This window comes from Phalacrocorax carbo, chromosome Z (assembly GCF_963921805.1).
Source record: "Phalacrocorax carbo chromosome Z, bPhaCar2.1, whole genome shotgun sequence".
Lineage (NCBI taxonomy): Eukaryota > Metazoa > Chordata > Aves > Suliformes > Phalacrocoracidae > Phalacrocorax > Phalacrocorax carbo.
Window position 1 is genome coordinate 21,368,868 of NC_087548.1, and position 65,024 is coordinate 21,433,891.

Below are 65,024 nucleotides of genomic sequence, written 5' to 3' on the forward strand. Positions count from 1 at the left end.
AGACTTATATGAATTCCTTTATTTTTCATACTTATGTAATGATTCAACTTGCTTTCATATACAGATGTGTATATCTGCATCATCTATCTAAATAGCATTAGTTTATATTAATAAATAAAATGAAAAGGCTCTCTGACACAGACAAGAGTGCTACTAGTTTCACTTAAAGAGGAAAGACATACTTTCTCTCTGAAGGTGAGTAAAAATGCACGTAGCAAATGGAACATAATAGAGACTTGCTGAAAGAGCTGTGCCCTGAGCAGGCTCTGGAGACATCTGTGTTTGTCTTGGAGGAACTGACAAGTGCTTTTCCAGGCGAGTGTCTGGGAGATGAAGATGGGGAGGGAAGGAGGAAGCCTCTTCATGTGTCTTTTCCTCAAGACAGGGTAAGCTTCACATAATCCATGATAAATGGCAGTTGGAAGTTTTAAAGGTTATTACAGTACCCCCATCTAGGAAATTTTATCTTAGTACCAACATAGCACCCTTGCCTCATCTGTAACGGAGTCCTGCAGTGGTGTTGGAGAGAGGCTGTGTGCAGGGTAGGGTGGTCCCCGGGGCTCTTTGGGGCCCATGCAGCCACACATGTTCTTTCTCCAGTGCTGAACCTCCTCAAAACAAGGGAAAAAGCGGCATCCATTAAAGCAGGAATAGTTGCTGCCACAGGTCTCATCCAAAAATGGTTTAAAAAGAGCCCCATGTTTGTTCCCAAAGTGCATGGGAATGTATATTGGTAACAAATGAGGGTCAGTGGTGATTACTTATCTGGATGGTGCAGTGCAGTGATTCAGGCTGTAGCAATGCATGAGAACAGGCTTCCTGTTAGCAAATCCCAGCATGTTAGCCCATAGGGACAAGGAGCCAGTAATCTGGGCCTGTTTCATGTGGACTGGCTATTGTGCAGTACCGACTGAATGGAACGTGTGCCAGAGGGCACTGGGACACCGGCCTGTCTGGCAGCATGCGGGCAGTAAGCCTGCCCACGGATCTGCATTTAATGTCCCACTCAGGATTGTGGGTGGTGGAAGCATAAAACAAGGGTCAGAGCTTTTGCTGACAAAGGGGGAGGCAGAAGAGAAGCCAAGGGGTCTTGCTAAATTGTCAGAGAATAAATATTAAAAAAACTACATGAGTGGTTTGGCCACAAGTTGGAGCTGAGGCTGGAGCAGTCAGCCTGTCCAGCTGTTAAAGGTGACATGCTGCTGCCATCTCCTGGCATGGTCCTGGTGGGCTGAACTGGTCTTGGGGTGCTGGGGCCAGGCTTGGCTGCCCAGGACCTCCCAGAAACACACCTTGAATGCCAGAACTGGGGCCATGCTGTGCTGCTGACAGCAGTAGACCTGTAGAGCTCTGGGTCCCTAGGTGATGCGCCAGCTCCTGCCCACAGTACCAGCACCAGGGTGCTCCGTCACTGGTCCCAGTTACCATTACTGGCATGTGCCAGCTGCTCAGCTGCATCCTGGAGGTAATGAATGCCCCAGGCACTCGCAGCCTTGAAGAACATTTTCTGAGGAGTTTATCTGGGATTTTGGTGCCCAGAACCTGCTGCATGGCATTGTGCACGCAGGATTATGGGCTGCGCCAGCAGTTGCAGAGGACTGGCTGAGCACTGGTGGGTACCGATGGATGTCTCCTGCAGAGCTGTCCCCTCATGGAAGCCCGTCACCGGCCCCTGACCAGCTCAGTGCCTGAGCCCGCAGCATGACTTATGTGTTTGTTATCGCAAAAGGACAACCAGTCTGCTGCCTAGCCCACCAGTTCACAGTATGTTTCCATTTTGCAGGCAAGCCTGGAGTTGGATTACTCACTCTCAATTTCGTCCTGTATGTCCCGATTGTGTCATTCGTGCTCAGAGCCTCCCTGGCTGAGCCAGGAATTTCCTAGATATTTGTAGGAGGTGGGAGGGATATTTTGGCTCTGCTAGTTATTTCATGGTAGTTGGAGACTGCTGGGAAGACAGGAAGGCACTGGATTGTTCTACCATGAACAGCACAAATCGCTGGAAAATATATGTAAGATGCTTTTGCAGAGAGGTTCAATGTCACTGTGATTTTCAGTGGTCAAAATGCAGCCGTAATCTCCCACCAGCCCTCCAAATACATCACCCTGAAGTGTGCAGGGCTGTCAGGGCTCCTGCACGTCTCCATGTGGCTCAGAGCCTGTTGTGCTGTGTTGCTGCCCAGCACCTTGTCCTGGCTGGACAAACCCAGGCTGCCCCAGGGCTTCACACCATTAGGCGCGTCCCCAGCTCCCCTGCGGACTCTGCTGGCCCCCGGTCATGGGGATGGAGGGCCACTCCCAGGAACCTGGCGGCTTCTGGTGTTGTGATGTGTTCACTGCACACGAATGTGTTTCCTGTGGAAAGCAGGGCATTCCCGGCATTCACTGTCCAGCCTTATTTCCTTTGTTTAACAGTTACAGGAAGCAATCTTGCTCTGCCAGCAGTGATGCAGTCTATAAAGACGAAGCTGCTGCCTCCTTTTCTGCTTGCGCTTTGCCCTGCAGTTTTGAAGCAGAACTGCACTGACGGTCAGCAGCTGCGAGCTCAGGTGAGGACATAAAAAACCATGCGCCTGTAGAAACTTCAGGGGCCTTACGTGAAATGGGTGTAAGTGAACTGCTGTGCAGTGAACTAACATTTTGAAAAAGGAGTCTAGTGTTAGGTTTGCATCTAATTTAACACCAAAGTGTTAACAGTGATGGCTCTTCTGTGGCAGTGAAGAAGCGATTGCTGGTGCTGGAGGAGACAAAATATAACACCTCACCTGCACCCCTCTGCCCCTCAGTTTTACATGGGTCTGGGTCTTCCTACACAAATCAGGACTTTAGCCAGGAAGGGGAAGCTGTCTTTCCTCACGTGCCACCCTTGAATCCTTTCGCAGATGTGACCATCCTTTGAAGATCCAACTGTGCTTTTTACAGAGATGCAAGTTCACTAAAGGCGTGTGAGGGTCCTCCACCCATTAGAAATGGAAGAACCACACTTAGGTGAGACTGAGGGCAATGTCAGGCATATCCACATCTGTGACTCCTTTCTTGGAGGTGAGACAGCATTATACCCTGCTCCTCACTCCTGTAGTGTTCCTGAGAACTGGATTTTTGGACATTCTTCCCTCTTTGGAAGACCTAAACAAGCCTGCCTAGAGCACCAGTTCCACATCTTCAGGAGACGGAGCTGCAGGCAGACACAGCCATCCCCTCCCGGGCAAGACCCTGGGGTGCAGAACACCCACACCCATGGCCAGCGGCAAGAACAGAGCTGGGTCCCTGGGACAGTGACCTGTCTCACCACCAAGGTCAGCCAGTCACAGCCAACACCTATCCACAGGAACAGTAATACAGGGAGGACTAAAGAGCATTCACCTGCTACTGAACCTGCCCTGTGTACCCAATTGGGTAGCCTTTTGTCCTGGCATACCATGCTTTATGGGAATGTCCCTCCATTTCTTGCTGATTAGTAGTGCCCAAACTCTTCCCCTTCTGTGGTTACTACTTAAGTCAGCCTTACAAAACACTGACTCCAGCACACAAAGTAAGTATGGATTTTGTTTAGTTTTCTTTTCATATATTATGTACTAGGTAAATGCAACATTCAGGCTCAGTTGGGTAACAAAGAGGAAGACATTCAAAACTGACCATAAAATAAATTGTAGAAAGCAGAGTTTATATGACAATAAACATGCAGCTTGCAAAAGAATGAAGATAGTGTACTGGTATTAAAACACATTTCCATACAGAGACAGCTTATGCAGCAATTTACAAGTTTAACCTCTGGCCGGAGTACACAAGCCCTTTAAAGCTGGCATTCAAATTACCAGGAGCTTAAGCAGCCATGCTTAAAGTACATAGTAAAATTTGACTTAATGTTTACATTCACTAGCAATCCAATCCAGCATCAAGGCACTTTCCTTATTAGTACATCCATCCCTGTGTCCCACACCTCCGCTTACCTAGGTGCATAAATCGGCACAGCGACATTTGGTGACCAGTAACCTTGACCATAGACTTCTTATCCCCAAAAAAAAGCAGTTGGTTACTAGACCATACATCGCTGTACCAAAGTGTCAGGCTGAACGTGACACTGTAAACAAGTTTGGTGTGTTAAAAAAAAATACTGCAGGTTGACTGGATCCATTAATGAATGTGCTTTGATATGAAGAAAAGCGACAGGTGTTACCAGTTCCAACGCTGCAGAGAATGCTCATCTACTGCGCCTGCCATCCCCGGAGAAGAGCAGCCAGTGCGCGGCGCAGAAGAAGCTTCAGTCCAAGCAGGAGGATGTGGACCCTTCCAGCCATCTGTCAACAGTTGTGCCGCACGTGTTTTGCATCTATTGTTACAGAAGTGTGCTTCTGCATAGTAGCAATGTCTTTATTGCGTATATCCCCTTCAAAGTTGTCTTTGCAAATAAGCACAAGTACTGGCTAAGGCTGCATTCTGGAGGTTCAATGGCCTGCCCCCTCTCTGCACTGAAATTAAGAGGGCGGGAAGTAGACAATGGTTGAGATCTGGCCCTTAGTCGTTAACTTTAAATTTGTATCAAATCTTGTGGCCTTAAAAATGCATCCTTGTGCATTACATCAGCACTGCTTTCATTTTGAGGAATGGCTCAGATTGCACAAGTTCTACAAAGGAAACCACAGTGACAGCAAACACATGAACATTTTAGCTTAACCTTTTTTTTTTTAACTGATCCTTTCACTTTTAAGGAAGAGAAATGTGAATTTGAGAGTCCAATGCAAGATACTTAATTTCACCCTTCTCCAGACATTTGCACTCATATCTCCACTTTACTGCAGATTTTTGGATTGAGAGCTACGCTGAAGACTGTGGGGTTGGCTGTAACTCCCAGATGACTGCTTCATGACAAAAGGCTCAACATTTTTGTTATAAAATGCTTCCAAATAACATTAAAGGCAACTCTTGTAATTTAAAACAGCTGTATGTATCCATCCTAGCAAACAGACAAGGTTACTGGGGATTAATGAAGTTTTACAATCCATCAGTCAGGAGAACTTTTTAACATAGTTAAAGGAATGAATCCAAATAACAGTTAATCTCAATTACAACTGTCTCAGGGAAAACAAACTACTGTATTTAGTCCCGTTTAATGCACATAAATTACAATTTAAAACCTGTATGTCCTGGAACAGGGCTGACTATATAAAAGTTTGAGAGTTTTTGGAGTTTCAGATCCCTCGGTGAAGTCAATACCATAGCAGCATATATAGACATAGGTCTTGAATACCCAAGACCTGTCACTAATTAAACAAGTTCAGTTCCTGAAGTTAAATGGTGATTTCTACATATTGGGCACACTAATGTAAATTTTAACCATCTGGTGGTGCTCATGATTTACAGTCAAAGCTGAAGCTGCAAACCCCACCTCAGGCCATGGGGCTTCTCCAGCGCCCAGGAACCAGACTTGGCCCTCGTGTGCAAACTCCCTCCTCCTCCTCCCAGGACCAAAGTTTTTTCCAGTCCTGATAATCAGCATTTTGCTAGACTGCTGTAGCATGGTTAGGCACATGCTTATCACAAAGGCTCCAGAAGGAAGTTTAGAAAAATTTTTGCTCTGCTGTGCTTTGGACTGCCAGGTTAAGGCTTAACAGGCAGTTGAGTTTACTACTGTAGGCTGTATGGAACATAATCCCAAGACTTTCATTACAGTGGGAGAGGATATTCCCAGACTAAGAGCCCTGAAAGCAGGCCAACACACCACAGAAACAACCCCAACAATCTCCTGTTTTAACAGGACCACTACAAGAGCACTATGGTGGTAAATGTATTCACTTTTCTTGTAGACAGAGGAGCAGTTAGCCAGCCTGCACTTAAAAGATGTTTCAAACATGCCAATACAGAAAAATACTTTCTGTTTCTACTAGCTTCCCTTCCCTGACACCAAGGTAACAAGGTCTTTATCACTACCCGTTGTAATAGTCTTTACAACTATTTTCCCCACCCCTGCCTGAAGCATTCCAGTCCAGGAAATCAAGGTGGATATGCAAGTGTCAATACTGAAGTGTGATTTAATAATGCCTTTATTAGGTAAAGTCCACCATAGTTATTGGGGGTGGAACCTTTTCTTTAATTACTATATTATGGCCAAGTTCTGAGAATTTAAGTGGATTGCTATTATTACATTACAGACACTCTTAAAAACCTGTATGCAGCTGTTTGATACAATTAGATTGTTAACAATCCAAAGTACAAAATCAAGTTAAAGCCTGAACACTGCATGATATAATATTTGGCACATAGGTTTGTGAAGTAGCTGTAAACCTGTTATTTATATATTGTGGCTTCTACAAGCTGCTCACCGAGCAGTACATCCTGCTTAGTCTTTAGTATTTTAGCCCTACATAAATACACAAGCCTGAAAGATAGACTATAACTCTGCCAGAACAACAGAATTCTCTCTAGGATACACTCCTGCACAATTCTGAGTTTATTACCACTGGCCAGTAAACAACAAAGAAAGATGCCAGGAGTGACAGGCCAGAACTCTTGTTAGCACACACATTTAAAAATGAGAATCACTTGACACTGTTTGTTTAACATTGGAAATGACCCATGACTAACAACTGAGAAAAAAATGTCTTCCCTTTACACAACAGAAAGGGAAATAACAACTTCAGGAATAACCGAAGCTGTCCCTCAAATATCACATATGCTATCAAAAGTTAGTATCACTGGATCACTTTTTTTTTTTTTTTTAAAAAAAAAGGTCATCAACATGTTTTTGAAAACAGCCAGGCCTTTGAAGCAATGTTCAGATTAAGTAGCCAGGTCATGGCCCAGCAAGATTTCAGAAATGAGGAGGTGGATTAGAAGCACGTGGCTGCAGGGCAGTTCTAATAAGCATGCACACAGATCAGAGACTTTTCTTTTTCTTGTGGTTTCTACAGTCACTATGAAGTTTGCATAGAAAAAAAAACAACCCATCCCCTAGTAAAGTAACTGCTATTATTTTCCACAAGGAATGACAAGGGAATATTCCTTCAACCTCTGAAAAACCCAAAGATCATCTCTGCTGTCTTGTGACAGCATAGTTTTCATTATGCCCCTGCCCTCTGGGAGGGAGTTTGAAGATGGTGAGGTTGAGTGGGGAGAAAGGAAGGGGACTAGTTTGAAGAAAGGTGTAGTTACAGTAAGCTGCAACATAGCCTTTTAGTTTAAAAAAATGCTCAGATAAAAAAATACTGTTGGGAGAAAGGAACTGTGGAATACTGAAATGTTATTAAAGATTCTGCATTCTTTATCTGTTTTAAATAGTCCAGACTTCAAGAAGTAATCTTAAGAATTTACTCTAGCATTGAATTTATTTGTAACAAAAGCAGAAGACATGTGAGCATTTATATGTATACCTGTCCTTCCATGCAAGCTGGAGACAAGGACAGGGGAGGCTGAAATGATACTGACACCTGCCTTTCCAGGGCCTTTAGCAAGTGCTTTGCGGAGCAGCAGCACCGGAGGTCACAGCTCAAAAGGTTTCAGGTGGTCTTAAAAACATATTTCTTTTGCTGAAGGAGAAATAAACCCCTTGTTCTCACAACACAGCATTTAGTGTTTTGAATTAAGGTTTTGTTAGTGTCAGATTAGAAAGCTGACTAGACTAAGTTAAGGTGGAAAAAAACCAGAGCGCCATAAAATTTCTTGTTACCTCTGGAGAAGGGGCTTATTTTAATGTAATTTCTTTTTTTTTTTTTAAACCTTGATAGAGGCAGGCTCCAAGAAATGTCTCTTCTTCAATAAAATGCAAACCATATGAACAGGGGAAAAGTGAGACATAGGAAAAAAGTAAGGGATTTTAACAACCATCTAAATGTTAATTGCTAATAGATTCATACTACCAGTAACATTGAAATTTTTTCTTCTGAGAGCTTCAGTGACTTCAATACTTTGGTTTTTTGCTGCTTTCAGTTTTGAGGAGGTCCTGGGGCATTAGCAGTGAGGTTGCAGCACACTGATCACTGTAGTCAATCAGGAAGGAGGTCATATTCCCTTGCGCAGTTAGTAAAATGGTAAAAATAGCTCATTACCTGCCTCTCAAGCTGTGTACAGCAAGGGTGCACTTTATATAAAGGCAATTTACATGACTGGAGAGGTATGGTGTAATCAGACAGTGATTTTGGTACAAAACCTTTAAATAACTGTTAATCCATGTTTTCTTCTGGATTTTTAAGCTTTTGAACATGAGACTGAATTGCTTTGTGTCAAGTTGCAAGGCACGTTTTTAGGCCAAATTATTATATAATTCATGCGCACGCATATCTAAATGTAGGCAGAATATCAATTACTATAGTAGCATTCAGAGTCAAGCAACCATGGTGTTTTTTTATTTGCACACCATAGCAAGTTCTATTTAATTTTTATAATTTTTAAATGGGGATCGACATGATTTGCATGTCTGGTAAGCTGGAAAATGAGACACTGGGCCAAGTCAAAATTCAGAAAGTCAGACAGGCTACTGAAAAGTGTATGACAAGTATTCTTCCAAGTTAGAATACTAAGCTTCAGTCTTACTTTTGCACAAAGATGCTCCAAGCAACTAAAGCTGGCTTTTTAGGCTTGTACACTGTCACAAATGGAAGTATTTCTTCTAGGAGGTGTATTGGCTGATGTGATTAATCGAAACCTGCCATTTTCAATCATGTGTAAATCTGATATGACAATACACAAAAACCCAAGGTAGCACAAAGGCTTGTTCAGCTATCCAGACATAAGATTTTATGTAGTGCATAAAAGTCTTTAGTAAGTCTGGACTGCAAATTTTCCACAAAACCACAGTCCTTATTGTACTTCGTCAAATTACTCTTCACTTAATTTCAGTATTTCTATCTGTATTCAGATAAAAATAACTAGCTTAATTTATGAGAAACACAGGAGAAAGTGTGAAGAGGCACTAATGAAGGCCTAAACAGAGCCAGTCTTTTCTCTCACTGAGGCATATAGCCCCCTTGTCTCACAGTCTGCGGGAGGTAACTTTTTGGCATTTCATCAATTGATGATGGATTTCCTTCCACTGCTTCAGGTCTCACAGTTTGTCCTTCAGTACTTGACTGCAAAACATCTGATAGAGCTGGTTCCTGTGTATTTTTTTCCAGCCCAAGGCCCAATGGCTGTGAACTTTGACCTGACATCTGCAGCTGTGCAAATCCAACAAGATCCCCCTCGTTAGCAGTAGTTTGCTTTCTTCTTTCAAAGCATGGCCCATCTGTGTTGGTTTCATCCTGACCACCATTTTGTTTGAAATACTGCTGCCTCTGTGTTGTACTGTCACCTCCTCCAGCATGATCCTCTGATCTCTCTTCTGAATCTAGCAGTGGCTGAGTTGACTCAGACCTTGAAAAGACTTGTACAGGTGTTTGGTCTCTGTAGCCATTAAGTACTACAGTTGAATACTGTACAGTGCTTGAAGTGTTTTGTGTAGTTTCACCTTCGTCACTGTCAGAAACACTTTGCCTAGGAGAAGACATGCACGAGGATCCTCCAATACCACTGCTGTGCCCTTCTGAAGTACTTTTTTCCTTTTTAAGCAAGTCAAAGGGTTTTAGATCTTGTTCTGAAAAAGACTTCTTGTCATCAGCTTCTATCTCTACGACGCTTACATCTGTAAAGCTGCCTTCTGGGTACATCTGATCTTTGGAACTAAAGTTATGCTGAAAGAAAGAGATGGATGTTGCCTAAGAGGAAGGTTATGTTAAAAATCATAACACCCATTAAATACCTGAATTCTTATTCTGTAATTGTTTTGAATTTCTTTATATAAGTTTTCTTCTTATTAAGTCTGGAAATATCTCAAAAGTATCTGTTACAAAATGAAGAACGTAGCTTTGTTTCCAATATAAAGTCTTAATTATTCAGCTATTCTAAAACCGTAGTGGGTATGAAAGCTTTGCTCTAATTTTAATTTTTTGTAAGAGCCATAAACATAGAACCATTTGCTCTGCAGCACAGGTACACTCTACTCTATGTTGGTTCCATACATAACTTCCAATAATGTTTTCAACATCACAGTACTTCCTCATAGAAGTTAGCCACAGTTTATTGAACAGAATTTGCTGTGTCATTGACCCCACATGGGGCATAAATTTTGTGGCCATCTCCTCATCCAAGGGGAACTCTTAGAGCTTCCTCTCTCATGCATGACTTATCTGCACAAACAAGTCACTTCAGGGTTTTAATAATGGGAATTATGAATTCTGTCTAATCTTTATTTCCCATGAATGACTAAAATAATTAGGACTTGACCCTTCCAACTAGTAAACTCAATATAATTTACAATGTTAAAGCCTGCTTTATGCTGTGAACTTGTGCTACGGACAATGTATTTCTAACACTGAATCTACTGGTACAATAAAATCTTCTAACCATATTGCATCACAATGTCATGAAACTTAACATCAGGTATTTTTCCTTGAAATCTGCATGTGCTAGAAGACAGACAACTCTCACTGCTTAGTTTATCTGAAACCTCATGGACCAGGAAGATACAGGATACAGAAAGATGAGTATTACCTTAGCTGGAACTTGAGGAGACCACTGAGCAATGTTACTCTTGGATGGATCAGGGACAATAGGCCAGATATGCTTTTTAATTCTGTAGAGGATTAAAAACAGATTAAAATTACAAGATGCACTCCCCAAATTCCTATGTTGATAGCAAGCACTGCATAATGCAGAAAACCGCTCCCCTACACAGCAATTTTGTGAGAGTTTATTTCCAAATAGGAGTGCTTCCTGCACTCTTTACATCTTTGTAGGAAGCTGTACTACTTAGCAAAACACAGCACTGCATCTATAACTCCTCCACACGTTAGATGTAGTCATCCAGCATAAGGCAAACCAACAAATGGTAACAGTTAGTGAGGGATTTTCAAATTTATAGCACTCTAGAATCTACAGAGCAGTTATTTAGGTAAAGTCTATGATGCATGCCAGTATAAAGTTACACTGTTTCTTCTTTAAGATAAGTCAGTATTACCACTGTCAAAATCTAAGCCAACTTCACAGCTAAAAATAAACTGAAAATATTTTAAGAAAATTTGCTTGGTCTTTTGTAACTCTGAACCCTTAAGTTTAAGAATGTAATAACTGTTATGTAACAATAGATGTTTCTGTATATAAATCACCCCCAACAAAACTAGCTTTGAAACTGATGTAACTATCCTACTCTTTAGAACAGGCTCCAACCACAGATCCTCTGTTGGAGGACTCTGAAGAACACTGGAAGATGGGCTTTTCAAGTGACTTCCATTAAGAACTGATTTTAGTAGCAGTAGGTAGGTCAGAAAGAAAAGGGCACAAAATGCTGTCTTTAATTAAAAAGGAAAGATAGTTGACTGGGACATGGGGGAGGTGCTACTCCTTGCCAGGGAAAACACTTCAGCAACAAGCTCTTAGCTAAAGCCACGGACAGCTCTGGGTTAGAGAGAGCAAGAGGAGGCAGGATGTTTCCCAGGAGATAGTAAATAGGCAGAGTTTGATTGAGGTTATGCAAGGTAGAAAAATAAGAGGCCTAATTTTATTAGCTGTAAAGCTTAAAGTTTGGCAACACTGTAATTAAATAGCTCAAGTACAGCCAGGAATCAGGTTCTGTGTGTGCTTCACAAACTGGGGACCATCATTCCACTCTCACATGATGACTAAGAAAACAACACAGACAGTATATCCTGATCAAAACCTAACAAACCTAATTGTGACCAACTCTAGCAAGAAAGCAAGAATTTCCTTACAGGACCGAGTCATGGAACATATATTTGTGTGCTAATTGTTAACAGTAAGAAATTAGTATCAGAAGAGGCCCTGATTTCTCAAGGAAAACACAAAAATGTTTATCATCAATTTATTTGTGGTTTACCTTCTTCTTTTGATCTACCTGCAGAATATTTAGTTGTTTGTATTGAATTATTTTGTCTCTCTGTTATGCCCAGAAATACCAGAAGCTTAAGGGAAAAAACTTCATTTATACTTACAAGTCACGTTTGTTGAAGCAAAACAAAACTCCAAGGAGCACAATCAACAGGAACGCTAGACAGACAGGTACCACTATGGCTTCGATTTCTCCTTTCCCTGAAGAAAATGGAGAGAAGTAGTTATAGCCTACTTTGGCATTTAAGGAACTCAGCAGCAGCATACGTTTCCCAATGGGACAGGCAGAATCTGAAACTGAACACAGCCGCAGTGCTCAGTCTTAAGCTTTACCTTCAGAAGAACCTTTTCACCAAAGGAAAAGAGCTGTTGGTGAAAACATGAAAAGCTCTGTCCCAACAATCTAATGCTTTGCATCAACAAAAAACCACAGGCTGCTCTAAAAGCTCTAATACACAGAGCAAGTAATTGTACAGTTTGGGCAGATATGACAGTAACATCTGTGTGAATTCATCTGTGGACCAGGTGTTTCAGCTGCCATAACAACATCCTGGTCAAATAAATAATGTAAGCAAAGTCACTAGTCGCCCAGTAGTTTATTCTGTAAAAGAAAATATCCTCTGCCTGCCAACACTTAAGGTTGCACCATTATTATGTATTCCCTGCAATGTTATACACATTCTTAAGTAAACCTTACAGACTGCTTAGGGAAGAGCAACACCGTACAGAACGCCCCCCCCCCCCCCCCCCCCCCCCCCCCCGATATAAAAACCTGATAAATCTAAAGAAGTGCTCTTCACAACTAAGTTCAGTTAATGTTGTTGCTCTTACCATTACAAATAGGAAGCCCTCTCTAAAGCTGAACACACAATAAATTTAACTCTTCAAAATGAGTCTCTGTAGAGAACTGTAGCAAACTTTAATAGTGATATGAATGAGAATTAAGAACCTGAGGAAGGTTTGTAAGAATGTCATGTGATGCCTGGCACCTAGATTAGCAGATCAAGATCCCAGCACACCTCTGCAGCTTCTCAGGACACCCGTATCAGGATAAAAAAGGCCAGACTACCTTCAGACTACAACAAAGGCTCTGGACCCTTTAAGACCAGGGTAGGAGCCATCAGCCACCAGAAAAGACAAGGGCACTGAGTAAATCCTAATGATTCGCACAAACCAGGGGCAAAAGAATACTATAACTTGAAGTATACACAAAACACATCCAAAACCAGCATGTTTGCCAACATAAAAGAGCAATCCAGGAGACCTGCAGAGGATAGCTTGTCCTCTGTACAATCAGAAGAAAACCTGACTAAACTAACTCTTTGTGACTGAGTACTAGGTAGGCTACCTGGATATCACACACCTTGTCAGTATGACTGTGACTGTAACTTTTTAAAATCAAGTCACCTTCCCCCCCTATCAGATCTTGCACAGACCCTTGTAATGCTGTTGCAACATTACTTCCTACCTCTACTAATTGTGCCACTCTTCCTTACCAAATTTTTGTGTAGTAAAGGTAAAATCAGGACCACTTCTGCCTCCTTCATCTGTGTATGCCATCATCCGCACAGTATACAGTGTGTCACTTGTTAGAGAAGAAAGGGTATACTCTGTCTTTGAAGGATCCACTGTCACAGCTGAAGAGAAGAAAAAATTTATACTAGTTTTCTGTACAATTTATTAGATCTCCACATGGTAGTATTAGGACATCATGTCTTGAGATGGGCAAAATAGTTTCAGTAGAATACATGGCTGTATGGAGAACACAAGACAGAAAGACTACATATTTATACAAGAAATGCTGAGATTTGTTTGTTTCTGTCCAAGTGTTTGAATTTAGTCTCTTTCTTGATGATATTTTACATGTTAGTTTCCTGTGTGTTTTTTTTTTCTTCCCAGAATGTAGCCTCACTAAATTAGTAGTAAAGTTGAGGCTTAAAGGTCTCTAATAAGCAGAATACATGGCTAACTAGAAATAGCTAGTTACTACCTAGAAAAACATGGTTAACTGGAAATAACAAGAAGTAGGGTAGGCATAAGTAACTGGCCCTTACAATTTAAGCAAATCTAAAAAAGAAAAACTTCTGATAGTGCTAGCACCATGTCTTATGCTTGCAGGTCATACACACTACTGAACTGAAATGCAAGCTGTTTTGTATCAGTAACACATTGATCTAGAGCTCCAGGAGGATGAAAAATACTTTTTTTTAAGGCTTTTTTCATAGTTAAATCCAGTCAACTCCTTTACCTCTTCAATGGTCTAGCTTCATCTTGCTATACCACCATCTCATCATGTATTTAAATGGAAAGATGGGAGCACAATATCGCAATCAGCTTTCAGAAAGTAAACTCAGGACCCTGTTATACACAGACTTAACGTTTTGAACTCCCTATTAGAGACTCTTCTCTTTGGTTTGGAGGAGAGCTATGCCTCAGACATCACCTTTATGTCATCAGACAGACTGACAGCCATGCTCAATTCTATATCTACTTTTTCAGGAACATGTATTAGGAAGGAGACAGATGGAATACTTCAATGCCACAAAGCACTTCCCTGCTTTCTGTTACCTGTTTCATTTCCATCAATAGTTTTGTAAAATATGGTGTAACTCCTGATAAATCCATTCTGTTCATCCACAGTGAGATGGTTCCATGTCAAAACAGCTTCAGCTTTTCCAACCTTTTTTGTCTGAACAGTTGGTCCTTTTGAAGGACCTGTAATGGGAAACGAAGATTACTTTCTGTTGGGCACCCTTGCACCTGCAGAAGCAGTGTATTAATGAGCAGTGAATTGCTACGGCATAAAAGCTTCAATGGAATAGCTGGACTAACTCATCTGCGTTATTTTCAGACAACATAGCAACAACACCAAGGATGTTTTAAAAGAGAAGCCTCCAGGAAATAAAAATATGAAAAACAGAATCAGCAGGTCATGCAAAATCTTCAACTGAAGTTAATTAGTCTTGGCTTCATACTTGAAATTTAAAATAAATCAGTATAGAAATATTACCATACCAATAAAATACCAAACTCATGCCAAATTATCTGATAAAGGTTGGAAAAAGGGAAAGAGTCAGCCAGACATCTGTTTAACTCCTGTATACTGTAAACAAGCAGAACAGATGTTAATAGAAGGGACAAGATCAATTATGTCAGATGACCCTCAAGTGTAGGGCCATTTTTCATTACCTAGCCCACATTAAAGCAAAAGTCTCATTATTTTTAGCCAAGAGCGTAAATTTATGTGCTCCAAGATTACTATTTTGTACTTACGATCCTGCTGAAGGTAAGCCTTCACAGACTGTCCACTTCCCTGACCATCAGCATAGAGAGGGTACACAGTTATCAAGTAACACTTGAACGGCTTTATATCACCTGATAAAAGGAATTCAACATACGTTGTTTCATAGACAGTCAAATTCCTCACCATTCCTCTCCTTTACTTCAGATACAGGGTTCTGGGTTTTGGCTGTTTTATTAGATGTACTTGTATCTAATGCAGCTGACTGTTTTTTTTTCCCTAGAGCTCATTGATGTACGGTTCCAAAATATGAACTAAAAGAACAATATAATGGTTAAAAATAAAATGTTAAATTTAATAAACAGATTTCAGAAAAGTCTAGTTTTTTCTATTTTATTTTAAATAAAAAGCCTTTATCTGTCTGCAGCACTGAACCCCAAAATTATTTGAGCTACTGATCATAATCTGAAAAGAACTGTAAAGCAGGTCAAGTTTCATTGTGCGAACTGGAAGAGGGATGAGAGAATTTTGAAGGAACTCTGCCTGTTCACTATTTTAATGGTTTCCAAGGATGGGAAGACTAAAAACAAAATGCAGATAAAACCCTTGTTGTTACATAATACAAATTTCAAAATGCAAGATTAGATACAGTTTTATATGACAAACATATACAGATATTTCCACAGTCATGACAAACTAAGAGAAGCCCTCAGCATTATCCCAGATTCCTGTCCTACAACCAAATTCTAGTTGGCATGACGTCGTTCCTCACTTGAGAATACTTATTAGGCTTTCAGAGTGTTCTGCAAAGTATTTGTAGCCTTATGAGCTAAATACCTTTTAAGTATGTTCCTTGAACATTTCCTGGTTCGTTCTGCCATTCTATGATGCAGTCTGAGCTGTTGGATACCAGACACCATTCGATCACATATTTAAGAACGTAACTGTTAGGAGCAGTCCACCTTACCCACAACTTGCCATCTTTAGGTAGTGTTCTAACGTTCTTCACAGGAGCTGTGATGAAAGAAAACAGGCAAGTGATAAATACTGACAGTTCTTCCACTAGTTATCCATAATTATAGCTATTTTGTCAACTGTGGATACTTTTGGGTTATTGTAATGGTGACAATTTGATAGAACCTAAGTAAATGTAAAAGCTGTTTTCTGCAGTTTGGAAGTTTACACCTGAATCTTCATATCAGAGATCCAAAGTAAGCACTATTAGGCTATTCAAAAACTGAAAATTAGACTCAGCTTCTCTGTTCTCAAACACAGTTAGTTGCCTTATTGCACAGTAACAAGATACTATGTTTCTTCAAAAAGAAAGGGTCTATTTCAGAGAAAATTCAACCTTGAGACACTTCCAAATTCCTGTTCCAGTCCTCACACCCATGTACCTTACCAAGTACTTCTGGCTGCAGTGCTACTCTGTTTGAAACACACCCTCTTAATTAGTTCTTCTAAAAGTTTCAGAACCTGTGGCTCTCCCTTGGTGTTTACACTAAAAGCAGCATCTGACTGTATACTTATTTTTTGCTTCCTGTCCTGGTAGTGTTTGGATTATCTCAGAGGAGGCTGGAAGTAAGGAGAAACCAGCCTGTAATTACTACTACTGCACAATGAAAGGAACGTAATAAAAAGGAACATGAACAGCAGGGAAATGGTGGAAGCAGATGACAAAGCAGCCAGGCAAGATACTGAAAATATGGGAAAGTGAGAAGAGAAGAAAGGGCCCGGGCAGGAGATCAGAAAGCAGAAGGAAGAAGCAAGATGGTATATACATGAAGTAAAGGATGCTTGCTTCCCCAACCCTTTGATTTTTTAAAAAGAAGACAAAAAGGCCTGCTATGCTAAGAAAAGAAACAATAGGGAATATATTGCACAGTAGCTCTAAGGATCAGCAAGAGAGCACACATAGCTTCAAACAAACATATGTAAGTACATAAATCTGCATGTTCCCTAATACACAAATGGTCACATAATTAAAAGGCATAAGACTGTATATACATTCAGTAATACTTTAATTATGTGTCCATGTAAAATGTACCATTTTACAACTCTGAAGATTTTTTATAACAAAAGCCATGCAGATGCATTTGAAAGAGACATTACTAGGACACTAACCTTTTGAATTACTAGCTGGGATAAGTAAAACTGACGGAGGGGATGCCCCAACTCTGTTATGGGCAATCACAGTCACTTCATAAGTTCCATTTGGCAGCTTTAATGTAAGATTGGTGGTGTTAACTTTGTATTTCTCTGGTGGACTGGAGAGAGATGATTTAGCTCTGACGGTCACTTCATACTGTAAGATTACTCCATTGGCTTCAAATGGCTCCAATGCCTGTTAGAAACATATCTTTGATTAGACTGATACTGAACAAACATGACTTAACCCTTACTGTCGTTGACACAACTTAAAAATCTGAGAGCAAGACAAGTTACATAGATCAAATAGTTGCATACTTAAAGAAAGTGTGAATAACCTGTGTTTACTTCTGTAAAGCAGTAACTTCCACAACTATTTCGAGTTTAAATCCTCTTTTTCCTGGCTCACAGTGCTACCTTGTAGTTTAATAAAAGGTATTCTGTAAAGATTGCAGAACATGTGTTGAAAAACCTGCATTCTATGTGACTTTACACCACAATGACATAAAAGGGATCTCACATCTTAAGCTGTGTTGAATCAAAATGCAAAACAGCCCAAGTAGTTTACTTCTATTAAACATGGAAAAATACTTGTTTCTGTGTTATGTGAAAAGACAGGAAAATACTGTGCTTCTGTGTAACAGTATTAGTTTTCAGATAACTTAAGAGAAAATGGTTGAAACTGTAAAGTAGCAGCAGTTTTCCAATTCTAAGCTAAATAACGCCAGAAGTGGTACGCAGCATGAGTTACATCAGAAAAATTATACCAATATACATGTAACTTCACACATGCCACCTAGTAATAAGGAAAAATGTAATAATAAAAAGACAGCTAGATCAAATGTGACAATGTTCACAAACAGAAGGAAAGCAGGATGTGGAGACTGACCATAATTGCATTCACTTTATTGGCTTTGGACTAATCAGCCAACTAGACGCAACAGCCTATGGCATGCAAGTGTGCAGTGCTGTATTTAATAAGTTTGACCCCCGGAATGTCTCTAGGCTTAATGGATTTTGCAGCTGGAGTATCCATGTCCAGACAGTGTTACAAAAGTTTTAGGATACGGCAGAAGGCATAACACGAAGGTTTACTTTGTTCAAGTGAAAGTTTCCAATTCCACAGACTCCTCAAGGAGAGCCATTCAGGAATCTGAAAGTGGATTCTGTATTCTAGGGATCACAGATGTGTGTCAGTTAACTGATGGTCTTTATATCTGTACTTTGAATTTGTCATAACTAATTATTATAGTAAGAATACAAAAATATCTTCTTGTATCAATAAAATCTATACTATTCCAGGTATGTACTCAAGTTTGTTGAAGTAAGTTTTGCCACTTAAAAACCTCATGTTTTTAAAAGAATGTTCAATTTCTGCAGTTTATCATTTTGCTTTACCTTCCACATCAGATGCACAGTCCAGGAAGCTGGTGTGTGAGATGCATCAATAATCCTCCATACAGGTGGTCCCTTAGATGGTTCTGATGAAAGAAGCAATACTTAGTAGTAGAAATATTTTTATTTAATCTGTTTGAATTCATAATTTGATTATCATTAGATGCTTACCTTTTTTTTTAATAAAAGCATATAAAAAAAGTATTTCCTTAGTTCCTCAAAATAAATAATGCTTGGTATATTAAGTGGAACACCTCCATGGGAAGATTTCCTGAAGGGATGAACAATTCTGCTCTAAGTGTACAGTATCAAAAACTGAGAATCACCATACCAAGCACCTGCAACACTGGGCAACAATGAAGATGACAGTGCTGTGTGAGGCAGAAAGCAAGCTACTGTTTGTTCAGAGGCACAGTCCTGCACATCAGTATACTGCAAACCTTGCTATGGTCTGTAGCTGCAACACTCTCCCTACCCCTCAATATCACGTCACCTAAAAAAGGAAAGTTCAGGGAAGTTAACAAGGAGACAAAATTTCTCCTACCAGAATCACCCACATTTCCTACCTCTTTTATGCTAAAAAGGGTAACAGAACTGCAGTATTTTTGTACAATACTACAACACTTTCTGGCATCAGTACTGTAAAAAATTCAAGTGGTATTTCCACTATAAAATGTCATTTTAAGGTAGAACGAATCAATCTATGTGCATAAAGTAATAAAAATCTATGAATCAATCTATGTGCATAAAGTATTAAAAAGTGGCCAGTCCTTTGTGTGGGCCTTAGCCCTAGCAGAAAGATGATCTTAAAATGCATTTATATTTATAATATTGCTAGGCTGTATTTCTCTGGGAGTTCTTTTATTGTAATGATTAATATAAAAAAAAATGCAAGGTTTTGGCTGGTTTACCTCCAAAAAACCAGTATGAAGTCTACAGTGTGCATCTTGTCTCTTACGCTTTAGGTCAGGAGGGAAGGAGAACTGGGAATTGAGGCAGAGGGAGCTCTTTCGTAGCAATCTCATTTGAGTACTCTGATTTGATTTATGCAAAACAAGCAATTGTACGTCTTGCCTAATATAGATCATGAATATAACATGACCTGCCTCACGTTCATTTCCTACTATAACACCTTTGTTCTGAGGCTAAAATAAGACATAGGTACTTAATGACTAATAGCAGTATTTTTGCAGAGCCAGTTACCACAGCAGAACAGCAACACAGTCTAAAGAGGCAGGCAGTCTTGAAATCCTCATTGCTCAGGCTGAGAGAGTAACCACAGAAAACAAAACCATACTGTTGTTAGAAGTTGAAAAGAAGTGACTAGAGTATTGAAAGAATATTTTACAATATATCCCCCAGAGAAAGTAAATTTTGCATAGAGCTGAAGTAATGCCATTATGTACACATATAATCTTTTTATTATTATTTTTTTTAACAAGTCAGGTATATACTACAATCTTTTTCTGACTTCTCCACTATAAGATGACAAATGAATTCAGTCAAAACTCATTACTGGGTACTCAACTAGGATAAGTAAGGAAGGATTTCTGGTCCAGCGCAGCTGAGCTCTGAGCAGAAAACGGTGTTTTGACAACAAAACCTGTATTGGCTTAACGCTATTTAAAGGCATGCACTGAAATGCTGCACTAAATAGACTGCCTAAGGAAAGGGTGCTTTGGAAGACACTAAGGAACAGACAGGATATTATAGAAAGGAGACCAGGAAGAGTACAAGCAGGAAGGCTAAAGCACATTTAGAAAAAGAAAAAAATATCAATGCGGCTGACTTAGAAGCTAAACAGATATCACAAAGTATTTGTAGTAGTTGGAGGGAAGAACAGATCCCCTATTGGGTATCAAGCACACAACCAGAAGGTCCATCCATTAGCTCCATATGGGGTAGGATCAGCATAAGCCAGAAACAAAGGCAATCTTGCAGGCTATCAAAAGTAGAAATTAAATGGAAACAGGACCAAACTAGAGTAGTTTCACCCCTCACAACCTCAGAATTGGAAGAGATGAGTTTCTTACTGATAATAACCAAGTTCCTGGAAAAACAAGATATAAAATCCCCACATTGTTTAATTCCCTTTAAAGTCAGAAATCAGCAAGTGATTCCTAATGCTGCTGGTAGTGATGAGTCAGAAGGAAACCAAACAAGATTTTAAAATCAAATCCCTTTGAGGGTGACTTACTAATTCTAGAATACCCAGAAATCACAGTACATATTATTGTAATTACACAGCTAACAGTGCAGCAAACGTGGTCTGCAGTATATAAAGACCCTTAGCTACAGTCAGTATTTGGAGGTACAAAGTAGATGATTCCTGATACGGACTAGGTAGTAAAACAATTGCTAAAAGAGTTCAAGATTGCTGGAATGCTTGCATTACTCTTCAGCATCATAGTTGTGCATTTGTGCCTTTGCATTTAAGGATTCTGTGGAAACTTTCCTCGATAGTTACAGTGGTTAACACTTGGAAACACAACACTTGGATAAAACCATATGGAAATACAGAAGTATACCTTCCTGAATATAGTAGCGTTAAACACACCTGTGTCTTTGTAGCTTACCACTGAGACAAACACCAAATCTTTTGAATACAGAAGGCAAGCAGATATGGAATCTTCTGGGATATGGGTCTAACAGTTTTAGACAAAGCACAATGCTTCAGACTTAGTTTTATAATTTGATTGAGGGCGATAATGGTATAAGTAACTTAAGTATCAGGTGTCTGCTTGTTTCATTTAAGCTTTGCAATAGGCAACTGTACAGTAAAAAAAAACAAACCAACAAATAAAATTTTGGTGCAGGTTTTGACAAAATTGCAACCTGAAGTCCCTTGTCTGAGCCCAACTTGGTAGAAAAGGATCAGGGAACTACAGACCTCATGAGCTCCCTTCCAATTTAAGTTATCCCAGTACCTTACAAATTGGCAAATGTATCTAAGCATTTGCTAGATGTGACCATACCTCTGAAGTTGTCTGTAAGCAAATTCAGAATAGGAAATTATTTTACTCTCAACTTATTGCTATAATAGCAAAAATGCTAACTAATCAGCAAGCAATGCAGAAGTGTGACTGTCCTGTTTTCATTAGGAAGGGTAGCTACAACAGTTTGTTAAAATGCTGTTCTACCAGCAGAAAACAGACTGTATTTACATTTGCAGCATATCACAACTAATGGCACAGGTATTCCTCCACAACCTTACTGCACACTGAAATCAGTTCATTTTTACCTTCAGCAAGAAGCAAGACACTAATGTATGGTGTTTTGGCACCAAGAGAGGTTCAGATTCAAGAAGATACCAGTTAGCACCTCTTAATTATCCATTAAAAGGTGTTAAAATAGTTCCAGTTCAGTCTAAGCACACTGTTCGGATCAATAGCAAAAGGAAAGTAGACCACAGTAAGGTAAGTTATATATCAAAGCCTGGTGCTTTTATTTGTAGTGCAAATTAAAAGGCCAAATGCATATATCTAGATAGCATTTGCATATACACTGCATGTATTTTTGTTCTGTTAATGGAAAAATGTAAGAATAGACTGTTTGAGACTGGGATTTTTCATACTGCAACAGATACATGGGCATGATGTTAGTGTCAGTGTTTCAATAATTACTGCTCAGTTATTTTTGTGCAACTTTATTTTGTATAAGTTCACAGTTGCTAAGTCATGAAATGCTGCAAAACAAAACAGCCAAGCAAAAAAAAAAAAAAATCAGTAACAGAAAACACTAAACTCACTCAACTAACGATTTTGGTACAACCCAGTAGCAGAAGGCAGTCTCTGCACTTAAACTTGCAGGACAGCCTCTCTGGTGGGAAAATACTGCAATGACTTCCATGAGCTGTGAAGTACATTAAATACATTAAATTCATAACACAGTGAGCTGTAGTTACTTTAATACCACAGTGCATTTCAAGCAATGCATGTGTTCGTGAGCAACTGGAAGCAATCAATAAGGTTAAAAAACATGCTGTGGAATACAGTGGACACAGATCTTAGAAGACACTGAGTGCAGTAACAGTCTCAGTGCCACTGTCCTGAAGGAATATAAGTAAAACCAGGGCAACAGAACACACCTGCAGAGCACACAGTTCAAAGGAGACAATGTCATAACAGCTGACTGGAGCATCACAAGGCATTGAAAGGCCAGACAAGTTGATGAGCTGGTTATAGTGTGAACAGATTTGGCACGTGGCAGCAACTTTGCAATGCTGAGGATTTGTTCCACAAAGCAGTGAAGGTTGACAGTTGTCTGAGGCTCTTATGCAGTTTTTCTCCAGGGCTGTGAACTTAAAGCTTTAACCTAGTGGTTTGCTATATTTTGTGTATCTTAGGTAGTAATTGGTTTATACTTTGAAGTTGTATATATCCTACTTGCAAAGTCCTTTTGTGCAAGACTAAACATGATCCAAATACTGTCCCAAAGAGTTAGTGATGCTGGTAAGTTTTCCTCATTAAATCGTGATAGCAGCAATTCAGTGTTCACTCCTACTGCAAAGGGACAAGGTATTGCAAGTCCAGATCTACAAGACAACTCCAGTGATTACATCATCAAGATGGGAAATTTTAATTTCCCTTTAATCAGAAAAAGTTATTTTTCTGATTAAATATAGCCAAAATAAAACCATTATCCACACAGATTCAATCTTGCTTAAAGTTGGTGGTTTACAGGTGGCACTCTCTTTCTTGCACCTCCCACAGTGGGAATCATACCAGTGATGAGCAGCAAGGCTCTTCATTACTCTGTGTAGAATACTGTAAACAAGTGGGTACAAGACAGTGCAGAGGGAGCTGTAAGTGACTCTGACAAGCAAGAAAGTGTTGTAGATGCAGAATACCTTGGGAAAAGTTAAGAGTAAACCAGAGTGTTTTCTTTAGATGCTTTGGTGCATAATGTGCACATGGGAAGCGTAGCATTTCATATCATCACTTTACTAAGTTTGTAAGTAAGTAAGTTTGTAAAGAAGTCTATATGCCCTATATGTCTCAAATCTTTTTTCATATTTACTGATGCTTTTTCACCTATGAATTTATCTAATGGTCTCCTGAAGACCAAGTTGTTAATAAATTAAAGCAGCCAGTCTACCAAAAATACCCCAAACTTTGACACAGAATAGTTCGTTACAGAGGATAACCTTCAGAACAACAGAAAAAAGCCAAACCACAAACCCAAGCACAAAGCCTACATCTCTTCTAAAAGACTTGGAATATATAACTTTCTGTGAAGGCGGCTTTCTTCCCTACCTGCCATTTTAGCTGTTTTAAGGCAGCATGTTTAGACTAGCTTTACGGGAAGCTATTCTCATGTTCCTTGGAATGCATGGGTCAAGTTGGTCAGTACTTAAAGTAACTCAGGAAAGCCTTGTTGCATGCATAATCAAACAGCTCCAGTGAGGATATACACTTTCAGCTGGCTATTGCCGAATTGCTGAGCACTCACACATTTTGCCAGTCAGTGACCTACTTTCATATATTACTTACTGTCTTCAGTGGTGACCCCAGTTTTCTCTTCACTCCAGTCACTCCAGTAGCCCACTCCATCTTCCTTCATGCAACGAATTGAAAAGACGTACTCTGTGTAGGGTCTGAGCCCTTGAACACTGAACGAAGTTCTTGGTGAAGCTGTATCTTCAGGAGGAACCTGTAAATAGAAGAAAGATTTTTAGAAGCACTGACTGAAAATTGTAAAGCCAAGTTCTGTACTAGTACACCTCCCATCCAAGAGGGCTCCCCACCACGTACATACCCAATAGCAACAACATAGTTCTTCTGCCCTCTGATTTCACAAAGCTTCAATTCTCAACCATGCCTTGGTGAGGGATCATAGTTGTGTGTATTTACCAGCTATAATAAAATACATACACTATTTCAGGACATTATCTCATATTCTGTTTTCTTTAGTTTACGTCTACCTCTCCTTCCTTCCCACGTAACTCCTCTAATTACTGCTGATCTGTAATATCTCGCCTCATATTTCAGAATCTTCCTAGGTTACCTGCTTGATTGACTGCAAAATACCTGTGCTAGAAGCCTCCTATAAAGCTAGAGAATCCAGGATCATTGCTTCCACTGACACAGAACATTGTTTCTTAACTGACATTGGAAATAATTTGTTTTAGAGTAGTTTATAATTTTGCTGATAAATGAGTTTCATATGCTCTTTCCTTTACCTTAGATTAGCAATTGAATGCCGGAAAATATTCTTACTGCATGTATACAGAAACAGATGCATGATGTAGATAATAGATACATATAGGTACACAAACACACTGTCTCCATCACATGCTATTCCACTTGCAATTAAGAGGTTCTTATAGTAAGCAACCATGCAAGAGGAATGACTACAGATTAAACACACATGCAGGGCACTCAAGGCATTAATCCTGAGTGCAAGGAATTGTCAGGGTACTCAATTTCTACCATGGCTAAGCAAGTTCAGTTGGTTCAAAAGTTACTGTTTCGATGGTCTTGTGCACATATTAAAAGGGCAAGACAAGTTAAAAGGCCTTAATAGGACAATGTATCAACAGATCTGGAGCTGCAGAATAAGCAGAGCTGGACAGTGGTCTTCAGAACATCAATACAGTGACCTTAATAAGCAATCTCTGCATCTAAAACTTCAAAAGCTCCTCCAAAGGAAAGCACTACATTAGTCATAAGCAGCTGTGTTATTCAACCTGCTTCAAGCATTGTATTTTGCCAAGCCAGAAGCAGTCTTCCTTCCAACAAGTCATGGTATTCAGAATACTTTTGGGCCTCTGTACTGAAACAAAAGATGGGAAGATCTTGATGAAAAGAGTGTTTCTGGAATATTGCTGCTCTGAGAGAAGGCTTAAAGAAAGACAAAACTGAGCAGCTATTGAAAATATGTCCATAGACTGATGAAGAAAAAACCCAACAACTCTTGATGATGTGAACATATTATACTGCATTACAGTTAAGGCATCTTCCTTACTCTTTTCCAGTTCTTTGACTGCATGAGGCTTAAGGTATGCATGCAGGACAACCATACTGTATAGAACCATAAAACTATTTAGGTTGGTGAACCTAACACTGCCAAGTCCACCACTAAACCATGTTCCCAGCACCCATCTACACGTCTTTTAAATACCTCCTGGGATGGTAATTCAACCACTTTTCTGGAAAGCCTGGTCCAATGCTTGACAGCCCTTTTGATGAAGAAATTTTTCCTAATGTCCAGTCTAAACCTTCCCTGGTGCAACTTGAGGCCATTTCCTCTTGTTCTATCACTTGTTACTTTGGAGAAGAGACTAACATCCACCTCATTACAACCTCCTTTCAGGTAGTTGCAGAGAGCGATAAGGTCTCCCCTCACCCTCCTTTTCTCCAGATGAAACAACCCCAGTTCCCTCAGCTGCTCCTCATCAGACTTGTTCTCCAGACCCTTCATCAGCTTCGTTGCCCTTCTCTGGACATGCTCCAGCAACTCAATGTCCTTCTTGTAGTGAGGGACCCAAAACTGAACACATTATTCAACATGCAGCCTCACCAGTGCTGGGTACAGGGGCACAATCACTTTGCTGCTCCTGCTGGCCACACTATTCCTGATAGAAGCCAGGATGCTGTTGCCCTTCTTGGCCACTTGGCCACACTGCTGGCTCATGTTCAGGGGCTGTCAATCAAGATTCCCACGGTCCTTTCTGCCAGGCAGCTCTCTGGCCACTCTTCCCCAAGTCTGTAGTGTTGCATGGGGTTGTTGTGACCCAAGTGCAGGTACAGCAAGTTCAAAAAAGCATCCCAGCACCGTACAGTGTTTGACCAAGCTTTAAATGCCATTTAAAGATCAATAGTTTTGCATGTGCATGGGAAGAAAGTCCCTTAATGTTCTAGATGTTGCATGTATGGAACAAAAATTCAAAAGAAACATACTGCAACATGATGGGGATGACAGCAGAGAATTCCACAAAGATACAAGGTCACTGTACTCTAGTTTGTGTCAAAAAACCTCCCTAGGTCACAGCCTTCATGAACAGGCCCGATAAACTACTTTGGGAGGCCACATAAGGCCTAAGGATAAACTAAATTCTCTGAGCTGCAGCAGTGATGGAGCTTCTGCAGTTTGACAAATGCCTGTGTTGCAGCAGAATAGTGACAAGGGACATTAATCGTATTACCTGCATCCAGTTTGTGTCACCAATGATCCTATAGCGAATATTGAATTTCAGCTTCATTACAGCTGCTGAAATCCGGTTCTCCCAGGAAAGCTTCAGAACAGTAGGTAGTATTCCTGAGTTGACTGATAAGTTGTGTGGAGACAGAGGTTTAACTAGAAGAGAAGAAGTTAGAGTCAGTTCTACAGCTGAATTTTATCATGCCTCTAGCAGTTGGTACACTATGCTGTAATACTACCATGAAAGCCTTTCACAAGCTCACATAGCTGCTACTTCAAACTAGTTTCTAAAGCAGACTACTCAACAAGAACTTGCTGTCTGAATTGTGATCAAATCTCTCACCTTCCCCACCCTTTGTCCAGCACAGTTCATGTTCTACTAAACAGTATTTTGCCAGTGTTAATTTTTAGAGTAAAGAAACATTAACAAACCAATTCAGCAATATGCACACAAGCAGCAGTTACATACTACTAAAGCTTTATTAAGAGGCATATAGTTACCAATCTCAATAGGATCAAGAACAAGAGGATCAGATTCAGCCTTTCCAAGAGCATTTGATGCTTCTACCCAGACCTCCAGGTTAACAAAGAACTGAACATCAGTAATCGTACAAGAATTGTTTACATCTTTTGGTATACAGTCAGGAAAGTTCTCTTGTGGCCTAAATAAAAGGAAAAACAAGGTATAAAGCAGTAAGTTTGGTTTCCTTTAGAGAATTGTTCTAAGTACATTAGAGTGATCAATCAGTTTAGCTTATAAGTTTGCCTCTGGCATTATCTTTGTAAACAGACAGATGGGAAGAAAAGATGAAGAGATTAGAATGGCTTGTTCAGCCAGAAATGCATGACTGTGTTAGAACAGAAACTAGAATATAATACCTTAAAGTCATGTATCTTCAAAAGCACAAACCTGACAGGTTAAAAAAGGATCAAGAACTGATACTAGCCATATTGCTTTTGATTAAACGTAGCTAGAAGCATATTAATGCATTAAAAGATGTGGTCAGTATTACCTGCATGCCCTTCAAGAGTACAGTGCTAGAGCTGAAACACATCATCATTTCTGTTCACCACCTTCTGCCACACTAACAGCAAATAGTTCTAGGGGCATCAGGAGATTTGCAAAGCAGTAGTTTTCTATCTATCCATACTTTCTACTACACTTGTTATCAAAACACTTTAGCAGAATGGGGTAGATGGAAAGCTGTAGTTAGTCATTCCTGTTTCCAGACCAGAGCAAAAATTCTGTCTGCTCCATTTTAAACTACAAGAGATCATTTGAAGAGTTTGAAGAACAATTAATTTGCTTTCACAGGAGAAATACTTGTGCTGAAGCTTTCATGTTAGGATTAATTGTGGACAAACATAATTCTGAGTTCTTAGGACGTACAGAGTAGACAATACTTCTACAAAATCCAGTCACTAGGTTGGTTTCTCTACTTAGAAACATAGAATGGTTGAGTTGGAAGTGACCTTTAAAGGTCATCTAGTCTGACCCTCCTGCAATGAGCAGGGACATCTACCTGTTTAGAATGGGACAGCACAGTCACTAGAGAAAAATGTAAAGTATATAATTGGGTCCAGCCACCTAATTATTAGAATCATAGAATGTCCTGAGCTGGAAAGTACCCACAAGGATCATCAAGACCAACTCAGTTCCCTGCACAGGACAACCCCAAACTCACACCATTAGGTGAATATATTCAAGCCACACTAATCATGTATTTGAAGAATGGAAACATAAGCAATAGCTGTTACTCCAGAACAAGTGCAGCAACAAAATTTCAAGCCGGACTTAGAATGACTCTAAATGTGAACTTCTTTAACTCTTCCTTAACTCTGTCTTAATAGACTGCAATGCTTCAGAAAACTAGATTTAAGTTAAGAACTATTCCAAAGTATCAATGAATTTCAAGGAAGTTTAGTTTAGCCTACAAATATTCTTCAAAATTATTTATATATTCTATAGGCGACTACTTACCATCTGTATTTCAACCTAAAGTGAGTGTCCAGGAACGTATGCCTTCCAGGGTTCCAGGTACAATTCATAGGATATATAAGTTCTGACACCTGATGCACAATGCAGCTTAAATTCTTGGGTTTCTCTGGGGGCACTGTACAGAAAAAGTTATTGGTAATTAATCTATATACACATTTCAATCCAGTAAGAATCATGTTAAGTGTCCCATTAGAACGATTTCAGTGAACGTCAGAAATTCAGAGTCAGATTTTTTTCTAAAGGAGGGGGTAAAAAGTGCTAGATGCCATCCAGCAACAGAAGTCAAGAAGCTTAATCAGCTACTCTGAGAAACAGTAGACTGTATAAGGAACAAGCACCTGACAGTAAGGAACAGCACAGAAGATTCCTCATTCTTTGAGGCAGAAAACATGATACCAACCATCTCTCATCTAAATCTATTTTAATTCACACAGAAAAAAATGATAATGAGCACTACGGCTGGATTGGCATATGCTGACTTTGCCAATAACCTGAGCTCTAAGGCAACTGTAACAGGTCTATTCTCCCCCACCTGGGCTACGGAGGAAGATGCTATAGCTCTGAACATCTAAAAGATTTGATTCGGTACCTTCATCAATGCACTTTAGCAGGGTGTAAGAAACTTCTTCCGAGTGCAGCTGAGCTATTTTTTTTCCTTCTTAAATTGAAATCATAGCATGCAAAGAGTCTGTTTCTAGCTTTTAGAATAACACTATGTGCAAGAGTATAATGTACTTGAATAATCTTATCTCTTTTCAAGGAGAATGCTACTTTCAACAAACTACCTTATGAAGCTTACAGATTTGTCCCTGAATGGTTGTATTCTTCTTAAACCCATTCTTATTCTCATTTACAGAATTTTTCTTTAATCAACAGTATGAAAATTCAGTAGCTTTAAATACAAATGCATCTCAAGATTCATGTGTGAATTACAACTGTAAAATGTTATCTGTACTGTCATTCAGTTTATCATCTTCGGATATTGTATTTGTCCTCATCTTTCCATATATTTTGCTTGTCACATCTTTTCTGGTAAGAAATTTACTCCTCAGAAGTTGAAATAGAAAACGTTGTTTCTTTGTGAAAGCATTTTGTAACTCATACTAGAACAAATTAGTTCGAACTGTGAACTCAAACCAGCCTTTTGTACAGGCCATGCAAAAACTGCTATACCTTTTGCCAGCACTAGGAGGCAACATAATTCATCAGCTATTCATACTCCGCTATTAAGGACACTTCAAGACTTTTTATAAATGGTCCACCAACTAATTAAGAAGCAGTATATTAGGTTACTCATATTACTTTCTCAAGAACTCCCTGCTGTCTCAAAGAGCACTTGCTCAGAACTAGGTAAGTGCTACTATGCTTGAACAAGGAAAGTTTATAATTAGAAGTATTTTCTTGTGTACAGAGGTAGAGTAATCCAAATCATATGGCCCATCCTTAAGGCAGTTCAGGTTAGCTTTAGCGATACAGATGGACTAAATACTTCTCAGTCCATTAATGAAGAAAACATTAATTTCACAGTGTTATTATGAAAGCAGGACATACGACCGTATTGTATTTTCTTGAACACTGAAGCAGAAGCAAGTAGTAAGGAAAAGTTTATTTCCTAGGATCTATTTCAGTTAAATTCACATCATCTTTCTGTAATTGAAATCTTCCTGCTTCAACATTTTTCTGTTGTTTTCTGTTGCTATGTTTTCCTCCTATTTCAACACTGAAATCTCCAGAGTATTTTCAGTTTTTTAGCAATCTTTTCTCTGTGCATATTTACCAGCTTTGGTAGCATTTAATTTGACAATGTTTCTATACAATTATCCATGAACTGAGGGAATGGAAGTAAGTGTCTCAAAACGTGCATACTTTCTACTGTTTGCATTCTCTTCCCCATTTCACAGAAGCAATTTTCTTAAGAACAGAATAAAAGGCAAGAAAAATGGTACTTACAGCCTATTGTAACTGTAATTCCATAAATGTTCTGCTCAATCTGTCCATCTGCTAAAATGTTGCATGTCAGAGGAGTAGCTAGTGAAGAAGTGTCATTAAATGTGACACTGGAAACTGTTCTGTTTATTTCATGATACTGCTCTTTAGGTACCACTCTATTTTTAATTTTCCAGATAATTTGATTAGCATAGATATTGCCAAAGTCAAGACAACTCTCATTCAAAATGCATAATGCTGTGAAGTTAGAACCAAGGGCCAATACAGGAGACTCCGGGATAATGTGACCACATGACTGTACGAGTCCACCTGAAACTAAAAAGAATTACATCTTTATTAAAAACTACAGAGCATTCCATAATCAATATTGCTGATGCAACACTAGTGTAATGTTAAAAATATTACATGTGTCTAAGCAGGAAATAAATTAGTTACTTGACAGTTATAAAACTCAAATGCATTAGTGGACCACCAAGCAGATTTAAGGGGCAAAACCAGTGTAGTGTTTCCTAGGTTTTGCAAAAGCATTTTACCAAGCAAGAAAAGCTCTACTAATAAACATGGGCCTTTGGAGAGAGGGGAGAGTCAAGGACTGAATGTTTAGTATGTATTGAAGGAGGAAGGTAATACACTTGAGTTCTCCTTGGCATTAAAAAGATATTTTCTGTTCATAAAGTTTACAAAAAATTGGGATAAGTGTGCACCTTTGTTGTGGTAGACTTGTTTTAGAAGAATCACATGCAAACAGTTAAATACTTGAGTTGTCCATTTCAAAAACTTCAGTGTATATACTACAAGCATATTTGGGAATTACAGCAGACTCTGCACATTTGATAATACTCTTTTTACAAAGGAATTTCAACACAACAATGAAATTGTGACTATTGTTAGAGAAGCACATGAAGAGAAGTGTTGAGTTTTAAAGATGAAATGGGTGACTGAAATACTACCTTAAATTAACTACTATATTAAACACCTTGAGGATGATCATTTGCTACACAATAGCAGTGGCCCACGGCTCTAACTTGATCACAGAGCCTACTACACTAGCCCACTGGTAGTTTATTGCTTTAACAGCTTCTAGTCTGACCACGGCATGCTTTCATTTAGATACCATTTGGCATATGGGAAATTAAACTTCAGTTTGCTACAGTGACTAGCTCCAGTGATGTCAGTGGAACCAAAGAAACCTTTCACTGATCAAAGTCGCTCTTCGCTATCTCCATAAACAGATGAGCAATGAATAGAAGCAGAAGTGAGTATTGGTTTAACATGCATTATTTTACCATAGTATCAAAAGCATAAGCTAGGTCTCTCTAACCAAATACACCTTGCTTTCTGCCCCCACCCCACAGCTATCTAGACAGAAAGCAAGTATGCGCTTCAAGCACCCAATCATACAAATCTCGTGTTTGAGACACAGAAGTCTTACCTTCAAGAGAGTAAATATTCAAGAGCAGACAGAAGCCATGGGCCACCCAGTTCCACCCAGAAAACATGCTGCATGGAATTCCTGTAACAGAGAAAGATTTTTAAAAATTTAAACTGTAACTTTTTATCACTGTCAAATTCAGATTTGACACATTTACTGCACATTTACTTTCCTGAAAGTCTTAGTATCTTCTCATTCTAGAGGAAGAATGGGCATATTGCTTCCATTTTAATCACTTGCTATAACAAAATCCAATGTCTACTTAAGACAACTGATGCAGTTTAAAGCCTCTTGAGCTACAAATTTAAGAAATTTATCACCTTAAGGTTTTCATGTCATATGTGGAAACAAACATCACTGGTGGATGTAGGAGGTTCAGTTAGAATAGAGAGCGTAACACTGTGGCTGAGGTTTTAAAACAAGAGCCATATTAATTTGATTATCGTTACCATACTAACCTAGCTTTCAAAGGCACTGATATAAATGCTTTGCACAAGGTTCAAAACCACTTACCACACCACCATGTGTCTCATTCACAAGTGACTTAAAATACGTTTTAGAATTATGAAGGACAATGCTTCAATATCAAGAACTGTTCATCACTATAGAAAAAGCATTAACTAATTCTTCAAAACTTTACAAGGGACTTTGTAATTCTTCAAAAGTTGGAAAGTTTTTTTTACATCTTATGTTCTTTCTTTCTGTATGGCAGTAGAGCTCACTCGTACTCCATTTTGACAATTCTACAGAACAGTTTGGGGAAACTGAAGCATTCAGAGAGCAGCTTCCATTCCAGTTGTTTTGAAACCATAAAGTCTCTTCTGGATTTCTCAACTTGCAGTTATAAAGCAGCCCTGAATTACTAAAAGCAAGTGACCATTTTCTGCTAAGCATATGAACTATGTTTTTCGTTACATTTATGCATCTTTATAGGAATAGGTAGATTGGCTTATTCAAATAGGGCATTTATTCTACAACCTGATTTCTAGAAGCAAACTTCATACTGTTCTTATAGCTTGAAGCTAAGCATAGAATTTCTAGGTTTACTAAGATTTGAGATGAGATTGCCTGTAGCAACCCTACTTCTGAAGTTTTATTTTCACTGACCAGGTAAAACTTCTTTAGAAACTGGTATTCTGAGCTTTACCTCTATAAAAGGCAACTCACCAAGAATTTTAAAGGAATTCCACAGTATTCCCTAGAAAGGAAAATTTAAAAGCTACATTTGCTACTATCAGAAGGAAAAGAAACGGCAATTTATGACAGGATATACTCCTTTGCTTTGATAGCATGTAGTTAATAATAATTACAGAAAGAAATGAGGCATTTCATACAGATAAATAAAACCAGACAAGGCATTTAAGCACTGTAGTTTGGTATCGATACATCACAATCTCACTCCTTAAGCATCAACATATCTACGCTTTTTTTAAACAAATCAATCTAAACAGCATAACGTAAAGAAAATCTCTCTTCACACTAATTAGAAACCAACAACTAAACGGAAACCAACCTCAAACCTTTACACCAATCTTTGTAGGGCTCACCAATGTAGGTGTGTTTCAGTTAGGACTAAAATAATAGCCATCAGAATCACTCAGCAGTATCTTTATTTGCATCTACACTTGTGAGTTCATTACTCAAAACCCACCAAGATTTCCTATACAGAAATTTTACACTAGAAATATTGCTGATTAGAAGACTTGACAGTTTTGTTAACAAGCATTTATACCTGTCACTAAAGGTTGGTTTGTTTTTTTTTTAACTAAATAAGACTTATAATCAGACTGTAGCTGCACGAGTTGAATATCAAAAAGCGATTAATTTTTTCTATGTTACACTCAAGTAGTCTCACTGGGCTGGGTATGAAAACCATTATACAGTTTTAAGGGCAATATGTCTTTAGATATTTCTTTCATAGTAAGAGAACGAAACCAATTTATTTTTGCTTATTATGGATGCGAAGTCTTCCAATATCTCAAAAATAAGGTTTCTACCCACCCATGCCTTTATGCATTTTAAAATCCCAGTTGGTTTCACAAATTTTAATAGATTTACATGGTGGATACAGCCAAACTCAGATGAGTATTCTCTTTTGATTTAGGTCTTCAGACACTGAATAAAACCAGCACACAGGAATCTATTTTGGTGTACTGACTTACTGCAACATGAACACCACTTGCTACCTAGAGCTTGTTGTGTTCTATTAAGGATAGACCTTACGATTTGTTGTTTTAAGACAGACTCATTTAAAGCTATTTAAGTTGAACAATTTGAGTTGCAGAAGATCTGAAACTCATGAGAACCCTGAGTGCAACTACAAGCGAGGTGGAAAGAAGCAGCAGCTCCACTTCCCTGCTAATTGCCAAAAAGCTGCAGAACAGCAGCAGCTCCCACACTGAAGATGAAAAAGTGAAGCAGATGTAAAAAGGCAAAGAGGCAAGTTTTTTAAACAATGTTCAATGTAGCATTTCTCTTCCACTTGGTATCATGATTGGTGCCACACTGGAATAATAGTAGTGTCAGCTAAGGTAAGTATTACATCATTACAAAGTTATGGGTTTTCTTTTTGGTAATTATTTATTCCAGGTGAAATGATATTTCCACAAAACTACTTTATAAGTGCTGTGTTAAAATCATATTAAGTATGGCTCAGGTTAAGAAAAAAAAATTACTGTAAAGCACCTGAAGAAACATGAAAGTCAACACTTAAAAAGCAATAACCAACTCAAAAGTAAACAAAAATACTGGATTATCACATATTTTGCTATAAAGGATAATGTTTTTTTGTAAGAAACAGAATGAGTTCATCCTTTTAAATAAAGGCCATGTCTATAATCTACTCTCTTCCAGACTTGGAATACAACATTTCAGTTGTTCTGAGCAGATTCATTTACACTTGGAAATCTCTACTACTTTGTGCCCTGGAAATTTTAGTATCTGTTTTGAGGAAGAAAGAAACCCTCAGCAGTTTATAGTACTTATTCCACCAGACTAAGCTCCCAAAAAGCAAGAGAACTGAGGCTTATGCTCCATCACCTGCAACAGAAAGTTAAGTGGAATACCACTCACCTACAGTGTCAAGATCATGCTACAGTTCAACATATATTTGGTTTTAGACTGTACTGATGTATTTTACTTTTCCCCTTGCTGATCAATGCAGTTTGAAGAAGACTTAACATATACAACTCCAAACCCACAAAGGGGCTATTGCAATTCCTTCTAATGTGTGTTGTTTTTTAAAATATTAGTCTCTCTAGCTTTTACAAACCCGGATCTTAACTGAAATTTAGTTCTGAAGGAAAGAACCAGAATTACACTAGGCACTTCTATCCATCTTGCCAAGATGAAAGCTATAAAAACCAATACATAGTGGAGTTTATAACCAACAAAACAAGGAGCCACAATTCAGATTAGAGTGAGGAACATACTTCTACGGAAGCCAGTGGTTTCTAATATGAGCATATGAAAATGCTCAGGTGCAGAAACCCTGCATACAAGATATATCAAAACTTTAAAACGTAGTGCCATCATTCAAAAGAAATGCTGCTAAACACCAATTGTTCACCATCAAGTACTTCAAGTCAGGCTAAGTTCCAAGTCCAGACAACAGAAAACTCAATAGTTTCAGCGATTATGTAGCACAGCCCAAAGGCTTCTGTTTTAGAGTAGTGTAGTGTATTAGGCATCTAAGGTGAAAGTTCAACCTGATGCTGCACTAACACTGAACCAGTTTATTGGATCATCAGCTTTTTTTTTAAAAAACAAAGCCAAACCAACATTTTATCCATACTGTGTAGTTGTTGTAGACCACAAAGTGAAGAGAAACAGGAGACAGACAAAGAAACTGATGTTAGAAGTTTGTCAGGTTACGTTCATAGTTAAGTCTGCCATAGTGGCAAAGGATCAAAGTCCGTCAAAATACTATACAGTAAAAACAACACGGTCAATTTAGAACTGCTGCTAGTGACAGTCCTTAACTCAGAGAACATAAGTTATCTTAAAAAGGAAAAAAGACCTGTTAAAATGCTGCGATTACTTCAGTAAAGACAGACATATGAAACTAATATGCCATGAGATCACCTTATTTAATCTCTAAATCATATGGCACTTCTATTATTCTTCATATCCTGCTATCATTTTGAAAGGAAAGCACTAAGTCTTTATGCCTGAACCTTAAACTGATACATGGGCAGTGTCCTATGAAAAGCTAACAACAAACCTAAAGTCAAGCTTGTTATGCACAAAGCAGCAACAGCATTGAGTTTTATGACTAACCTGTGAAGAACAGTTTTTGAAGAAATGCCAGGCGTTCATGCTAAACAGATATCATTACTTATGCTGAGGAGAGAGAGAAGCCTTACAAATCCATATTATATCATAAATCATGAAAACAACCCCAAAATGAATGCATGTCATATGATGACTTTTCACCTCTCCATTTCAGACAGGTGACAGTTACGGCCCAAATGACATACCAATGGCAATTTCAGTTTAAGAGTCTTTAGCCAATGTGATCTCGCCAGCAAAGCCCGCTTGCAAGTCAGGAAGTATAGATAACACCACAATCATCACAGGAAGGTGTTAAGCTTCAGCTCATCATCCTGCCAATCACAAAAGCCCAAAGGTTGCTGGCAAATGGATTTCCAGAAATTCCTCAAAAAATTTAGAGCTAAACTTACAGCTTCAAGTAATGATCTCTCACAAAGGATCCACATAGCTCAGGCAGACAGAGCAAGGAACCAGAACGTAAGAGATACTGCCCATAGCTACTGCCTGAGGTTTCATAACAAGCCAGGTAGTACTTAAAGACCATCTAAAAGCTATCCTCAAGGAATTTTGATTACCCAAGCTGTAAATGCTTTCTAATTAGGAGTATTTAATCTGGTAGCTTCCTTCCTCCAAGCTTATTTCCTTCTTGGAAATATTTGAGACTCAAAAAACCCCAAACACCTCTGAGAATCACTGGAAAATCTTACATAACATTCTACACACAGAATATTCTGAAATTTTTTCATATTTAGAATATCTACAAACAAATGATCTACCCCCTTCATCAAATAGCTAAGTCATTTCTCTCATTACTCATTTTTTGCTTCTAGAAGGCGGCTTCTCCCTACCTCTAGAGTTCTAATATAGCACTCAGAACAAAAAACCCATATAAAGGGGCACAGATTAAAATGACTGAAACACCTCATCAGAGACACCAGATATGTGCTTGCAAGAATTAAAGTTGTTCTTCCTGGTACCTTCTTAAACTGCACATCACTTTCTCTGAAATATTTAAGATTTTTTTTTTCTTTGCAGCTAGTGGGTAGCTTTAGTCTGAAAAGCTAATCACTATACAAAAGAATGTCTTAGCATTCTTTGTTCTCATCTTGAAGTCAAACCTTCAAGACTGACAACCACCAATGCTGGTTCTATAATTTAGAAAGTTCTTGCTAATACAAGAATCATTCTAAAAAACTAATGGCCGAGAGGTTTATTTATTTTAATACAACTGTGCTAGCGTTAATCCTCCAGAGAAGCAGCATGGGAGACACTGTATCTCCATTTTGTGCATGGACTTAGAAATGTGCATGTATCTTCTCTCCCCTCCCTCCGTAGAAAAAAAGTGTATATAGGCTTTACTTGAAAAGATCACATGTAAACAAGATCCAAATGTTTATTTTTAATGCTTAACTTCTCAAAAGTAATTTTCATCATCCTCTCCTACTTTCCTATTCTTATACAGCAACACATAGCTTAAAGGTTTAAGTTCAAAAATCACATGCTTTCAACACATTCCTTCTATGTATCATTATTCATCTGAAAGTAACAGTATTTCATAAGAAAAGCAGAAATTTTATGTTCTATAAAGGAAAAGAACGTGAAAGAAAAAAGCCCATAGCTCCCAAAAGTATCCACCCTCCTCAGCCTGGGGACCTCCCCCCCTTTTTTTCCCCCTTCTCAGAGACAGGAGAGGTCACTAATGACAAAACTATAACCCCGCATAATTCTATTACCAAGTTTCTCCTTCAGAAATGCCTCAGAACTAACAAGCACCCACCAGCTGGCAATCACCTAGTCAGCCTAAAACAAGGATGAAAACTGAGACTGGGATTTATTCTCCTCTGCACTGCCAGCATACTTGGCAGACAGCTTTCCTTTGTGTCTCAGTTTCATCATCTCCAAGATGAAAATAGTGACACCATTTTTCTTTAGAAAAAGCGTCAGACACCCACAGCATGGGTGACTGGAGCTCGGGAGCACACTGGAAATTAGCAAATGGCCCAGGCTGCTCACTGTACTCGCTTCCCCCCCCAATTCCTCCGGTAGTTGGACCAGGTGTAAAACAAAGTGTGCCTTTCTTTCAAGGCCAGCGGTTTCCTACGTTCTGGTCTACAAGCAACAAGAACAGGCCACTTCTGGTAAAAGCAACAAAACGCAGCGCTTTTCAATAAGAAGGCGCCTACCACTAATAAGGCCAAGCTTATCAAGAGATTTGAAAGAGGTTGAAAGACACGAGACCGGTGAGGGTCGCAACACCTTTATTAGTTACGGCTGTCAGCATTAGCAACCACCACACGGTAGAAAAGCCCGGATTTCTCCGGCCTTACCGCCGCGCCAGCATCAGGAGCGGGAAGGGCTGCGGACAGGGCTCCCCAGCAGCTGCCACTGGGCAACCGGCGGGCGAAGGGCCCCGACCGCCCGCCCCTAGGCCCCCATACAGCGGAGGCCCCGCCGCCGCCGGGCCGGCTACGCCAGCGGCCGCCGAGGGGAAGCGAGAGGCCGCGGCGGGGAGCGCCCGGCGGCACCCGCACCCCCTCGCAGCCCGCCGGGCCCGGGAAGGCGGCGGCCAGACGCCCCCGCCGCCGGGCGGAAGGCGAGGAGGGATCGGCTCGGGAAGCGGGCGGCGCAGGGCTGCCGGGCTGTCCTCCCCCCGCACCGCGCCTCCCAGTCAGACCTGGCCGAGCGCCCACCCGTCCGCCGCAGCGTCCCCGCCCGCGGCGTACGGCCCGGTCAGCCGAGCCCGGCAGAGAAAAACGGGCCAAGGCGGCCCCGCCGGCGGCGGCCGCCCCCCGGGGAGAGCGGGGCGCGGAGGCGACAAGGGTCTTGAGTGGGAGCCGGGCAGAAGAGAACCGCCCACAACCGCGGCCCTTACCTGGCGCTGCCGCCTCCGGGCGCCCCATGCTGCGCCGACACCCCCTAAATAACGGCTCTGCCGCCCCGCGCCATCGCGCCACCGTCCCGCACGAGCGGCCCCACGCCCGGTCACACTCCCACCGCCACCACCCCCCCTGCCGCGCCCTTCCCTCCGCCACTCGCGCCGCCATTGGCGCGCGGGGGCCGTGACGTCGCCGGGGGGGGTGGAAGGTGGAGCTTCCCGTAACGCGCCGGCCCGTGCCAGGATCCTGGGTGCGAGGGGCGCGCGCGGCCGGAGGGGGGCGGGAAGGGCGGCGGTGCCTGAGGGGGGGCGGCGGTGCCTGAGGGGGGGCGGCCGCCCCCGCCATCAGCCCGCCGCCCCGCGCGCCCCCCCTTTCCCCTCGGAGAAATGCTCCCCGCAGGGTTTTCCCGTCAAGGTGCGTCTCAGGGTGTGCAAGGACAGGCGAGGGGCCGGAGAGCCCCGCTGCCCGGGGCGGGAGCGCGGGCATCTCTGTCGCCCGCTGCCGCTCTTACTTGTGCGGTGGGCGGCAGCCGCGGGACCCCTGGCTGAGGCGAGCCGGCTCCTGCCCGGGCCGCCGCCGGCGAGGCCCCTGGAAGCTTCTCCTGGCCCTCAGGCGGCCGGGCCTACGCTGCCGGCGCGGCGGGGCTGTCCACCCGGGCAGGCCTGAGGAGAGAGCCGCCTTCCCAGCGTTTTGCAAGGCTCCCCTGGGAGCACGGCCGGCTGTAAAAATACTGTTATCACCAGCAGCAGTGTTGGCAAATCGCTGTTATCGACAGCAGTCCCTGGAAAAGGTGTTTATGGAAGGCTGGGTTGCTAGGAAATGGTCCTCAATATAGATTGTTCGTGTGATCGGGATCGAGTGAGGCCTCTGGGTTCTCTCGATGGTTATCGTGGTACTTTTCTTTATCCAGTAACCCTGAAAAATGACTTTTGTAAATGGGACACAGGCATGTGCTCTAAGATGGCGTCTTCATTCCAGATGAATTTTTCCAGTATGTGAGTGAGAAGGAACACATTTCAGTGCCACATCCACAAACTTCTACTGTGCTTAGTGTCAAAATAAGATATTTCTAGTCAGGAAAGTACCAGACATCACTGCTGCATGTCCAGGTTGCTTCCTGCCATCTGCTTTAGGCTTTTGCCCGTTTACTTTGGGGTCAAGTGGGATATGAACTATATTATATTTTTAGTTACATCTTTTGAAGAATAGGCAGATTGGCTAGATAAATCAGGCATCTAGTCCAATATCGTCTTTTAGACACTGGCTGACATGATCTGCTAATGAGAAGAGATTAAGAACTTCGGAGTGGGGAAAAACAGTGTGGAAGATGATCTCTTTCTCACGTGTTTAGTACCAGTCTCTGGTTTACTTTCACAGATGGCTTAATATCCCCAACAAAAATATTGTTGTTGCAAACTTTGAGAATGCTGTGTATTTTATACATAACAGAGTAAAGCTGGATGGTCACTCCAGAGGTCATTCATTTCCTCTGCTTCCTCAAGACAAAATCAGCTATACTTAAATAATTTCTATAGGTATTTATCTAACCGGTGGATTAAATTTATTACTTCATGTGCCTACTCACAGCTGACGCTCTTCTGGCAGCCTTAGATGCTCTTAGTGTTGTTGTTTCTCCCATTGTTGGTCTCTACACTTAATAGACCCAGTCCTTTCCCTCTTCTCTTACAGGGTTTTTGGTGTTCTAACCTTTCTTAATGTATCACGACAACTGACATCTTCAGTTTCAGTTTTTTCATTTTGAAAGGAGTACTTCTCTATTGCAGCTTATCACTTTTGCTTTCTCTTCAGATTATGGATGCTGTGATAGTGCTTATGTTGATGTAGGCTTACAGTTTGAGAATCATGTATGGTTGGTAGATTTCCAGTCTGTATGGATATCCCTGCTTCATTACCCTCAAAAAAATCAGTGTTTGGCAACAAAAGGTTAATTGCAGGAAGGCTTCAACTAGAGGGACCACAAAAATAATGTGTTGTTTGGGTTTTTTTTCCTCTTGTTTTAGCATATATTCTGTGTCCTGTAAGATCACTGGAGTTCTGCTGCTAGACAGACATTCCAGTAGTAGGCGCTCAATTGCCCCCCCTCCCCCCAGCCGACAGAAAGCGCTTGTGACATTCTCATTCTGAAAGCTGATAGCCTGAAGCGATTCCTGGTTTATTGCCAGGACTTGTAGAACAACACCCCCTCCCTTCAAAGCCAATCCTGTCTCAGGCCTTGCTTATATATGACATGTATTGTAACTCTTCAAATAAGCAAGAGCTCTTGTGTTTCACAGCCTAATTATAGACTCAATGTAAAGCTATTTCAACATAGCTGAATTTGCACAAAATAACGAAACAATTTGTTTGCAATTGTACTTAATTTTTTTGTATTGGCACAAAGTATCATTAATATAGTAACAATTTAGTTTCTGTATTCAGTATCGGTGATCTTTTTTTCTAAGATGATTGGCTTTCCGAGAGATTTTTTGTAGGTTTGGAAAGTGATGATAGCATTGCTTGCCTATATACCTTATCTCCCCTTCAGAACTTTTTGTAAGCTCTAGGTGCATGGAAAGATACCTCAGAAGTACAAAGGGATAGCCTATGGGTAAACCAAGTCCCATTTCTCTATGGTATCAGTCAGTGGGCACAAGTCATTCCTGTATTTTCCACCAGCCCTAACTGCAACAGTGACATGAATGGTGGGGTGACCTGAAGACAGTTGTAATAGCCCTTGTTGATTACCTAGTTGATCTTGTGGATCATGTTAGTCCAGTAATTTTCAGTCAGGGTTGCTGTTTGTCTTGCCTTATGCTACTCAGAGGAAATAATTTGACATCACTGTTGCAAATGGAAATGGAATTAAATGTGGCAGGGTATATTTTTCTTAAATGATCACCACGTACCCCAAATGTGGTTTGTATTAATCTTTTCCTCCTTTCGCAGGCAGGACTGAATGTTTTGGGCAGTTAATGCTACGTCACTGAGTGGGTTGAGTTTTGTTTTTATTCTTACGAAACCTAGGGTTTTAATCTGATGGAGGATTGTTCATGTTGCAGTGATTTCTAGTTCTGTGTCAGCATCTTCTCTAGTAATAAATGCTTCATTTTGAGTCTTGTTGGTTGTCCTGGGTTTGGCTGGGATAGAGTTGTCTTTCTTCATAGTAGCTAGCATGGGGCTATGTTTTGGATTTGTACTAAAACCAGTGTTAATGTGGAGATGTTTTAGTTGTTGGTAAGTAGTGCTTACACTAGTCAAGGGCTTTTTCAGCTCCCCATGCTCTGCCGGCTGTACAAGAAGCTGGGAGGGGACACAGCTGGGACAGATGACCCCAACCAACCAGAGGGATATTCCATACCATGTGACATCATGCTTAGCATATAAAGCTGGGGGAAGAAGAAGGAAAGGGGGGACATTCAGAGTGATGGGATTTGTCTTCCCAAGTAACCGTTACGTGTGACTGAGCCCTGCTTTCCTGGAGATGGCTGAACAACTGCCTGCCCATGGGAAGTAGTGAAGGAATTCCTTGTTTTGCTTTGCTTCCGCGCACAGCTTTTGCTTTACCTATTAAACTGTCTTTATCTCAACCCGTGAGTTTTCTCACTTTTACTCTTCTGATTCTCTCCCCCATACCACTGGATGGGATTGAGCGAGTGGCTGCATGGGGCTTGGTTGCTGACTGGGGCTAAACTATATCTTTGGTGAAGGTGAAACTCAGATGCGGTCACAAACACTGGGCCAAAACATCTGCTGGCGTTAACAACATGGTCAGTGGGAGCTGTAAATGCTTAACATTCTCGCAAGGGGTCTTGTAGCCTTGAGTATAAAATAAATTCTCTGGACTGTGGCCTTTTAAAATACACAGACTGTACTTTCAATAATACACCAAAAATCTGACTGCTTGTACAACATCATTAGAGATTTTCTGGTGCAAGCAGGTAAAAACAAGTTAATGGCATTACGGCCATTATTTGATAGAATCAGGACATTTGGGATCCCAGGTAAAGAAAACAATGAAGCCCTTTGAGCAAATTGTGAAGTGCCTTTTCTGCACGTGGACGATTTCCTGAAAGACTCTCTAGTTTGATTTACTGCATTGTATTCTTCCCTACTGATACACATTATACTGCTGTATACTGTACTGTACATGCAGTGTAGTACTAATATATAGGTAATATAAATGCCAGTAGTTTAAAGTTTGAAATACCCAGAGAAATTAAAAATTCTGGCCACATTTTTAAAATGTTCCCGCAAACCAGCATTTTAATCTGCACATTGGATTAAGCATTATATGGAATAAGTTAGTCTATTGAATTCAGTGACTATATGAGGCAAGAATAAAAGGAAGTTAATTGTCAGGAATTGGAAGGTCTTTGAGGTGAATTATCTATCTGCTCATTTACACTGCAATTTCTCTTCCAACACAGCACTCAGATCAGGGCTATATAGGACATTTCCAAGCTCCCATGATCCACAGCTAGTGTATAAGTAGGTGGAGCATGTCTTCACACCCTCTGGTTTTTCAGCTCCAGGAAGAAGAGCATAGCCTGGGATTATGGAGATGGGCAGTAACACTTGAAAAACATTCAGTGATTGGCAAAGTTTTCTGGGTAGGTTCTTGACTGTGGGAGCAGAGATATTTTTAGAGATGTTGTTAGAGATTGCCTTGGAACAAGCTTGTACCACTCTTCATGGATCATTTCAGCAGTTTTGTAAAAAGTTGTGACAAAGTCTGCGGACAATGCAAAATCTACTGAATCCTACATCCTGGACAGATGTGCCACAGAGAAGAAAAGATCTTTCTGGAATGTATTGTTATCTTGGTATAAGGGCATGTAGCATCCTGCAGATTCATCAGAGGTGTGATAAAATTCCTCAGTCCTGGATGCATGTGGTTTTGTTGGAGATGGGTTGCTGTCAGAACAGGGATTTTGGGAAGGATTTTCAAAGTCATGGCAAGCTGAACAAGACCCTTTAATGGCAATGTTCTAACCCATGACATGTCAAAGGCATTTTCTGTGAGGTGGCTGAATCAGTGTATGGAACTATTCATCTGGGAGGTTCAGTGACACATTCAAACCTCTTGCTGAAGTGATGATGTTGTCTCAGCCTGTATCACTGTCCTGAACTTGAACGTACAAATATGGGTGTTCAGTGCCCTTACACTCAAAATAGATCTCCATGCTCTGACATCCTTTAACAATAAGAAGTCACCTTTTTTTTTTCCCCAAGGATGGAGAGGACTAGTCCTTTGGCCTGGGTGGCCAGAAGAGTAGCAGAATTTTTTGATGTAGCCATAGTTTTGTAGGTCGTGAAGTTGTGGTAAATTTTTTGTTGTCATTCTCAGGAAGAGGAATAGCAACATTATGACAAGGGCATGTGGAATAGGAGGATCGGTTATAGCCCAGTGAAAAATAATCACATAATCACAGAATGGTAGGGGTTGGAAGGGACCTCTGGAGATCATCTTATCCAACCCCCCTGACTGAGCAGGAACACCTAGAGCAGGGGGCACAGGAACGCATCCGGGTGGGTTTTGAATGTCTCCAGGGAAGGAGACTCCACAGCCTCCCTGGGCAGCCTGTGCCACTGCTCTGGCACCCTCACAGCAAAGAAGATTTTTCTCATGTTTAGCTGGAACTTCCTGTGTTCCAGCTTGTGCCCATTGCCCCTTGTCCTGTCATTGGGCACTATTGAAAAGAGTCTGGCCCCATCATCCTGACACCCACCCTTTAGATATTTATAGGTATTGATGAGATCCCGCCTCCATCTTCTCTTCTCCAGGCTGAACAAACCCAAGTCTCTCAGCCTTTCCTCATAAGGCAGATGCTCCAGTCCCCTGATCATCTTCGTAGCTCTCCGCTGGTCTTAGTCCAGCAGTTTCCTGTCCTTCTTAAACTGGGGGCCCAAAACTGGACACAGCACTCCAAATGTGGTCTCACTAGGGCAGAGTAGAGGGGGAGGATAACCTCCCTCAACCTGCTGGCCACCTTCCTTTTTATGCAGCCCAGGATACTGCTGTCCTTCTTGGCCACAAGGACACAGTGCTGGCTCATGGTCAGCTTGTTGTCCACCAGCACTCCCAGGTCCTTCTCAACAGAGCTGCTTTCCAGCAGGTCAACTCCCAACCTGTACCGGTAGACGGGGTTGTTCGTCCCCAGGTGCAGGACCTTGCACTTTCTCTTGTTGAATTTGTGAGGTTCCCCTTGGCCCAGGTCTCCAGCCTGTCCAGATCTCGCTGGATGGCAGCACAGCCTTCTGGTGTATCAGCCACTCCTTCCAGTTTGATATCACCAGCGAACTTCCTGAGGTTACACTATCCCATCATCCAGGTCATTGATGAAGACTGGAGTGGCATTTGCTTTCCTCCAGTCCTCAGGCACCTCTCCTGTCCTCCATGACCTTTCAAAGATGATGGGGAATGGCTCAGCCAGAACATCCACCAGTTACTTCAGCACTCACAGGTGCATCACTTCGGGGCCCATGGATTTGAGTGGATCCAGTTTGCCTAGGTGATCTCTGAGCCAATCCTCCTCAATCAATGGGAAGTCTTCCTTTCTCCAGATTTTTTCTTTCTCTCCTGGGGGCTGAGATGCCTGAGGGCCAGCCTTAGTAGTAAAGACCGAGGCGAAGAAGGCAGTCAGTAACTCTGCTTTCTCTGCATCGTGCATTGCCAGGGCCCCTTCCTTGTTCAGCAGTGGGCCCACTGTATCCCCAGACTTCCTTTTACTGCTGATGTATTTAAAGAAGCCCTTCTTGTTATCTTTGACATCCCTTGCCAGATTTAATTCCAAGTGCGCCTTGGCATTCCTTGTCATATCTCTGCATACCCGGGCAACATTCCTATACTGCTCCCAAGTGGCCAGTCCCTTTTTCTACATACTATGAACCTCGAATAATGGCACATCTGAGAGTGGAACAGAACCTACCAATCTGCTTGTTTTTCTAGGTTGGAAGTTGTACAGCTAATGTCATTTTAGACCTAGGCTGGAAGCTTTGACTGATGGAACATATTGCTAGGTCATGTTTTTTCCCAAAAGAGATTGGGCAGGACAATCAGAAAAAAAGGGTTCTGACCTTCACTATGGGAACAAGGCAAAAGTGAAAACAGAAAAATGAAAAGGCTTCTAAATCAAAGAAAACAAATATGAAATGTCAGAAGATAAAATAAAAATACTGTAAAGGATGAAATTAATCAAACACAGAAAATTCTTAAGTTAGAATGAGTAATACAGTGAAATTGCAGTTCACTGCAAGGAAGTGCTGATTCAGAGTGGTAGCTAAGATGAGCTGAAGGTGTCAGGACATTCTGCAGTCACTTATGCCACATGCCTGAGCTGCCCATGAATTTCATATGATTTTGGCAGCTGCTAGAGCTAAAAAGCCTTTGGAGTGATTCTGCTTATAGAGCCCAAAGTGTAGACGTGTCCTTGGACAAATGCTTAAGGCAGAACTCTTGGGCAGTGGATGAGAAGACCCAACTAGGAGTAGCAGAAGGAGATTAAAAAGGAGCCGATGTCCTCAGAATGAGTGGGTCTGTCTTTCCTACTTGGCCACAAAGACTTCCATGACTAGTATGGCCAATAACAAGTTTGCCAGAAGATGCCAGAAATTACCTTAATTGCCAAGGTAATCTAGTATTTGACAAAATAAGGTCATGTGTGAAAAAAGGCTGAGCTGAGACTGAATATGGGCTGATAGAAGCGATACTGGCAATAGAAGAAGGCATTCTGAAAACGCAAGGCCCATGGTTCAGTCTCCTTTGTTAGAGGATGTATATTCACGGCCATCTGTGTTATATAGATGTAGCTGCGGATTCCTTTCTTAAAACAAACAGATAAGTGGCACTTTCTGTTCTCTCCAGTGTGCAAGGGAACAGTCCTAGCCAGACAAATTGAGGCTGGCCATGGTTATTCTGGCCTTCTTTGTGTTTTGGACAGGCTGTTATGCTGTTCCAGTTACTGGAGACCAAAATCACGTGACATGCCTCTTCAGGTTGTATGATAATTGGCTTACAAGGCACAGAATTTCAATCACAGCTCATGTTCTTGGTCCTCAATTGCAGAGCATAGCAGAGACAGTACAGGGGGTGCCTGACTCCAGGCTCCACACTGTGACTGCACCATTGCACAGTGGAGCTCTCCATACTAAGGCTAAAACTTGCCTGTGTGAGGACTGGTCTTAGGCAGTGGAATGACTCTAAAGAGCATGAGCTATCGCTGACCTCTTCATCCTTCCTGTAAGTGTAAGGTACCCTTCTTAATTTATATAGTGAAAACAGGATCACAGAACAATACAACATTAAAAAAATTGCTGTAAGTTAAAACAGTGAGGTACCAGCTGGCACATTCTTGTGCAGAAAGAGAAGCTGTATAAACAAACAACAACTTCGTGCTTTAAGTTGTGGTGTTTCATAACTGCTAGTCATGCTGTCTAATATTAAAAGTACTGAGTGGGGTGGTTGTGGTATAAGAAACTGCAGTAGAAAATAGTTCAGCTTGACTTTCTGTAACAGCCATAAATTTGCTGCTTGTGAGTTCACACATGGAGGTGACACCCAGCTTCTGGAGACCTATTCTGTTGTAGCATGCTGTGTTTGAATTAAGCTGTTGTTACGGTTGGAAACATTGGCTTTCTGATACTACGTCTTGTGACTTCTCAGTATAGGATGGTAGAGACTTATTGAAGAAGCAGTGTATATAGAGCTTACAGGGAGGAAGTCTGCTGCAGGCAAACTACTGACAAATCCTTCTTGGTATTTTTCCACGCTATACCTACTGCTAGACAGAAATCAATAGAGTGAGATACCACTTGATTTCCAGGAAGAGAGCTATCAGCAATGATATATAGTTAATCGCCTTAAAGTGACACATTTTAAAAAGGGATCTTGACAGCTTTGTGCTTGAACTTTTCTGCCTGAGCTGTTACAAAACACAAAAGGCTGGAGCCTGTTTCTACAAGTAAAGGCTGTGGGGCTCATGGGGAAGTACATTCTCATCAGTAAAACTGAAGCCAAGTTCTCTATTAGAGAGCGCCTTATTCACTGCTGTCTTACAGTTGGATGATGCTATTCAGAGCAGTTAAAGCTATGCATAGAAAAATATATTCAGTTCTGAGTATTTTACTGATAAAGTAATGTCACAAAAAGTGAGTGCATTCATGAGAAAGAGTAACAACTTTGTATGATGAAGGAATGAATACTTCAGAATAGGAACAATTGAGAAAACTAACAGAAATTCAGCATACCAAGTATATTTGTGTGTGAATATGTAACTAAGAGATACAAGAAGGAGTATAGGAATTTGTACATGAAATTGTAGCACAAAAGGGTTGTATGGAAAATGAAGTAAGCAATAGAATGAAATAGAACAAAGGAGAACATAGGCTTTGGGTAATAATTTTGCATTGCTAAGACACATTAGACTGGTATAGCTTCCATCAGCTACATGTCTTAATTTATAACTGGAGTGAACAATATATTTAGGTATGTAGGAAACTTACGAATTCACTGGAAAATAAAAGAAACAATAATGATTTATTTTAGCCAATTCATACTGCAACTTTATATGGGATACAAGGATTCAGGTAAAGATCTTTGCCCCATATGCTTCACTACCTTTGAGGATATATTTTGTGCTGTACATTTCTGGTCTCACTGATCTATATCCTCTTCTCCTTTCTCTACTTTACCATTATTCTTTACCATTTATTAAAAGTTCTTCCTTTACCTTCTTGAGCCCTTCCATTGCCAGCCTTACCTTCCTATCTTTTCCTCTTTTTTTCTGCTCCTTTTAGCATTACCTTAAATACAGCTGTTTTAGTTACAACTTGTCCAGAATCAGTTGATCAATATAATTCCTTCTAAGGGTCATCTGAGGGAGAAGGTTAATTGGATAAGATTATTTGTATGCCATATTTATACTATCACTCAGCTATGTAACAAATCAAATTCTGCCAAAAATCTGAAATGAAACAGAGTTCCTTTTCCTCTTGTCTCACCACCTGCAGTAACAAGTGCTTTGCAGTCAGAGTTTAGCAAAGAAAAATGATGGTGGTCATGCATAAGGCATAGCAAAATCAAGCCCTGTTTCTCAGCACTGAAACTCCTCTGTTTCAGTACCAACAGCAGTAAAAGCTTGCCTTAAGTGATAATTGGGAGAGATATGAATCATAGCCTGAAAGCATCTCCTACACTGAGCTGTGAAGCATTCTTTCTAGAGCCAAGGCTCCAGTTTAGAAATTGTCATTGTTACTTAAAATTCTGCTATGAATATTTGTAATCAAGCTTTAACTTCCAAAAACAGAGTTTTGTCGTTTTTGTGATTTCTTTTTGGTTTTATTGGAGCACTCACATTTCCCAGTCTGGACTAGGAGCTCATTGTCTTGATGGTATATAAACATGTGGAAGAATGCAGACCTTCTTCCAGAATCAGGGATTCTAAAAGATTAAGTAAGATGGCTGACAAACATTAGTGGTAAGAGATGTAACATACAAACTGAATTGTTATTGTAATCGTAGATTAATGTTCCCTCATTCTTTATATTATCATTGTCTATTCTGTTCGTTGTCACTTTCTTGCCTCTTTTGCCCTTCCTTTCTTCTGTAATTGGGGCCACTTGTCATTCAGTCTGTAAAGGTTGACTTAAATATATTTTGTCTATAGGTAATTAAGCAGTGCGAGAATCTTCCTGGAGATACGTATGCACTCAAGGTCGGGTTCAAGTCATGTCAATATCAATGTATTCTGAAACATGTAGGCTGCTCCTGCTCATATTTTAGTGCCTTTTCTGAAGAGTTCCTTTATGAAGCTGCTTGCTAGTATTTCTCTAAAGTTACAGTTCATGAAGATTACTTGACTTTTATTATATGACTGTGACAATCAGTATCAACTAGAAGAATAATTAGTTTACCATGATGCTTTGTTGAACAAGAGGCATTAACTTTTTCACTATCCTGATATTTTATATGCAGTCCTTAATAATGTGAATAAGTGTATATCAGAAATGCTTATAAATTCTTATGTCACTCGTTGATTACCTGATGAGCTTGAATCAAAAGGAACGATTAACAAATTACTTCTAATACATTGGATTTGATGACATTTTCTCAGATTACATTGACATTCTCCTGGTAAGTTCCTGGGCAGCTTCATATTGTACATGACATATATGTCAACATGTAACAGCAATAGTATATGCAGGTTCTTTTAAATTAAATGTTTGAAAAACATCAGTGTGAGGTGGGGTAATCTCATCTTTGGATGTATTGAATGCACTGTTCTCCTGTGAGCTTTGAGAGGAGGGTTGAACCACAGTGCCTTCAGAGATTTCTCTCTAAATTATTTCCTAAATTAGTTTACAGTTCTGTGGTAAACATTAGCTTATCACTGAAGATTGGGCTGTTAGTCCATATACTGTCCAATAATACTATTTATAGGGTTATTGGACTATATTCAACATGTCTTTTCAGATTTTTTTTGATGTTATATTTATGCATGCCTTATTACAAGTTTAATTGTGCATCACTGAGAATATGCATATTTTATAGAGACTTGAATGATCATTAATGCCTGGAAATACAGCCATACATTCACAACAAGCACCCATCTACTTTAGAGGAATTACACATGTAGTATAAAGATGTGTTCCATATCTGATTTGGAAAAAAGCTGACCTATATTACCTTTGTGTACCATTCACAGCCCTAGGAAAGCTCCTCAAACGTTGTGTAAGTTATGGTCTAAAGTTGCTTTGCAGGTTATTTTTAGCTCAAGGTTTCTTAGAACATTCGATGTTCTCAGGAATGACCTGCTAGTTGTTGACTCTCTGCTCTCCTTCACTGTTTTATGTGTCAGGCTCCTTTTCCTGCCTTGTCTTCCTTTAGACCTTTTTTCTTTTAATTATTTTTTCCTTCCTTGCTCCACTACATTTCCTTCTCCTGACTGTTGCATCTGGCTTTATTCAGTGTTGTCCAGGGCATGTTTCAGTGTCAGGAGGCAAATTTGGTAAGGTGGACTGGTATCACAGCCAGTGATCTATGGGAACCCTTGGCACAGACAGAAGTACTAGGATCTGATACAGACAAGGAAGAAAAGGAAGATGTGATTAACAAGCTACTGCCATCACTGCCTGGGTTAGGACTTGGTGGCAGCCAGAAACTAGTACCTCACATGCAGATGAGCTATTGACTGTATGGCGATGGGATCTTGCCCCTTGGGAAGCACCAATTCCTGGCTCCTGCTGAGTTCCTTCCAGCAAGTTCAACCACTGACCTAGAAAAGAAAAATACAATCTGACATATAATCCTTGACAAGTTGCTGACCCTTGTATCTGAGGGATGAGAGGAAACTATTCTCAGTGTTCACACAGTTCTTTCTCTATAAGCAGTAATTCTTTGTCCACAGCCTTAAAAAAAACAAAAAAGTGTGTGTTGAAGACAGAAAGTTCAGCCTCATTTCTGTCTGTAAGAAGTCCCTTTTACAGATGATTGAATTCAGCCGTGTCTGGGGTGAATCTAACAATTGTTTAATAATGTGAAGCCTTAAATTATATCCAGCTGATTCTGTAGGGGGATTTTGCAGGCAGGAAGAAGTTAATTATTGAAAGCTGGATCCACACCAAGGTTAGGCTTATTGGCTCACACACTGTAAGCTTGATAGCTTTAAAGCGGTAACTGACATACTTTTTTATATCATTTGTGAGTATATGCCATGCTGTAAGAAGGTATTTTCCAGCCAGCCCAAGAAACAACTTTTTGCCTGCTCATTAGTCAATTACGCTTTTCTTGAGGAAAGGAATGTAACCTAACATAATAGCCCAACAGTTACCACAAAAAAAAAAAATCTAAGTAGAAGCTTTTCAGGTCATGATTTAGGATTTTTGAAGGCCTTTGCATATCATGGAAGCTGGCTCTTAGATGAAAATGTTCTGTTGGTAATAGCCTTACAACCTTTTTTTTTCTTCTCAAAACTAGTCAGAGTCAACATGACCAGTATGTTTTCAGTGTTCTCATTGGTAGTGACATGACTTAAAACTGGACTTAACATACCAGTTAAAAGATTTTAGAGGTTATAGCCCATACTTAAAGTGAAGTTGTTATCCCCTTCAAAAGTAACTTTAGTGAGGGTGAAACTCAACCTCATGCAGAAGTAGAAAGAAACCTGTCACTGTGCCCTTAAGACAGGTTGCTGCTCAGAAATTAATAAGAAGACTTGTTTGCAGTTAGGACAGGCATGACGTCCTGAACTGAATTACCTACAGACATATGGGTTAATTCTGAAAGTTTTTTGAACTATTCAGAAACTGCATAAAATACTGCTATATAAAAGTGAAGTTATTCCAAGATCCAGTAGTATCCTTTTTTATCTTCCCCCCCTCACCGTTGTTAAAGTTAACTGAGGAGAAAAAGTAGTCTAGTATATATAAAGCCTGAATCTGGTTAGACAAATCCTTAGTTCAGCAGCAACCTTCTTATCCTCTATGAGACTTTATACTGTTAATGAAGCATATCTGTGTTAAGTGAGGTTGATCTTATATGTGCTAGTTTTGTAGAACTAATTTTATGCAGGTGAGCCTAAATGCAGATAAAAAATTACATCCCTCTGGCAGACAGAATTCATTTTCTGCAAGGGAATTTCATCTGTTGTGTACACAAAAAATGTAATGCCTAAATGTTTAGTGAAAGTTGCCCATGTACAAATGGGGACTGAAATAAAAAGTTTCCTTGGAAAAGCTTGACGTATAAAATAAGTAGAGGGAAATTCTGATCTCACCGAAGTAAATTTTTTTCCATTGTCTTTTACAAGGTCAGTTTTCATCTTCGATTTTCCAAAAATAGGCTACCCAGGTGAGTAAGTGAGATCTAAACAAAAATGTAAAGAACAGTCACAGTGATAGAGGTCTTCTACATTCTGAGCCTTCCACAGTACATTTTTTATAGCGTGTATCTTTTCAGTTACTGTTGATTTTTAAAACATATCTTGATTTTTTAAACATTGATGACAGCAGTAGTGTCAATTCCTTTCTGAAATGAAGCTCTGATATAATGGTGAAGTGAAATGGGAAAACAAGAAAACAAGGACAGGATGCTTCCTGCTTTGACTGACATACACACAGATTGAAAGGAAAGGAAACACAGCAAATCCACTTCCTATTCGAGTCAAACCCTAGTGCTAAAAAAAGAACTAGGGATAATAACAGCAAAGAAGTTGTCTGAAAAGGACCACAAATTGTCAAGGTGAAAAAGGAGGAAAAGCCAACTAACAAAGTTATTGAAGAGATACAGAGCACATTGTCGTTCTGTCAAACATATTTTGGGTAGTGTATAAATTTTAGCGTCTGTGAGAAAAAAAAATCTGTTAGTGTTTACTTTACACAAAGAATGTTAGAAATTGCTTAAAATAAGTTGCTTTAAGCAATAAATTGCTTTAAAACCCCACCAAATTTCAACATTTCAGTCTTCTCTATTTCTTGCACTAAAACCTCTGGGTTTTCTGTCAGTTTTTTATTACATTTGTAAAATGGGTATACAGCTCACTCTCCTGTGAAAAACAAACATATTTCTTAATTATTTTTAATGCGTTATGTTTCCTAGGTCACTTCTTTGAATTCTTGCCAATGATAGTATTTGCCTACTTTTGTGAAGACCTGAGTAACTATAGTAGATACAGCAAACATTGTGTTGTCTGATGTTGGTATGGGAAGTGCTTCCTAGCCCAGTAACTAATAACACAGGAATGAGATTTGATAGTTTTACCAGCATAGTCTAGTGTTGGTTGTGGTATACTGGTTGTAGAGTCAAACCGTGCACTGTTCCCCTTAACATACAAGTTTGTTAAGGCTTTTCCTAGCAGCCTGTATTTCCTAGGCAAAAATCAATATTCAAGCGTGGTCTGACATGCATTTAGATGATGGGTTTGAATTTGTGAGCCAGACTCTGTAAATTTACTGACCCCAGACCTTTCAGAATTTGTAAAATTTTCAGGTTTTTGGGATGTCTGTTATTTTGCAAAGCCCTTTGTGTTCTCCACTAACCATGATTAACCATCTGGCAGCTATCTGTAGATTTAGTTTCCCAAACCATAATTTCTTTCCAGTGCTAAGCCTAGGAGGACGACTATGGGCCTCCATTGGCGTCTGCTTTTTTGTTATTTTAAAAAATTACTTCCAGTATTTCTGCCCAGTACTTAGCATCCTTATTTACTTTAGAGTATTTCCAGCAGATGGGGAGGAATGTTCCATTTTCCTCACATTCAGCACATTTCCAGAGAATGCTGATTTCTTTTTTTGGGCTATAATGGAACAAGATACCACTGGAATAATGTGTTTCATAAGGGATTTCTTTGATGGTTGCACTTCTTGATGATCCCAGAGATCTCTTAGATGCCACTGTTCATCATCTTACCTCATGTTGCTTTGACTATGCCATAAAAACAAAAGCATAGTCTGGACATCCAGTCTGCTCTGAAGAAGTACCCCAAGTCATCCCTGCTGCCTCTTACCTCTCTGCATTCATGAAAACCATGCTAACCATGCCCAACAATTTAGAAAACAAACAACTGCTCTGTCTTACAGGAAGAGCAAAATAGTGCTCAATTCCAAGATAATAAGAATTGTTAAAAAAGCAAAACAAAACAATGTTGTCTGTAGTCTTTCTCCTGGTTTGGAAGAGTACCAAATTTGTATGCCACGGGGGATTGTAGAAGCTTTAAATTATGAAGACTAACTATGTTTTTGCTGGTGCTTTGTGTCAGTGACCTGACTTCCACACTGCCTGCTACAGCATACGGGATTTATATTTTAAATGTATGAATCAATACCATTGCAAGGCTGGAAAGCACAAACTTTCCATGCACTTAGCAGTGTTGTGAAACCAGTGAAGCTATGCTGAAGTTATGTTGCAACTGAAGTGGTTTACTGTTAAGGGTGATGAGGATGGTGCTGTATTTCACCTTTGTCATGTAATGTCAGAAAGAAGAAAACCTGCTGCTTTACACTATACATTTTGTGGCCGTGCTCAAGTTGTACCTAGGTAAGGTTATTTTAAGGAGTGTTCTCAGCAGCCATCACTACATTTACAGTGAAACAGTTCAAGTCTAGGAAGTAGAGAGAAGAAATAAAATAGAAACATTAGTCTAAACTTTGGCAGCAGGAAGTCTGTCTTCCCAGTTTTTTCATTAGCTGATTCATCCAGATCAAGTCTTATAGACCTGGTTTTGGATGGACTAAAGTCAGTCTAGTTTAGAAAGCTGTCATAGGGGTTCCTGAACCTTTTCAGTCTATAGTAAGAGAGAGGCCTCTCTCTATGTGTATAGAGAGTTATTATGCAGGACATAGAATAGGCTTAAATAGCATTAATGGGGAAAGTCCAGGGAAGGACCATGGGAATAGCTCATGGTTTCAAATCTTTCCAGGCTGCAATGCAGGCAGGAGCTCTTTCAGGGTGTATTCTGGAAGAGAAGGCGTGGAAGGTCGTGCAGCCCTTGGGTGTTTTGGCAGGTGAATTACCCCTTCACAAACATGCTCATAGCCTGTAGCTCCTGGCATCTTGCCTGGTTTTCTGGTTTGAAAAGGGAAGGGAAAATTTCCATGTATAAAAGTACCTCTGTCTACATTTCACCTCAAATAGCTGTTGAGCAGCTGCCACACTTTCTAGCTGGCTTTAAGCCTCAAACTCTGTGACAGAGAAACTTATTTTCTAAAAGCACCAGGGAACATAAAATATATTTTTTTTGTGATTATATATATAAACACTTGAACTACATTGGAAGTATTGTTCAGATACAAAATGGAGTTTGTCCTAAAGAGGATGAGAAGTATTCGGGGAAAAAGATGTTTGTCCTGTTTTCACTTTCTACGTTAAATCATTCAAAGCTTCTGGGTGCTGATTATAGTATTTCCTCTTTATTTCTCATAATGCTCTTCTCAAATACAAACAGTCATGTAAGCATTGCTGCAAATGGCTCTGTCATGTATTTCTGTTTTTCTTTTCACCTCTGGAGTATAAATGATTATAAAAAATGAGTTTGAAAATTCTGAAAATCTTAAATATTTAGAAAAATGCTTAAAATGCTTTATTATACTAACAAAAATCAAGGATTTATATTGAATATATCTTGAGGCTTTTGTGACATGAGATGAGAACGGTTTTAAAAGCCCTGGTGCCCACATCTACTGGTATGTTTTGCAGTGGAACAACATCCCAGAGCTCTACAAATGTTATTTTTAAATTGACAGGAACATTTGAACCTAAATCACATACCTGATTCTGACTGACCCAATGTGTCTTTACAGTGATTTCAGGCTGAATGCAGGGTTATGCAAGAATCTGATATGGAAGAATCCAAGCAGCTGTATTTTTCAATTGACCTTGTTGTATTTGTCCTGCACCAAATGCAGTCTTCTGTTTTAGAGAATACGTTTAAATCTCTGGCTTCTAAAAATAGTAATGGGAATGAGGTAAGGGGTAAGAGATGCTCTGCAGGAGGATTAAAGAGAAGCCTGTGTAACAGATCCTTTGAAAGAGTGAAGCTATGTAACTATCGAAAAAACATGGATTTCTTAGTTTATATACATTGCTGACATGTTTGGAGGAGCACAGGCTGTTATCATTAATGTAAAAATAGCTAATATTTAGGGAAAGCCTAAGAAATTATGCATATGTTTTATCCACTGCTAAAATGCAGCCCCCTCCTAGGGTGGAATACAGTGCATGTTAAGAAGGGCTTATCAATAATACAAGGGTTCTATGTATCTGTGTTAATAGATCCATCCTGTCATTTCACAGTGAGAAAGGTGTAGTTGTATGCACAGTACATCACTGGGAAGGACAGGCAATGCATATGCAGTGTCTGTAAAACACTGATAAAATCCCACATTCAGATAAAATGAGAATATGACAATATAAGTTTATGAAAATCAAATAGCAAGGATGTTAGTCTTATTTGGAAGACTCTGTTGCATTGCAATGACAGTATGAAAGGTTTCAGTCTATTTGAAAATTAAAAGCCCCAAGAGAATAGTGCTACAGGGAAAACAACCAACAGAGGTGTAAGAAAGGGAAAGCAGACCTTTCACACTTGAATGGTTTCATCGAAGTGTAATTTAAAGCACCATTTATTTCATTCCTGAATGTTGTTTCACAGAGCTTACATAAAGAAAGACACAGTGGGGAATGAAGTTCATGACTTGCCATAGTTCTATGGAGAAATGGGCAAATTTTACACATCCTAGCAGCAAATGTTCTTTCTGATTCGTGGATATCAGAAATGGATATCTTAGCCTTCCTTTCTCCAAATAACATATCTTTCTTTTACAGCTAGAGGATCTGAAGCGAGGAGATTGAAGGAAAAAACACTCCCTGCTACTCTGTAAGGTTCATTTCCTGCTAAGCCATTCTGATAACCAGAGTGACTGGTATTAATGCATAATGACATGAGAATACCAGCATTTTCAGTCATTAACTGCAAATGGGCATCATGTTTCCAGTTTCAGAAAGCTACTAACAATACGTATAGCTGAATCAAGAAACCAATCAAGTTATCTTTGCTGTATCACCTTGATCAAACTGGTTCACTGCTCCTGTTACTCTTGCTACTCTATGTGTAGCCTGCTTATTTAAGTTCTAAATTTTGGTATTGCAGGGTCTTATTTCTTGTAATGTATTTGCACAGTAGGAAGGGCAATGAGATTTAAATCTTCACTGGCATGTTCAGGTGCTACTTTGATATATGAAAATAATTTACAAAGTTGTATAAGTAGTCACATCTTATGTGTAACAGATGGACTTTAGTGCAATTAGAGTCTAATGGAAGAAGAATGAATAGCAAAAGATTTGCCGGCAGCTTGGGAGAGGACGGATGCAGTCTGAAGCAATGCTGGCTTCTGCCACAAGCTGTATTTCCAGTTATGCTGACTGCAAAGTGAAAGAATATTTTGCATAATGGAATTTGCATTTTTTTTTTTTTCTGTTTAAGCCAACCACACAAATCACACCCTAAATGGTTTCTCTTTTATAAATCCCAGTACAGCTTACTGTCATGTGCCCTGCTGCTCAGTGACATTCCACTCTCCCATAAACATATTTATTGGTTACTTTCTTAAACTCTTGCTAGAAGCCATTGAGAGTACTTGCCAGTAAGATCTTAATTTAAATTGGATCAGTATTCCCATAAAGTAAAAACTGTTAGCACAGTTCTGGTGCTATATGGCACAGCGGTTACGATGCTAAACAGTTCACATGTACATAGAACACACTCCTGAGGTGGTGTCTGGCCCAGCTATGTTGGTGCTGGCCAGTATGAACAGGTGTTGTGAAAATCAGTGTATGTTCACAGCAGAAGGTGTCCAGGAATCCACAAGAAAAGGGAGAGTCACTGTTAGGATGACAGTGGGAATAGAAGGAATAAGCTCCTCTGCCTCTGCCTGGAAGGCAGGTTTCCATTTTTGAATGCAGAAACTGGAACTGTATTCTGGTGTTTTGTTTCTTTGTATGTAGGAAGCATAACCCTGCAGATATTCTTCAAAAATAATCAGATCAAGTCAGACACCATGCTGCTACCTCTCGTGAATATCTTATTCTGATTTCTTTGTTAGTCCCTTAGGATCTGGTGGCAGTAATTACTTCCACAACTACTGTGAATACCTCCTTGAAGCTCTTGATTTAGCTCAGGTCATATTGCGAGCTTCACCTTGGAAACGTGGCATCTTGTGGTTGTTCCTCAGTTCCTTCCTTCCACTGTGACAACAGCTTTCCAGAATGCCTCTGTATAGGCACACAGGACTCAGAGCTCAAGGCATCTTTCCCTCCATTTTGTTGTTATGCTGCTCTGTTGTGCTGAACTAGGCACTACTGTTTCCTCTTTGCAGAGGGTTGGGGTGGCAAGTGTAAGTCTCAGGAAGCAAGTTTTGATTTAGAAATAATGTATCTAACTAATTCATTGAGAACGCCACTGAAATTATACACCCTTTCTTATAAAGCAAGCAACATTTTCTTCAGAGTACACAGCAGAAATGAACTGGTGGTCTGAGATAGCTGGTTTTGTTTTCCTAGAATTTCAACATTCAGCTGACACTCTTGTACCACTAAAAACAAAACAAAACAAAAAAAATCACCCAACCATCCCACATCACCAAGTATTCTTGTTCAATTGTTTCCTACTGACTGTACAGATGAGACTACACACTTTGGGAGACCTGCCCAGGAAGATTGGGTAACAGTTTAAAAATGACAGACTGACAGTTTTAGTCCAAAAAAATAACGCCTGAACAAATTGTCATTACACTGAGGTGGTAAAACCTACCCAGATGTACTGGAAAACTTACAGCCATTTGGTGTTGTGACACGTCTGTTTGAGAGTTCATATAATGCGGTGTGTTATAATTTCAAATAATGCATCACATTATTGTGGGTTGATGGCATTGAGGAATTAGCACTGTTCATCCTACCGTGTGGATTAAACAGAATAAAGGAATACTCCCCAGCAGAATTCAGACTCTTGAAGAAATCCAGATGTCTGCTAAATCAAAAATGACACTAGATGTTTTTCCCTCTAAAAATTCTCTCTTGAGCTATGAATTCTGTTATGAAAACACATTGAAAAATAGCTTGAGAGTCAGTTTCTCAGGCTAATGCTAGGATTGAGATTGCTGGTAGATGTGCTTGAAAGGAAGTAGTTCACACCTGTGGTGGCTTTTCTTTGAAGGTCTCTTTATTTAGAGAACATTTGACCCAGATTTCTGATATCTCTCAGCATCAGGCAGCTGAGGAATTAAAATTTTTTTTGAAGAATATTTGGAACAGAAACACCAACTTGGCTGTAAATGTAATACTGTTACATAGTTAAATAATACAATGTAATTATGCACAGCAACCAAAAGAAAAAAACCCAAACTGTTGTGTGGAATGTAGAGTTTGTCACGCTCTTGCAGATTGTAAACTTGCAGAAATGCACATGAATGTGAGAATTAGCTTGATGTTCTGACAGAGTTGAGAAGATGGTCCAGGAGATAAGTAAAGCTTCTACTCATGTAATGGCATATTCAAAGAAAACCATAAACAACTGAAGGTTAATGCAGAAAGGAAAGTCAACACGCTTTACTCACATTTTAAATTAGGATAATTTAAGTCATCACTTGAAACAATTCACACTTGTTACTTTGAACATTAAACAAGGGAGTTATGGTAATGTGGGTTTTAATTCCATGGCTGCATGTATCTGGGTGGCACAGTAATAGAATAAACTTTTTAGAGTAGACTGCTGACTGAAACAGAATGTGTCATTAAGAACCGAACTCATCCTATAGCTTTCCAGTGCCCTCTGTAGTTTGAGTTGATGGTTTTGGTTCATTTCACAGACGACAGTTGTAAGCTCTGTTAGCACTGGCCTTTCAAATCTTAAAGGCAAGTCAAAGAAAAGAACAAAGAAACGTGTGATTTAGATTTTACTACAAGAGTTTTCCATTTGTTACAAATGGCGAACATGACAACCCACTGCCTCCTCAGCGCTTTCCTGTGGTTAACCTGTAAATACAGCTCTGCATTCCCAAGTGCTGGTCACCCACCATCTTGTTTGGGTGAAAATGATCTGCTGAGGTGCTTAGCAAACGATGCTGCCCAAGAAAGACTGTGCTGACCTCATGTACCATATTTGGTGTTCCTCTATGGGCAGTACTAGAGGGCAGCAGCATTTCGATTTGGATCAGCTAGAGGATGTGAAACAAAACCGTTCTCTGTGAGAAAGGCTGCAGCTCTCCTATGTGGTAACAGTCATTGTTCAGTGACTATTGCAGAAAACTTGCTGTAGGTATCGTATGATGAGTTCAGTTAGAATTCACAAAACCTGTCAGGAGAGCAGGTGGAACATGCTCTTTATTAGCTTGCTTAATCTCTCTTCCGTTGTTTGGGGTGGCAGAGTTGTACTGTGACTCCAGAATCTCTGCCTGTTCTCTTCCACCCTCTAAGGAGATTGAGGAGATGAGAGGACAAGGAGGATAAAGGAGACAAAGGGAAAGCTAATCTCAGCTGGCAGGTAATTTAACCAATGCAGCTCTACGCCTTTCCTAGCCCAGACAGTAATCACACAAAGTGACTGCCATGAAGAAGGTTGTCACTTAATTTTCCTGAAGATAAAGGCTCTTTCTCAGTCCTTTACTACTGCTTTGGGGCTGTGGTTCCTGGCCAGGATCCCCAGCATCCTGTGTGAACTGTCCACAGCTGTGGGTAATGTTGCTTTTCAGACTGTCAGTGATAGCACTGTGACTACTACACGCTCCCCAGTAGGAGCTTTGCAGCTCAGCTGGCCAAGGTGGCTTTTGGCCAAGAATAAGCATAGGCTAGTGGCCAGGGTCTGTTGTCAGACTCTGACTCTCTGCACTGTGCCTTGAGGAGAGCCATTTATAGTCTTTACTTTTGAGCCGTTGATTTGCTTCTTGTGTTTCTCCACCTCATTGTCATAAATACTGAACACTCACAGCAAGTTCCCGTAAGGAGGGAAAGCAGAAGCCACATTTTGGATTAACACCTGAGCACTGAAGATAGCTCTCCAACCCCAGTTCTCAGAAGACACTGTTGGAAATTTATTGTCTAATCTTTCTGCCTTAGTGTCTTTATATGTGATATTGGGATAATATTATTTGCTAGCCTACTGGGAAGGTTTCAGCAATGGAGTGATTATTTTTTAAGTGCTAAATTTAATTAGGATGTATAGAAATATCTTCCAGTTTGCTACAAGATCCCTGTGGATTTTAGTAACTAGGTGCTATCCTCACATAAAAGCTGAGAGGAGAATAAAACCTCTGTGAAAGCAGACTATCTTCCTGTTTACCACCTTGCCAAAGAGCACCAGAAGTGTGCAAAAACCAGTGCTTGCTTTTTTCCATTTAGATAAAGAGCTTACCCTGGTTCCTGCCTCAGCTTTATAGTCTGTTTTTGACACCTGTCTGACTTGTGCTGATCTTATGTCTCAAAAAAAAATGTTAAAACTGATGTTGATAGAACTGACAGTATTGATGTTAAATGAAATTTTCTTTGTGAAAAAGAATTTGGAAAAGTATTTTTTGCTGTTGTGAACCAAGAGACTTAGGACCTCACAATTACTGTGGTTAAGGTGGTGTCTGAATTCTCAATGACTACAAAGAAAGGAGTAGTATAGCTGAAAGTCCTGACACATTGTTTTTTGCATTTCTGAAGCTAAGTAGTATGAGCTCTGCATCAGGAGCAGTGTAGGAGAGGCTTGAGATGTGCTTTTAAAGTGCCCATAAATGCAGCATTTGAGTAAGTGTACAGTAGGCTTGTAACACTGAAAATAAAATCCTGATGTAAATTCATTGGGCATAAACACCCTCCCAACAGAACAGAAGGAAGTAGAAGGACAGCAAGGACACAAATTGCTCCTCATGGCCTATGCCACTGACAAGTCACTACATCTCTGAATGGAAATTTCCATGCTTATTAATTACCATGAAACCTTGGAGTGGACATGATTTTGTGTCTCATGAAGAAACCTAAGCAATGGCAAATCAGAAATAGCTTTCCCAAGATATGTCTTGGAACCTACAATGAAAATAAGCTGGCAAATTTCTTTACAGGAAAAATCAATCTTTTAAAAATGTTTAGCTGAGAGAGAAAGACTGAAGGGGCAATGGCAAACTTCAGGTGGCTTCAGTCTAGTCAGTTTCTAGAACATAGTGAAAAAAATGCCAAATCAACAATGGGAGGAAAATCTCTGTAAGATCACAGTAATGAATTGTGGAAAAAACACTATACACAGTAACAGGAGAGGCCAAAGCATAAAAATATTTTTAAAGTTTCAAGTATTAGAATTTTCAAAAGCATCCAACCCCTTTCTGATAACCTCACTACACTGGATGTCTCTTTGGATCAACAGCTGGAGGGTGAATGAACCTTTAAGAAGATCCAGACCTCCAGATCAGAAAAAAGGATGTCTGTCTTGTGCTAGGAGTTGGACAGAATGGGAGACAAAGCCTCCCTCTGGGTTAAGTGATCATTTAACAGTTTGGTTTAGCTGATCTTAGTAATATGTCTCTGCCTCATTTCCAAGAGTTTACTACAAATAATAACTTCAGAAACAGGATTGGCAAATTTTAGAAACTGAAAATGCAGACTTTGCAACTGTGTATTTAGTATAATGTTTCTGGTTAGACCTTATATTTTTTCCTTTCTCAGGTGATATTTACCCTCAATGTCTGTGTATGACAGGTACAGTCCCATTTCTTTTCATTTAAGTGCCGGCACCTATTCATGCACTGTGGGAAGGTCTCCCTTCATAGTTTTCAGTATATGTGCAAAGCTACTCTCAGCTCAGTTGACAAGATTAAATTATAGCTGAATTTTGTGGCACTGTGCCTAAGCAGGGGATCTGCCTCGCCTGCTCCTTCCCCTCACTTGTCCTCTTACCAAACTAATCTTCCCAGTGTAATCTTGATAGGGAAGGCTATGACTGTGGGGTCTTTTGTAGTAGTGATGATAGCTACAGAAGCACATTGGGAGGGCTGGACCAAGCCTTTTCTTAGTGTGTTGACGTGTTCAGACAGTTTCAGTCTGGTCTTGTGTGATACAAGGAACTCTAACACATTCTTCTTCCAAAGGATGGGATCCCACAGGCTGAGCACAGAAACATGCACAAAGGTTCAGGAAGGCACATCTGCATAGAGTTTAAGTACTCCTCTTGGACAGGTATGAAGGCCCCCTTGACTCTGCAGGTTCTTCCTGCTGTTTGCAGAGCAGCAGAAGGTCACACCATGATGCCAAGTACCCTAGAGCACCACAAACAGTGAGATGGAGAATGGGAAGTTACTGCAGGAGGCTGTACCATGTAGGCGCCTGCTGACCTTACTAGGCTCAGTAGCAGCTGCAGAAGGCAGGCCTGAGGGAGTGTTGGCTGGCAGGGAGGGAACACTTGGATTTTAGGATCCCGGTGGGGCTGGAGTTTATTTCTTGGCTCTGTGTCAACTTGGCTCTGTGTCAACTGCTTCACATCAAGTACTACTTGTGCCCTTGGTTAGAGGTGGCTTTGATGCTGGACACCTGACAACCTCTGGTCTAAACTGCCTCTGTCATGATGTTTAGCTTTTCCACCAACAGGGACAGCACAGGAAAATCTTTGCTTTCTCTGAAACTAAGGAACATAGGAAAACCCTATGAAAATAATTCCACTTCTAAAATACAAAGGTAAATAATATATACTTTCTGTACTTCTGTCTTCTAAATCATTATTATAATACAGATGCAGAGTAATAGGTCTGATGACTCATGATGACAGTATGATCAGATGAACTCTTATAAACCTGTTAGAATTGTTTGACAAGTTTGAAAAGTTGCTGTGTTTTTATGTCCCAATGTGGTAACTTTGATGCTTCTGGTGTATTGCAGTGGAAAAATACATGGACTGTGTAGACTCCTCTTTGGTGATGGTAGAAGAATGCAGTGTATTTGTAGTGAAGGGACAGAGATGTCCACCTTTGTCAGCAGTAGGGGTATTTCAAATGTTTTATTAAGACTGAATTTTAGAGGATATAGCTTCATCTTGAGGTATTTATACAAGAAAATTAGCCTTCTCATCAGTTACTCTGCTCTTCAGTAGAATAGCCTTTGAAAGATCCTCATAATACTGGATGATCCTTTGTTTTATGTATGAACACTTATCTTTGTTTTAAATAATGAACTAATGCTAACCTTCT

The 65,024-nt window shown here is 40.1% G+C and overlaps 1 protein-coding gene across 3 annotated transcripts; it reads right to left on the reverse strand.

Annotated features, from left to right (window-relative positions):
* Positions 1-3,533: 3,533 nt before the first annotated feature.
* Positions 3,534-39,477, reverse strand: IL6ST (interleukin 6 cytokine family signal transducer). 3 transcript variants are annotated; one of them, XM_064439013.1, is made up of 16 exons: positions 39,323-39,476; positions 32,179-32,259; positions 30,750-31,061; positions 28,782-28,914; positions 27,302-27,462; positions 26,805-26,956; positions 24,151-24,310; positions 18,662-18,744; positions 17,240-17,459; positions 15,953-16,129; positions 15,148-15,249; positions 14,443-14,589; positions 13,371-13,511; positions 11,979-12,075; positions 10,522-10,603; positions 3,534-9,662 (listed from the first exon to the last, which is right to left on the reverse strand). In XM_064439013.1, the coding sequence occupies exons 1-16, from the start codon at positions 39,348-39,350 to the stop codon at positions 8,940-8,942; spliced, it is 2,799 nt and encodes a 932-aa protein (XP_064295083.1). In that variant the 5' UTR covers positions 39,351-39,476; the 3' UTR covers positions 3,534-8,939. The 3 variants fall into 3 exon arrangements, with proteins under 3 accessions (XP_064295083.1, XP_064295085.1, XP_064295086.1); XM_064439015.1 differs by lacking the exons at positions 26,805-26,956; positions 27,302-27,462; positions 28,782-28,914; ... (1 more) ...; positions 32,179-32,259; positions 39,323-39,476 and adding an exon at positions 24,416-24,491; XM_064439016.1 differs by lacking the exons at positions 3,534-9,662; positions 10,522-10,603; positions 11,979-12,075; ... (4 more) ...; positions 17,240-17,459; positions 18,662-18,744 and adding an exon at positions 18,809-18,929 and having other exon boundaries at positions 39,323-39,477.
* Between the last annotated feature and the right edge of the window lie 25,547 nt (positions 39,478-65,024).

Excerpts from the sequence above, each read along its gene's own strand:
- IL6ST (XM_064439013.1), bottom strand. The coding sequence starts at position 39,350 with ATGGGGCGCCCGGAGGCGGCAGCGCCAG. Across the intron at positions 28,915-30,749 it reads AATTACAGTTACAATAGGCT|TGCCCCCAGAGAAACCCAAG; the intron begins GTAAGTACCATT and ends TTTTCTGTACAG. Across the intron at positions 13,512-14,442 it reads TATTGATGGAAATGAAACAG|CTGTGACAGTGGATCCTTCA; the intron begins GTAACAGAAAGC and ends TCTTCTCTTCAG.